Source organism: Electrophorus electricus, chromosome 6 (assembly GCF_041902795.1).
Source record: "Electrophorus electricus isolate QZ-2024a chromosome 6, ASM4190279v1, whole genome shotgun sequence".
NCBI lineage: Eukaryota > Metazoa > Chordata > Actinopteri > Gymnotiformes > Gymnotidae > Electrophorus > Electrophorus electricus.
In genome coordinates this window covers 13928725-14000813 of record NC_137502.1, presented here as the reverse complement: position 1 = coordinate 14000813, position 72089 = coordinate 13928725, and the positions used below count along the sequence as shown (strand labels likewise).

Genomic DNA, 72089 nt, shown 5'->3' with positions numbered 1-72089 from the left:
GTCCCCTGTATACAGCTCAGGAATCCAGCTCATAGTGGGTCACAATGTTACATCTACTGCTCCAGATTTCCTGGAGGTGTCCAGAAGTGTTGGATGAGATGTATTTAGATAAGTCAAGGTTTCCATTAGTCATTGTGTTAGTGTGTGTGTGTGTGTATAGAGGGTCCTGGCTATTTTAAAATGAACATGTATTGAATGCCAGAATGTCTGTAATGGACATTCATTTAAAGTAAGCATTTGTATGTACAAATTTGAGTTCTTTTGATTCTTTACGTATAGTACAGAATTGTTTGTCTCGTAATTTTCCTTCTGTATTTAAAGAGAGTAGATAGCACTGACCTGTCGTAGTGCTTATTTTTGTTGGAATTAATTTTGAGTTGAAACAACTCTGGAATGATGTCTCAAATATCTTTGAATAAAGGTAATATGACTGGTAAGTCTGGTCTTAGTCCAGGTACATTTAGCTAATTGAATGACTAAACTGGAAATGGTACCCTCCAGTTTCAGATCTATCTTAGAAATTGTGTACTTCACTACAATTTTGAATATCATTATATAATGGTTCAGGTCTTCTATATAGGAAAGGGGATCTGACAAGCAGTCATGCAACAGTAGTCTCAGAAACAAATTTTCCGTATTTTATTTTACCATACGAACTTCAAGCCAACGATTGGCTGCTGTAAGAAAGAGGGAGGTGATGTTACTGGCGTCTGCATAGTCTAGAAGTTTCTTCTTAAATCTTTGTTCATGTCTGCAACCAAAGTATATGGACCAAGTATATGGCTGCCAGATAAGAAAATATACAACACATAATACAGAATGATAGCATTGCTGTTCTTCTTGGCCTGTAAGTTTGTCTGTGTTGTACCTAAAGGCTCGGATGGTGGAGAGGCCCTCTATGGTCTCAGTGTAGTGGGAGAGGAGGGGAATCTGGATGGTGTTCTCTAGCTGCTGGAGGTCCCTACACACACACACACACACACACACACACACACACACACACACACACACACACACACACACACACTCACACACACTTTGATTACCATCTACTAAATGTGAATATTGATAATGCAACTATCATATGTCAATAATATATCATTTAAACATCTTATATTATAAGCTGACATTTCCATGGAACATTGAATATAGTTTTGATTGTCTGGACACCCACCGGGATGCCATACGGAAGTACTTTTGAATGAAGTAGCATGTGATGGCCAATGGCAGAAGGGCAACGAGGAAGACTGGTGTAACATAAGAGATGATGGCCACCATGGACAAACATAGCAGATTGGAGCGACTGAAACACTCCACAGTGACTGGGATGTGCTGGGAATGCAAGATTACATCACTTATTCTGGCTTTTCAAAACATTGTCCCAAAAATTAATAGGGAAACATGTTTTATTGCGCTCCAAGCACCCCTCTCACCCCAATGGCTAAGACAAGGGTAACAGTGATAAAGAACAAAATCCAGATGGTGATACAAATGTCAACTCATCCCGCACTGTTTCTTGACAAATGTTATATGGATTCAATTTACATTAGATTGTGCTCAATTGAAGCAGTCAAGCAAAGTTTTACATGAGGGTATAGTTGATTCTAATTACCTGATCCACAGTGTTTGTGTCAGCAGAGAATCGGTTAAGAATACTGCAGAGTGGAGTTGTATCAAACAACCTGCAAAAAATGTAAGAATAGTAAATATTCCCAAAAGTGCTACAAATCACTTTTTGTTGTACTCCAGTTTAAACAAAAAATGAAACTAAATGTACTCAGACAAAAAGACATTGACCGAAAGAGGACAGAAGGTCAGACTAGTGGGAGGGGCAGCCCAATTTAAACACACACCTCATAGGGGCGAGGACGATGATGCGGAGTAGACTGCTGTGCAGCTCCTTGGCTGCCCGGTGCTCTGTCCACTCCACCAGCAGAAAGGTGACAAGACACAGCACTATGCCCAGACAGCACAGCATACAAAAGACCCCCACAGCACTATGCCCAGACAGCACAGCATACAAAAGACCCCCAGGTATGGAAGAAGACAGAACGTATACTCCTGGTCAAGAGAAAGATCGTGCAGTGTGTGCGCCGATGGTCCAAGAGGTCCAGTGGGCGAGCCAGAAGTCTATGGCCAGCATGAGCGAGTGTTTGGCGAACTGCAAGGATAGGAGCAGGGGCAACAGCACAAGGCCAGCTGCCCGCAGGTACGTTTCCAGCATGCTCCACAGGATGGAGGCCCTCCGCTGTAGCACGGTCGCCAGACTCTCCTCATCTGTGCTTGTGGAGCTGTCTGTAGGATGGGCGCCATGGTGAGGTGGATGTCACCCCACACCTGGTTAACAAGGTGCATGTGGGGTTTGGTTCGGGTATAGATTTCGAAGGGGTGACAGGACCGAAAGCATGGTGAATTTGAAAACTTCTCACAGGTTTGATTAATAAAGCATCATTGACTATGAAGGATTTTGAACCATTTTGAAAAAGCTTTTTGCTGATGGACTAAGGCCCACTCCCGTATCTTATTTTTACCCCTTACCGCTTGTCTTTTAGCATCCCCTTGTCCCTTGGAACTGAATTAAATGGGGTAGTAGTTGAAAGTTTTCCCTACGAAATGGAGCAACCCTTCAAGAACTCAATACATCATCTGTAGTTCTTGACAGCTTTTACATAAACAGACAAAACAAACTAGTTTTTGACAGACATGTACAATCTGCCATCCTCAGCTGTGGCGATCTCTTACATGGGCTATAGTTATCTCTTTCTTTTTGCGCTTGTCTGCAGATCAAATTAAATATTTTTGCATCAAAGAGTCACCAAATTAAAAAGAAATCGTAATTACCAGGCTACTAGTGGTAGCCTTTGCCTCATATGAAATTAATAATGCATACATATTTGCTGTTTTTTTCGGTAATTATTAACAGCAGATTTGCGCACCAAAACAAAGTCTGTGCCTCTTACAGCTGTTTGTGATAAACACAGCTGAACCATACTAAAAATAAAATAACAGGAAGAAGATGTGCTTTTTTAGTTGTTGTTTTTTTTCTAGACAGAATTCATTCTGTTAAAAATGTAGAAAAGCATGCCATTCAAACCAGACCTTTAAAGCCCAATACAGTAACATGAGAGGCTGTTGATATTCCACAAGCCCGCACAGAGGAAGCCACTATGGATTAAGAGAACAGACATGGATCAGAGTGCAGTTATAAAAACACACATACACATACACACACAGCACAAGTCAAAAGGTGCTAAAACAGGAAAGAATACAGCCTATGGCATTCATCACTCCTCTGGTACAGTACTAAACAGGCAAGCATTTATGGATTGAACTCACATACATGTTTGTTTAGGGATATTTTAGGTAAAATTGGTTATATTTGCACAGTACACAAAATCCTGAAATTCTTTAGCGTTTGCTAAAGTTCATTTCAAGTCATTTAGGCTCTTAGGACTCATAATTCAGCTAAGTTGATGTGTTATTTTGGCAGCATTTAAAACCAGGTATTACTACTCCTTCTGCTTCTAGGCACTCATCTCTCTTTATTGGCGAGAGAGCGATCAGATCCCCTCTGACTTGCAGGGACTGAAGTTTTATCTTCATCTTCATCTTCTGTGTCAAGGGTGTCTGTTGAAGATATCAGTGTCTTCCTGAAACTCTTCCTCCTTAGTTCAACAGGGTATTTTCAAAACCTGTATCAGTATCATATTGCAACCAGTGTGGAAAATCTTCCTCCAGAATCTAGTTTACCCAAATCCAGTTTAGAAAGATATATCTGCCAGTACAAAGATGAACAGAATGCTTTGTGTATTAGCAGAAATGTCACGCTAAACACAAACTTCTTTAAGATTATCCTGTCTTGAAATCATTTTAAGGCATGATATTCCAGTGAGATGACTCTCAAAACCAGTTGTGGAGTCATGAGCCATAGTAATCATGGCTTGCTGTATCCAGGCATTAAGATATATGGTAAACTGAGGTGTTCTTTTTAGACTCAAACTGTTTGTCCAGTGTATTTAAGGTGCTATTTAGTACCAGTAACCTTGTTTTGTCTGTTCATCAGTGTCTTCCAGTGGTTGAATAGTTCAGGCTCTGCACACTGGATGTCCTTTAAGGTGCCCTGGGTCTGCACTGTACCGTCTTTCATGGCTATGATCTGGGGGATTTTAGGAGAACATACAATAGAATCACAGTGTAACTTTGAGACCCAGACAACATTGCTTTGTGTGTTTAATGGGCATTCTAGCCTCACCCAGTCAGCGTGTGGTAAATACTGCAATTTTTTGGTCACCAGCACCACAGTCCTCCTTTCCTGCCTGAGGTGCTTCAGAATGCCCTCCTTCATCAGATAGTTGCTCAGGTGGATGTCCAGGGCTGAGAACGGGTCGTCCTACAGGTGAGTTATAGAAGTGAGTTTATCTGTTCCTATATGGTGGCATGGGTTGTGCCTGTTTAAAATTCAACAGCTCTAATCCGACCTTGAGGACAACATAAGATGTCCTGGAGGAAGCCCTCTAGGTCAGGGTGCTTGACAATACAGCCCATAAGCACCGCTCTTCAAGTCATAGACCTTTGCTGATGTAGTACAGTTGGCTATTAATAAACATGCAAAAGCAAAGCCAGTAGTCTACTGCTGAACTCACCAGGAACACAACTTCAGTTTTCTGATAGAGGGCTCTGGCTATACTAATTCGTTGCCGCTGACCCCCAGACAGAATAATACCCTGTTGGAGCGGGAGAGAGACACTATAAGAGAAGTGTGAGAACACACATATATCCTCTTAATCTTGTGTAAACAGGCCCACCCTCTCTCCAACCACAGTTCGGTCTCCTTGGAGAAGTATGTCAATATCAGGCTGTAGCTGGCATGCTTCAATCACATCTTTATATCTGAAAACACATACAGGAGATGGAGAAGTCATATAGGAATGATATCTTTTACCCAGATGCATCATAACTATTTACCAGGAGAATTATCCAAGCAAACCTGCTGTCAGTGAACTAACCCTTGTCAAACAACGGTGACCTGTCCAGTCACTCGCAAATGCAAGCTATTAAAAAAACTTTTGTTTCATCTGTAGATAATACATATTGCTCTACATCAAGGCTACATCTCCACTCCTCCAAGGAGGTTGATGGCTCTGCATTTATTATTTTTTTTAAGGGCCATCATATAAGAGTGGCTCTTCACTCTAGCGGGCCTTGGCCCTTCTTAATGCTATGCTTTAGCTGGCCATGTGGGTCGGTTAAGGAGCCAAACGTCACAAAGGACATACAAAGGGTCTTCCTGCTGGTGGAGGGATTCTCGGGCACTCTGCATCACGGCCAATCCAACTGCTCTTACATAATATATCTGGGGCTGCATGAAACAGACCCACCATCATCTCCCTCGCAGCTTCATGAAAAATGGCAATTAGAAAGGGTCAGGAGAGCTTGACAAAAAGGGAGAGAACTTGGTTTAATTTTTTCCTTTGCCTTTACCAGTGTGGCCTTCAGAATGAGGCACTGTGTTTGTGCAGTGGTGTGACTGCTTCAGCAAAGCCAAGTGTGCAGTGACTGTGACTAACCAAGAAGAGAACAACTACACAAAGGCTGACAGCCTCTGCGCTTTCTGAGGATTAAACAGCAGTACCTTCTCAGGTTGGGGGCCGTGTTGAACAAAATGTTTTCCTCAATTGAGGCATTGTGGAGCCAGGGCCTCTGAGAAACGTAAGCCTCTTATCATCCTGCTTATCAGAAATTCAGATATGAACACACTGAAACATTTCAATCCAATGAATAATTTTCTCACATTGTGCAAAGTGTATTACATACTCAATTGGTTTTGGCTTTGTTACATGATTAACAATTAGTCTATGAAAAAGGAAGAGTAAATTGAACACTTTAATGCACTTTCAAATAGTTTTTGCTGTTCTTAATCTACAAAAAGTAGTTTTTGTTTCCTTTAATTCACAAAAAGCAAACTGTACCTGTCATATGGTTCATCATCTGGATCTGGTAATCTGTGAGGTAAATATATACACCTTACATAGCTCAAACACAAAACACAAACAAACAAACAAAAAAAAAACAAAGCAAGCAAACAAAAAAAAAAAACCCCACCAGATTAAGGAATAAAACCCTCATTATCAGGAGACTTGTCTGTTACCTGTTCCATGTGACACTTCCTGAGATCTTATGCATCTCTCTTAGATCAGCCAGTAACAGGGACGACTTGCCACATCCTACCTGACCTACAATCATTGTCAACACCCCACAATGACAAATCAAAGAGCAAATCTGTCACAGCAATTTAATAAAATGATACATGACTTACTAAAAGCAACTCTTATGTCAATGTTGGTCAGTGCGGGGCATCCTTGAGCCCAGGTGAAATAGCCATTTACGATCTAAAGCACATGAACATCACAAACATGTAACATGTATTGACAGTGGTGCACCAGCTTTTAACTCAGAGTTGACAATAACTAAAATCTGACCTTGATTCTCCTCATCATTGGCACCAGAGCAGGTCAGTTCCTGATCTTGCTGAGCTAAGTTACTGTTCTTGTCCTGCTTGGTTTTTTCCCTTACGCTTGACCAGACTGGTAGCCTTGAGCTGCAGCATGTACTGGTAGTGCACAGGCAGTCAGTCCTCTTAGTACTAACATCCAGACTACCACTCCATAGACACAGCCCAGTTTAGCACTGATCCATAGTAAACGTGTCTCACATGGAACATGAAGACGTTATCATCTATACTCACAACTGACTCGATGTTGCCATTGTTGCTTGGTTTGACTGGGGGTGGTGTTTTTGGCTCTTGATTGATTTTAATTTCATCACTGGTGAAAAATTTCTGTGCACTGAAAAAGAAGAATCTCAAAAATGCTACACCATCTGCAATACCTGAAAAAATACATTTACTTAACGCACTTGCTAAATTCTCAAATTTTACAATTATATAAGTTAAACATTAAAATTATTGAAGAAAGTAAAGTATGAAAAACAGCACTACTAAAACAAATCTTAGCACCTCTGTTGTTTGGATTCATCAAAAATGGCTCTGCCCTGGCAGCTGTTCCTAACTGGGCTTTTTAATACCACCCTGTTATATAACAGCACACAGAGGACCCATGATCGGTGCTTCTGTGCCCAGAGACTCTCCACAGTCACCTTACAAGGGCTTTAACAGTCGAGTGCAGCACACTGGAAAGCTGAAAGAGGGGTGTGACCAGGATATGGAAGAGCGAGAGGGAGGAAAAGGCCACGGCAGGGGACAGCTCGGCGTTGGCGGAGCTGTGTACATGCACGTGCACCACAAACGTCTGCGGAGACACGGCGCAGTGCAAAGCGCTTACAAGACATACACGTATACAGACACAAGACAACAGGCAGATTGTTTATGTACGGTGTGGAGGTGCGAGGCCAGCAGGGTTCAGAGGAGAGAACACCGCACTCACGGTAAGCACAGCAGTGATGGGGATGGCCGCATTCATGAAGTCCGCAAGGGCAAGAAGACATGTTCAAGCATCGAGAAATCTTTTTTTTTTTTTTTTTGCAAGAGCAAGAAGTGAGTTGCGTTGTGTTTGTGATTAGAAGCGGACATGTATCTGTGTTTCAGATCCAAGCGTGTTGAAAGACATCTCACTGGAAAGGGAGGTGTAGAGGGCGAAGGAGTGGAGGTTGCTCAGCTCCTTCCTGCGCGCCTCCTCCACACTGGAGCGGAAGATGTGCTCCCAGGCATACAGCTTTAGTAACTTAATGCCTCTCAACAATTCATTAGTCTTCTTCACGCGCTTGCTAGAGTACTCCTGCAAGGCATGCAAGCACACACACACACAGATTTAGACAACTACATTTTTCGCTTGTTACTGTAACTCAAAATGATAAGTGCAGCCAATGCTGGTTTCAGTAATCTCAGAAAAGTATACACCTAGCAAGTGTAAATCTACATGTATCACCCATTTTATCAGAAACATTTAATAAGTAGGTTATTAGGTAACTGTACACTTGAAGGCATACAGTTAGAAACTATATTGCATCCATTCCAGTACAATTCCATGCCCCCAACTCATCAATTTCCGACCACAGATGTTGCTTGGATATTTTGGGGTTGCACATTCACTCTCCACCCAGCAGTGACAGTCATGGTGTATACGCTCATAACAGTGCTAATACCAGTGTCAAAGTAGGTTTTTCTAGTAAAATGAGTGATGAGCAAATAAAAGGTTTGTCTTTTGTTGATGTATTTTTTGTCTTTTGTTGATGGTGTTGAGTATTTGAATATTTCTTCTCGGTCCAAACATAGGTGGGGTTCTCATCAGTGTGCTTTTCTGTGCCCAAGAGAGCTGTGTGGCCACTAGGTACTGCATGGGGGCCAGAACTTTGATGACTAGTGCCCCGATCAGAGCGCTGATCCCCAACAAGTAGTACAGCAGAATCACACCAATGGTGATCTGAGAAAAAGGACAACAGGATGAGTCAACATTCTTGAAGGGCCCCATTCAGTGAATGCATACTGGTAAACTCACCTGTACTGGCATGGCCCACAGGTTGGGACACAGGAAGAAGAACCACATGTGCTGGTCAGTATCTCTGGTGACTATGTTACAGATCTGAGCGACGGTCAAGTCTCCCATAGACATGTTGGATGTGCACAGGTGCATAATCTTATTATAGATCTTACACTGAAAAGATTAGACACATTACACAGATTACTAGGAAAAAAATTATTCTAACTTAAAATTTTTATTTTATATTACTGGATATATTCTGAATCTAGACTCTACTCTGAAATATGTATAATTAATTTTACCAGTGGATTACTGTCTTTTTTTAATTGGAAAAAAATATCAGTACTCTCTGAATATATGATATTAAAACCTGTATAGCTCCTCTGAGTTTAATGCGGGTTTCCATGGCAACATAGTAGGAGGCCTGCAGGAAAGTCCGCTGGAGAAGTAGAGCCAGGAAAAGCAGGACAGCCAGTACATAGGCATTTGCTATGAATGCCTGAAAGGAAATGAAGTGGACCCCAAGCAGCTTGACCTACAGAATGTAACGGTATGCACATAGAGCTGAATCTACAAGGCCCTGGATGCAATTCTATTGCAGCAATAATGCTTGTTGATAATGGCATGAATATAAGCTATTTACATTGCTTCTAATGATTAATAAATATAATAAAATTCTGTGCTTGTATTCTAAGCTAAATAATTATTGTTTCATCAAAGTTGGTGAAGAGATACGTTTCTGCTAAATATAATCATAGGTTTTCCACATTTAGTATGTTTTAGACTATCAATCTATGCACAATACCCCACAATGACATGTTTTGTAACTGTATTAAAAACTAAAAACTGAAATATTCCATTTACATATATGTTCAGACCTTTAATACCTGGTTAAAGCATCTGTGCAGGCAAGAATATAAGTCTTCTTATACTACATAGTTTGTACTACAAGTTTGCCAAACCTTCCTATTAGTTGTTCCTCCTATTATTTGCTGGAGCAGCATGTAAGCTCAGCCAAGTTAGATGGGGAGCAGTAGTTTTCAGGTTTCTACAGAGATGCTCTACTAGGTTCAGGTCCAGACTCTGGCTGCGCCACTTCCAGAGTTTTTCCAAAGCCACTCTTGTGTATACTTCATGGTATGATTCAGGTCGTTGTCTTGTAAAGTAAACCTTCTCCCTAGCCTCAGATTTTTGGCACTTTATGAGATTTTCACCAGTGATTGCTTTATGTTTTTCTGTGTCCATCTTTCCCTTAATCCTGACTAGTTTCCCAGTCCCTGTCACAGAAAAACATCCTCACAGCATGTTGCTGCTGGGTTTGACTGCAGGGATGGTATTAATAAGGTGATGCGCAGTGTCTGATTTCCTGCTTGCACATTGCTGGGAACTGTGGCCAAACACGCTCCCTGGGCAAAACATTTGTCACCTTAAATGTTAAACGTGGTAGTAACTTCAGGCTCCTGCAGATGGTGTTGCACAAGGATGATTGGGCTATAAATACCTGTATGGTGTGCAACAACCAGGTATTGCCTTTTGCTCAACAGCTTACCGATTACCACAACATTCCTATCCCTATATTCCAAGATGACAATTCTCACATTCACAGATCTGCAAATGTCATTGGTTGACATGATGCACATTAAGGAGCATTCACACATCTGCACTGGCCCGCAAAATCCCCATATTTCAATCCTCCTGAAAATCTGCGAGACTACCTGGAACAACCAGTAAGATGCCAGTGAAGGCATCTATGAAATCTGGCCAAACTGCACAATTCTTTGATGCAAGAGCAGCTGTACATTGGTCACTTACCTCCAGAAACTTGTCCAATCCATGCCAAATCGAATCACAGCTGTTATTCATGCTCATTGAGGTATTACATGCTGTTAGGTATGTCTCAGTCACAGGTGACTCATTTTTTGTCCAGTGAGCTTAGTGCAGTCTTCATTTCACCAGAGCAGAGGATTTGCCTTCTGGCAGTTGCCTTCTAGTAAACTCTAAGCAGGCTCTAATGTGGCTTTTAATGAGGAATGTCATCTGGCTGGCCACTCTACTGCAAAGGCCTGATATTGCAGTGCTGCACTGATGGTTGTCATTCTGTAAGGTTCTTCCATCTCCACAAAGGGACTCTGGATCTCATGACAGTTGGGTTCTTGGTGACCTGGCTGACCAAAGCCCTTCACATCTGTATACTCTAGGAAGACACTGGTGTTGGTGGTTCCCAACCTCTTCTATGATAGAAGCTACTGTGCTCTAGGGCACTTTTAATGCTGCAGAGATATTCTTGTGTCCATCCCCATGTGTGTGACCAGTCTCAACAAACAGACATACTATATGGACAGTTCTCACTTTAACAGCTACTGTGAAACCTTATACAGGCAGGTGTGTACATTTCCTAATTACATCCAATCAGTTAGACATATGTGGGTTTCACTGAAGGAGAAGCATTCTATTCTAATAGCATAACTATTTTAGCTCCATCAGAGTACTCTGTGTAGATTGATGGTAAAAAAAAATTAATCCATTTTGAGTGTGAAACATGCTGAGATGTGGGAAACTAAGGTAATTTTGGCCAATGCAACTGCACCTGCACTAATCAGGTCTTTATCAGTACAAGCTCTGATTGTTTTATCACGTCATATATAAAGTGTCCCCATGTGTACTGGGGGTGCTGGTACCGGGGGCTCGATGGTATGGTTGTCTTGCAGAGGGGTCCAGCAGATCAGGCACTACGCGGTATGTGATGCTGAGAAGCAGATGCCTGCCGAATTCCTGCTGCAGAGCACGCCATACCCACTTTGAGCCACTAGGAGGCAGCGTGCCACTTTCCTACACAGGAGCACATAGACAGTCACACACATAAGATAAGTGCACCCACACTAAACGACAGATAAACACACAAACAGAAAAGTTAACTGTACAAAAAGTTATATTAGACCAGAGACTCCAGCTTGTGATTGTTTTAATTGATGTTGCTTTACTGTTATTCATTGACCCATATAAGTATGCAATATGCATTCATGCAAATTCAGTTTAAGCATTCATAGTATTTTTGCATAACTTGCGTTTATTCAAATTTTATTTTAAACTGAACAGCCAGCATGTTCGTCAAGTATTAAAATATTCCAATGTTTATGCAAAGCGTCCAAATGTTCCACAAACAGGCAGTTTAGACTCATGTATGCATCTTATAATGATGTCTTACAAAGAGTACCTTGTATCATCTGTAACAAAGGATGAAGAATGAAAGGTAATTTTACACAATACATACATGCACATGCATACAAAAATCTGTAAAACAAAGACCAATCCAAATCCAAGCATGTTTGGCAATGAGCAAGAAGGACCATGTGGTCCTAATGTGGCACAAGTCTGTGCACACATCTCCTGGGTGCACTACAACTCTCATTGTGATTATCTCCATAGAGACATCAGTGCCATGGAAAAACACTGACTAACTCCACAAAATGGTTGCCCTTTGTTTATAGATTGTGGGGGGTTTTGAGTTGCCAATAAATTGAAATGCCATAGTCCAAATGTCCACCAATCACATGGAGGTGTAAGGTTATGACCTCTCTTTGTCAGATGTTTACAGAACCTGCTTCTTTTCAGACCATGCCCTCTTTTTGAAGCTGTGACTCAGAGGCACCACTGCTCTTGTTTAATATCCTGTTAGGAGGAGGAAAGGCCCGTGAAAATGTCAGCAACTAAAAGCTCACATATGGAAATGGAAGTCCCAATGAAACGTGACAGGATGCTGATATAAATGGCATTGGGATGCATTCAGAGTACTGCTCTAATTGCACTGGTAACTGTAATAATTCCCCATCGGAGGATGGTATAATCCGTGAGAATTTCAGGATTTATGCATGGTTAGCATCAAGTACAAAGTACAGGGTTCACTGCATCAAGAGGTTAGTTTAACATGCACATTGTATTGATGGAAATGGTGCAAACAAAAGTTTTAAAAGTAAAGCATTCAGCAAGATTAATCCTACTCGGACATTAATCGGCAGTCCTGTAAATGAGCACTGGGGTCTGGGGTAAAACTTGCAAGAATGCAAGAATAAAACAGATTTGGATGCTTGTCAGTCAGTCAGTCGGTCAGTCAGTCATCAAACAAGTAACACCCTTGAACACTCCTCCAGCTTCTACTCTACACCCTCTTAAACACAGGAAGCCCCACCCTGGGCTAGACCAATAGATTAATATACTGCAGGTGAATTTACAAAAGGATGATAAAATAATTTTGAAATCAGTAAAATTCCTGAATGTCAATCTGGTGTACAGTTCAATGCCCATTACGTCAATACATTTACCAGTAAGTATGCAAATTGACTGACTCCTTTTCTCTCCTCAGGTGTTCTTCTTCAGCAGCTCCCCCTACCCTTGTACAGTCATGGGCCCTTCTGACCTGTACAAGGGTTGGAGCAGCTCCAGCTCCCACTCTTTGGAAACAAGGTAGGTTTGCTCTTTAGTTCAATACATGTTTCAGCAGGTATCACTAATGTCCAGCAGGTGGCAGAGTGATGGAGCAGGTCTCTGGCATCATAGTAACCCACAATCACTCTCAAGAGAAAAAAGTTCCTCATATTAACTTATGCAGGAGATTTTTGTTATATTGGGAATTCTAATTAAAAGCTAAACACGCTTTTATTAAAATATACAGCTACACTGAACAGAGATGAGTTTTGACCTTTTAACCCTTAGAAAATCATATTTTGACATATACCTTTGTCTTCTCACTATTTAAGCCCTCCAGTAAAGAATTTAGCACCCATGTTGAGATCATTTAAAATATTCATCTCATGGCCTAATAAACTCTCAGCAGTACCTTGAGCTCATCAAATGCCTTGCATAGCTTCTGGTAGTGGGTGAGCGCTCTCATGGCTATGGGCAGCTTGCCGATGGTCTTCAGGTCGATATGGTGTCTGTGGGCTGCGGTGATGAAGGGATTCATCCACCAGTATGTGCTCTTCGACACCAGGTTGACGAAGGGCTGGAGGAAGCATACACCCAGGTCCTGGAGGTCCTTGGGTGGCTTCACCTTGGTGGGGTATAGGAAGCAGATGTAGCACTGAAACATGCAGCAACAGATGGAGGACAGTGGAGGATTACGCATGCACACATACACACACGCACATGCACACACGCACGCGCACACATGCACATGCACTAGATACACCACCTAAAGAGGATATTTGTGTGGAGAGCAGGACTACAGGCTCATTAGTGCATGCACCACTGGGATACTGGTCAGTTGTTATTTGATATGTCATCAGAATGTATATTAATGCTCTTCACAAGGTGTCACAGTGCAGCTGCCTGTTTCCCCCACCCTACCCACATGTATCAGCTCATTAGAGTCAACTCCAGGACAGAGGCCTCTCCTAGACAGAGGTTCAATCATAATGTAGCATAACCGGCATAGCACATCAATAGCGACATGTTTGTGGACATCAAAAAGCTGGCTCATAGCTCTACAATTACATCTATCATTCATTACCCAGTCGTGCTCTTTCCAGAGCCACTGTTAAAAAGAGGGGCCCCAGCATTTCTCAGACAGCCCAGCTCAAATCTCCTGAGTCTGCAGCTCGAGACACTGCACTTCCTCACAACATACACGGGTTGTGGTGGGATGGCACAATCCCAGGACCCTGGTGGCTTTAACCTCCAGATAAACGGCTTAAAAAGTGAGGAAGAAAGCAAGGGATTTAGCTGCTATCCCACATCCCTGGCCGAGAGCGCAGATGCAGGGCCTGAAACATCAGTCAGACAGGACAAACCGCTCATAATTCATCCTGTGCAGCTGTGCCATATGACTAAGATAAAGCGCAGCTAACCCAATGCCTCTGTTTGTTTAATCCCGCATAAACAGACGGGGGGGCTTTCCATGAATGTAATTACATATCAGAGAGGGAGCATCATGGCGGACATCACAGGTTGGTGTCCCTTTTATTTAATTTGTTGTGCAACATCAGAATTTAGGTAAAAGGCTTAATTGAATGCCTACTGTATGCCAGTGCAACCTGCAACATAAGCCTCAATGGAATTTCAAAGCTCCTATTCATAAGCACGTTAAAATGTTTACTAAGCATTGACCGCATTTAGGCTAGAAAGGAAAGATTCTAAACTTTCAGAGCATGCCAATTCTCCCTATTTCAGTTTTCAAGCAGGACTATCAGTTATCAAACATCAATAAGGTTCCATATTAGTGCCTTAGTTTGCTAGTTCACTAGAAGACCAAACTGTTCCCAGCTAATACATGCATGGGGCAGCCCGCATCGCACCTTTCAACACACGTATGTGGCCCACTGTGGCTCACTGTGCCTGCCCTCACCCTGCGCAGGATAACATGGAGCTTTACTGCCAGCAGCAGGCCATAGACTAGCACCAGCAGACCTGTGATGCAGAAGCGCAGCTACCCCATGCCGATGCCGTGCTCGCTGTACTTGGCCATCTTGACGGTTTTGGTGATGAATGCCAAGATCCAGTAGATGAGCATGCTTTGAGTGAAAGGAAAACACATGCAGCCCACATTGCATCATTTCCTGCAAACCTCAGGAGGAGGCATGTTTCAATAGTGGAGCTGCAATCAGGACACTTTTCATTATTGCTGATATGTGAAGTAAAAGGGGCAGCTTTAGATTGTACTGTTATCGACGCGTTACTTCATAAAATGTGATAGAAAATCATCAAATTATCTTCCTAACAGTCAGGTTTGTGATGGCAAGTTTAAGACACCCACTCAATCCAACAATATAATATACATTTTTTCATCGAAACTGAAAAGAAAGACGTGTCCTGAATAACACCATTTAATCTCTCACACAAATGTATCTCTTCTATGCATACCCAGCAATATCTTGGGAAAGTTGGAGGTCTCTATGTTGTGGTAGTAGACTATGGAGGTTATAGCAGCCAGTATACCCAGCCCTGCGGGCATGTAGAGATGGATGTGGCGGGACTGGTTAAACCTAGAAGAACAGGAAGGCTTGTGTAAAAGAACTGCACTGCAACAAGGTCTCAACACAGGCATGGTAACATATAACATAATAATCCAACTTGCAGTCATAGCAAACACCAATGCAATATAGTTTCATGGTATAACCTATATCTGATTTTCATAGACCGGAGTAGGTGGGAGTCGGGTGTAGACACTAACGCAGCTGAGTATCTGTAGGCAGGAAGCCTTACCCGTCTGAGACGATCCCCTCGGCGATCTTGCACACAAGCACGAACAGCAGGGCAGCCGTGAGCAGCCAGCGCATGTTATGACCAGGGAAGTGCAGCCATGTGCTGTGATGGATATGAGCCTTAGAGCTCTGACCGCCCCAACCTACAGAGAATGACATCACTCCAACACCCACCTGATATACCATGCTGGTCTACTAAACCACCAAACAAATGTTACAGAAGATAATCAAATCAGCAATGCTTAAAGCTTTGACAGCAGCTGTGCACATCAAGGCATATAATACAGTTCTGTGTGCCTACAGGTAAAACATTTACTGACCAATGAAGAGGATGGTGAAGGTGTTGAAGAAAAGGAAGACATGTGGGACAACTGATAGCGCGTCCAGAAAACAGCCATCATTTAGTAACCCATTGTCAACCTTATAAGCAGATGAGTTGTCAGTGCCACAGAAAGAGAAGATAATGTTAGAGATGGGAGTCTGAGAGAGAGAGAGAGAGAGAGAGAGAGAGAGAGAGAGAGAGAAATAATTTACTTAGTGTAAAGAGCAATTAAGATTTATTCTGCTAGAAGATCATGCAGATATATGCATATGGTAGTCCAAAATAAAAAAGCTTGAAAATAAAGCACACATAAAATATACTGCAAAATCTTGTGCCATTTGTGCCATACTCTCTGGACTGCTTGTACTTCCAGGATGCTATAGATGCTTATATACTTAGAACAGTCCATCTTTTCCCAGCACAGTAGGCAGTAGGAGGTTGGGAGGGATTGGTGGGATGAAGATGCTTTGTGGTGCAACACCAACTCTGGAGGAATGTGAAGTCAAGTGGCATGCTATAATGTGTAACTATACATAGCAGAGCAGAGAATGAGCCTGCAGCCTTCCTACCACTCTTGTGAAGCAGCACAGGAATGAAAAATATCATTCAGTGATATAATACTGTGATGTCACTGCCCACTGCCAGCTACCAACAACTAAACTGGAACGGAACTGATGTAAGCTTGTGTTATACAGTGCAGTATATCTTTGCACTCGCCTTGGGCACCCAGCCAACGTGTTTGCGTTGCGCGGACATTACAGTAAACACAAATCAACAAAAACGGCAATCATATTAAATATACTGACATATTTCACATTAAATTATACTGACGGTTCAGGTTCACATGAACTTCACAATGTGAATGGTTAAATTATATAACTTTACATATAATGTTAATACTTTTGTATATAAAACAGCTAAAGTATTTAGTTCGGATTCAAAGTGTGCCGAATTTATGCTGTTCTTATAATTTTTTTATTTTTTATTTTTTTACAAACGCACAGGAAGGTCGTAACACTCATACACGTGAGAAATAAACGTCTGGAATTCACATTTCTGTTAATTCACATTTCATTCTTTTTTTTTTTTGTATTTTGTGATGGTAAAGTATTTCTGCAACGGTCTAAATTCACACATTGCGCTTGTACGAAGAAAAGAACTATATTTACTCTTCACGGTATGTTTCCACGAATTGTTCAACAATGAAACTGCGGAAAGTTTAAATCTAGGATTATAGAATTTCGTGCTAATCATATTAGCATATTTTAAATGCGTACATTTGTTTAATTCTCTTTGACTGAGATGTTACAACGTTTAGAATCAGACGAACGAAAACTTTTATAAATGTTCTGATGAATGAATCCAAAACAACAACAGCAACAACAACAACAACAACAATAACAACAAAATGGAAACACTCACCGGTCTGTATCTTCGCATATTTTTGGCAATACATTTCAGAATTCATTCGGTACAAAGCAAATATTCACATACCGCTTAAGTTATTTCTGCGCACAGGGACGCAGTACACGATTCCTAAACGTGTATCCATTGAAAGCCATAAAAAAACAAAAAAACAAAAAACAAAACGCAACGACTGACCTTTTAATCCCGCGGATTATACTTGTCACGGTGTAATGAAGCGCACCGTGAATAGACGTAGAACTCCTCTTATCTGACACCCAAATAAATGCGGTTCAGGTGCGCAGGTATGAAAACTGCAGTACTAAATCTACTCGGAGAGTTTCCAGTCGATTCTCTGATGTGTTACGAATGCATATATTCTTCTCCATGGCCGAATCGAACATTATACTGCCAATTAAGATTTATAAATTCATTTCAGAACTCTTTATAGACACTTTGTGGAGTTTACTGTTCCTGACCAGTGTATTAAGGGTCAGTGTTAAATTTAATTTATATTTAAACTATGGAACCTGCTGGCGTTATGGTAAAACGCCGATGTGGGAACGACACTGTCCTCTAGAGGTTAATTAATATAGGACCAATAATATGCACAAAGTTCAGATGGTATCTTTAAAATATATAGAAATGTGCCATTTCAACGTGCAGGATGTTTTAGAATTGTATATGAGAAAATCTGACTAAAGCCAGGGCATGGCGGAAGTAAAAAAGCGTTTCTAGGATGGAATCGATGTAAATTAAGTATCGCCTTACATTTTTAATTAATTTAAAGGATAACGCTACATTTGGACGCGATGCTGTAAAGTTCAGGCGAATGCACAGGCAGTGGCCTCGTTTTGTGAGTTATGGACGCAACTTCAATTCTTTTACCCCCGTCTCATAAACTCAACAAACAAGCCCGCGGCTTCAGAAATGAATGCACGGCGACTCCAGTACCCTGGAGAGCGACCTCAAAGCAATAAGATGATTGGCCATGTAAGCGGAAGAAAGGCGTACCACTAGAAGAAGGAGTTCATTCATTGGATAGTATAACATTCAGAAAAGTTTGCCTTGTGGATGGGAGGAGCATGAAAACGCTAATTCCAACTGTCACTCAGGCCTTTGGACAAGATTACAGCAAAGTAACATAGTAAATATATCTCTTTTCCTCAACCAGTTTGAGTTAAACGTTGCCATCGCGTGAATGAGTGTAATAGCATGCAGTTCGAGAGCCCAGCTGCATTACAGATAGCTATATAGCGTGTTTGAGAAGGTAAGAAGATTATTTCACGTATTCATTCATAGTCTGTAAATACCAGGCCTCGCCGCTTCTAATGACGGACTTACTCAGGATGATGATTTTGATTATTTATTTATTTAAACCAATCACTTTGTAGCTGGAAATGCAGAAATATGTAAAAAGTTTTGCAGGCGTTAAATTAACTAGAGAGTGTCACACTTTCACATAGCATGAGGATTCATTCTGAGATCCAGGAAAATTGCTTGAATAAGACCATGTATTTCATCACGCCTTATCAATATGTATATATGTATGTATGTATGTATGTATGTATGTATTAATGTATGTATATATATATTTCATTTACATTTTATTAAGCACTTCAGGCTTTTGTTGGTAAAAGAGTGATGTTTTACTGTATTATTTGATCTTTTTAAAGCTTATCCTTCATTTTCAGACTACTGGAAAGAAAGTTAACATAAACTGCAGCAAATGGCAGGTATGTTTTTTAATCAAATGGCTGAAAATCAATGTATTAAAACATTCACTTACCGTTTGATTTTTTTAAAGTTAAGATAAACCATCTTCTTCTTCTTTTTTTTAAAAATGTATTTATTTATTTTTGTCCAACAGAAAGTAATTTCCCCCCTTTGCCAAAGTTTATTCCTCTGAAGCCATGCTTCTACCAGGACTTTGAGGAAATTCCTGATCAGCACCGCACCCTGTGCAAGCGCCTTTACTACCTCTGGATATGTGGGTATCTGAGTGAGCACCATTCTCATCTATTGTGGCTACATGGGATTCTAACAGAAAAATAATCCTCCATTAACAGTGCTTCGTTTCGCCCTAGTTTCTGAGATTAGATGTTCTCTCTTACATATGTGGAGGTGACACTCCCCCCACTTTATTTGATTTATAACAGTAAATGATAAGGTTTCAATAAAGTCTATGTTCAATTATATCATGTTTGTCAGATATCTTTGGATGGGCAGTGACTTACAGGCATCACTTACTGCAGACACCACCATATAGCTGAACATCAGCATTCTTTATTATTCTGCAGCCCTTTGCTGAATGAGGTGTCATACTTTTAGTTTGAATCACATGTTGGTCATACACTCTACAGACTATATTTGTCTTCCAGTGCATGCTCATATATGATTTTGTTTCTTAATGTTTGATTCCCATAGAATAATAGTATAGATTAAAGAAAATTTATTTTATATGTCAGGAGTGTTTATTTGTAACCTGACATAAGTGTCATATTTCTTTAGTTTATTTTCAGTGTTTTTTTTTGTTGTTGTTTACTTTAGTAAAGCCATCTATAGCTGCAGCATAAATCTTAATTCTTCTTGTAGTCTTGCATCTGAAACACTGAAAAACCCTCTCTCTCTCTCTCTCTCTCTCTCTCTCTCAGTCACAAACATGAATGTGTTGTCCCTTAGTATACAGTGCTACTCTGGCAGCCAATTTCATTGGCTGCCTTGCATGGATGTTTGCTGGAGGGGGAGTGACTAACTTTGGCATGTCCATCATCTGGCTGATCCTCTTTACACCTTGCTCATACATGTGCTGGTTCAGACCAATCTACAAAGCCTTCAAGTGAGCCTCAGTAAATCTGTATTTCCCAGTTCTGGCTTGTGGAGCACACCAGTGATGCACCTTTGTGCTCTCACACAACAATTTTGCTGTTTAAATTCACAGAGAACTTGTTAATTAGCATTAATAGGAGTCAGGAGCATTGTTTCATTGTTTGAGGACCAAGAATCACGAGCTAGACTATAGCAATGTGTTTGTGTGTGTGAATGTGTATGTGCGTGTAAATAATAATAATAATTATTATATATATATATATATATATATATATATATATATATATATATATATATATATATATATATATGCCCTTAAACATGAGCATTCAGAACTGCCAAAAACCACTCCTATAATATACCCCTATATATACTATATATAGGGGTATATTATAGGAGTGGTGTTTGGCACCACTGTCATTGGGCCTTGTGTACACTGCTCAACAGTTCTGAATGCTCATGTTTATAGAGCAGTAAATAAGGCCTGTGGATTTGACAGTTTGGGACAGGGTACAGCTTCCACCATCTATTTACCAGCATCTCACACTGTCTGTTGCTACCAGGATGGATAGCTCCTTCAACTTCATGGCTTTCTTCTTCGTCTTCATGGCCCAGTTTGTTATCACCATTGTCCAAGCCATTGGAATACCAGGATGGGGAGTCTGGTAAGAGTTTGGTATAGATATTTTCGATCATCTATTATGCATCTTTGTTAAATAATTTCTTCACATATAACTGGACAGAGATGATACCCTTATTATTAGGATTCTGTCTGCTCATTGTTACAGCAAATGTAGCTATTCTTATACTTTATGAAAACAATCCCCCTCTCTTGTTTCCTCAGTGGCTGGCTAGGGACTGTTTCCTCCTTTGGCACCAGCCTTTTTGCCTCCATCATTATGTTGATTCCCACCATCATGTTTACAGTAGTGGCATCGTGCTCCTTCATTGCCCTCACTAAGGTAAGACTCCTCATTAAATCCATGCAGGGGCCTCTCTTTGCAGCTACAACATGCCCTTAAACAATAATTATAACTTAAAATATTCCCCTGCACCAGTATTGAGGCCTGTTGCTATAACTTTTCATCAGCGTGCTGTCTATGAAGCTCGGCAGCATTAGGACTCATGTCTTTGGTTGACTCCACCAGGTTCACCACCTTTACCGTGGCAGTGGGGGAAGCATGAGCAAGGCTCAGGAGGAGTGGACTACGGGTGCCTGGAAGAACCCGCACATGCAGCAGGCAGCACAGCAAGCTGCCTTCAGGGTTTCCCAGGGTGGCATGCAGGGGCAGCAGCACACCATGCTCCCCTACAGCACCCAGATGTGAAGCGGGGCCCAAACACAATGCAAGCTGAGCTGGAGAGATGGGCTGAGCCAAGGACAATGTGCTGGCCTTTGCTCCTTTGGATCAAGGATGTATTGCTCGGAGAATGTAGTGTTCTGTTTTTAGTTTAAAAGCTGGAACTAAAGAGCGCCACTGTAAAATTAATTGTTCATTCTATTTTAGACAGCTTTCAATGAATTTTGTGAGGTTCTATTATACATAATCAACATGGAAAAGTTTTAAGAATGTTTAACTGCAGCTGGGGACAAAGTACTAAATAGTAAATACTAATACTGTTTTCATGGTTTGCATACTGTGTAAATCTAATATGGAAGTCTACATATGATGCAAAGACTTTTAGGTGCTTAGATTATTATGGGGATTGGTTGCATATTTGTTATTATTAGTTAGAAGTATACTTACTCTTCTAAAGTATTTAATCTTATTTTATATGCTGTTTGTATTTGTTGAATACAAATGAAAATATATTTATAATTGATTATTTTAAGTCCTATTCAGTACAATACCAACAAATAAATGCATGTTATCCTTGTTTAAATCTGGTATTGAATTTATTTATACATTATACTTACATACCTAAAACATGAAATAATGTATTTTTTGGATAAAGTGAATTAGAAAATGGCTTCCGTATTAGACCCAAAAAAGCGATATATTTAGCAGCAGTGTCAGTAAATTAAAAAGCAATAGCTTCTATGCTGTTGAGGGATCGTCTAAATAATTACCAAAGTGTACCAAAAGAGGGCAGTGTTGTTCCAAAAAGTACATTATATATTTCCCTCATTTTACCACGAAGACCAGTAGAGGTTTTTCCATCCTTTGCTAATCCCTAATTTCCCTATCTGATCCTCTGCGTGAATGTGTAGTCCAGATTTCCTGTTGGAACACTGGCAGTATTGCCCCCATGTCCTCCATCAACTTTTCAGACTAATAAATTCACTCATAGTAAAACACCAATAAAACCCCAGACAACACCTTGGGTGTCCTTTGAGATTGGCCAGATTGGTCCGGATTATATTGCAAAGCCCTTTAAATGGATTTATTCTTTTGTCTTTCTTTCTGGTCACAATTTAGTCATATGACTCTCCTGCCCAAAGCAATGATATTAGGCTCATAAAGAAGCCAGAAAGCTTGGACCTCTTTCCATGCCTGCTGTAAGAAAAACACACTTCACCAGTCACTTTGTTAGAGATGCCCTCCTTGTACCTGTGCTGATTGGACCTTTTATTACATACACCTGTCTTACAGGTGCAGTTGAAAGTGCACAATTACAGACAAAGTGTGTGTTTTACAGCATGCACAATGTGTTAGCTGCCCTTCCATCTATCCCAGGTCAGTGTCTGACCATAGCACCAATGTTGGCAAATCTGGTCTGGATGGCAGATCATTACTGCTAACCTCTTTGTGACTTGGTTGTGGGTTTGGAATGGTAGAAGTTAATCAGGCACAGCAGTGTTATTGGGTTTTCTATACACATCTACGACACTGCTGGTTAGGTAGTGGTATCCCAACCAGAAGCATCCAGCCAAGAGTAAAGCTGTCTTAAAAAACTGACCACTCAACCTGAAGTGGTTGAGGATGAACTAAGAAACTGTACATGGGAACAGGGCTATTGATTCTAATCTATAAGATGCTTTTAAATAAGTGGTGTTTGTAATGCAAAGACTGGTGAGTGTGGAGCTTTTAATTAGAAAAATGACATTGAAACTTTGTTTCTTATTTTAATTAATCCAACAATGTTCTAGTACTGGAAGTCTGTTCATAGGTATGATGCAACGCAATTGTTATAGACATTTAATTCAAGTGGGGTGCGCTTGCAAGACAATATTTCCTTGCACAGAATCAAGTTTTAAAGTGTAAAAATGAAGGTATAAATGATATCTACATCACATAATGTTTTTCCAGGCCCCGCTGGAGGCCAATTACATACACAGTATGATATTTTTAGTGGTTGAATCGGGTCTTTTGACAAAGTAACGGCCATTAAGCCATGATCCCATTTCTCTGGTGTGGTATTTGGGTCAACGCCGGAGGGCGAGGGCTCAGAGAAAAGCAGTCGCCACTCTCGACTGAGACTAATAACCAGTACCCGAACCCATCCGCTCTCACGCCACAGACAAGTTTGGTGAATAAAGGTTTATACTGAAACCTGAACAGGGGATTCTGCTGCAGTAAACCTGACGTGGGTGGGGGGGGAGGGAAGCTGGGTGGATGGAGGTCGTCCTTATGTCTCTGGGAGGGGGGCGCCATCATGTTGGAGTAAAACATCCATACAACCACACTCCTGTCTCACTCTCTCAGCCTCTTCTTCTTTTTCTCTTCCTCGCCTTCTCTCTCATCTGTCATCACAAGCATACTGTGGATTTCTATACTAAAAATATTTAAGCTTTTAGTGGCATGAATGTAGCCAAATTGCATATAATTTCACCTGGACATACTGACTTATGTTTCTATTGTAAATATTTCTATTGTAAGGCTGTTGTACCCTTCCAACCTCTCCGCTCAGTTCAGTGTGACGAGTTTAGAACACTTATTTTTACCAAACATTGACGTAAAGGTTGACCTATAAGAGAAAGTGTAAATGAGTGAAAAGGAAATTGCAGTGCACAGATTCCTTTTTCAGTCTAAACACAGAGCAGCTGTTTCCCTCTTTGACGTCTTTTTAGAAACATTCTCCAGTGTGCTTTTCCACTTTTATTTACTTATTTCTTTATGGAAAATTATTTTCTCAGCGTTCATGAACTTCATTATGTGGTCAGGGTATTTCAAGGACTGATCACAGCATCCTACCTTAGTATGTCTTGGTATTGAGAACAATAACATATCTATACAGCATATATACCATGGTACACATCAACACTGCATTCCTTCCAATAAAATGAGTATTCAGCTAGACTGAACGTACAGACTTATTTAGCTTTGTTTTGTTCAGAGTCGGATGAGTGAACACATCTGGTAAAGCTACCCTTTCCCAACAAACAGTTTTGTTTGCTCTCTCACAAGAGTTCTTGATGTTTATCAGCTGTTGGTCAAAATATGTTCACATTGCCTGATCATTACTCATACACAAACAATGCTTAACATTTACCAAGAACGATTCTCCTATCATTTGTACTATCGAAATAAGACCTCATTACGAGTAAACAGGAAAAGGCTCACGCCTAAGTAAAGCATGTGAAATTCTAAAGTTTTGTATTGAAGTTCAGAGCAATTTGGGAATGTGTTCAAATCTGGGAATGGCAAGTGTGCAGTGTGGCCACAGTCAAACTGTATGGTACAGTGTGGTACTCTCTGCACTGTGTGGTACTGTGAGGTACTCTCTGCACTGTGTGGTACTGTGAGGTACTCTCTGCACTGTGTGGTACTGTGAGGTACTCTCTGCACTGTGTGCTGAACTTCAGGCTGCACAGCCGCCAGTCCCAGCAGAATAAGGTGCTGTGTGTTGCCCTTCAGCAAGAAACTAGGCCCCAGGTCAGCTCTTTGAGAATGAGGCACCTCCCCAGTGGGATGTGGTGGATGTGGTGGGAATCTGCGGCCGATCAGTGATGAGCTAAAACATTAAGGAGGAGGGCCCATTGGCTTATGACCGTGCTCCACCCACCTCTTTTGTTTCAAATGTCTTGATCTAAAAACACATATCCTCGCTTTTCTTCCCTCTGCTCATAGGCCGGCTGGGAGTAATGAGGATTTATCATCCCCACCATCCCTGCCATGCTGTGTGACCTTGGAGGGGGTGGGGCCTTTTTTTTGTGTCCAACTGGTGACAGGTGCTGGCGGGAGGTGCGAGCCTCTGTTGAAGCAAGCTCATATGGGATAGAGGTGGCCAACAGGACACTTGGAGCGTGGGAGCCGTGGAGCTGTGCAGCAGAAGGCCATGCGGATCAGACTGCTCCCTTTCCGCTCCGCCTTTCCCTTCTAACGGCAAGAGCAAACGAGCAAGATTTAGTGGCTGTTAATTGGGCTACATCAGACTCGCCGCGCTGGTGGGATGTTGTGCGCACCGCCTTTAAAGTGTTTCCCTCTGCAGCCAAGACGGAATATAAACTAGCACTGTGGTTTTACTTTTCTGTTTCTTCTCATTTCTTAAGTGAAAGATTTCTCCCTTGTCTGGGTTTCTCTCTTTATTTCTCTCTTTCTTTCTCTCTCTTTCTCATTCCCCCTCTCCCTCCATCTCTTTCGACCCCTCTGCACTGTTAAAGATAATCTCCTTTGGAGTGTGTCCCATGGAGTGAGTCGTTAGTCATTTGAATAAAAGCAGGGCTTCGCTTTTACATAAATCACCTCTCACCTTGGTGCTGTGCTATGGACTCTGTGCTGAAGCACAGACAAACTGGCATCTTCTCACACACCAGCCATGGCCTCACCATGGAGTCCAAGCATTATAACTCTTACATTTTGCATTCTAAGATGCAAGAATCTTACAGCTTACATTTTTACATTTTAAATGAAAATTTGTTAGACACACACAATTCTGTTTTGTTGTTGTCCTTCCATTGCCCACACAAAATAAAGGACTCGAGGCAGTCACTAACGACTCTGTCACTGCAACATGACAAATGTAAAATACCTGGTTGATGCCTCAATCTCTCTCTCTCTCTCTCTCTCTCTCTCTCTCTCTCTCTCTCGCTCTCTCTCTCTCTCTCTCTCTCTCTCTCTCTCATCCTGCTTCATTGGTCTATCTCTGTTGTCTTAGCAATGATAGACTGCAGGCCTCATTCACTCCATCACTTCTCTGTCTAATGTGAGAGAAATCTCAAGAGTGAGGCCTTGGGTGTGTTGACTCTAAAGCTGAATCACACTGAAATCACATTGAAACACTTGTAGCTTTGACAGAGTTCTCTGTGAAGAATTCCTTCCCACCCTGTTTCAAGCCTGATGTCATGGTAGTGGAATTCACCAAATGACTACTGCCTCTTTGTTTGATTCAGGAACACTAGGACTGAGCACGTATTAGCATGCAGTGAACTGTGTAAAATGTACACTGCACCCAAAATATTACCACAATCAACAAACTGCCCTTTAATTCTTAAACACTATAAATGCTGGCTCTGTGTTTGTATGTCCATTTGGAAATGTAGCAGGCTGTTGCTCACAGGGTCTATTCTTTAAATGTCTCCAAGTATTGCTGCTTCAATAAAAGAGTTTACATTTTTGCCATTTCCTTGTAATGAAAAAGGACAATAGAGGCAGCTCCAGTATCTGCTGGCATTATGCCTCTGTCTTCAGATCCAGGGTTTCAAGGATCCCTGACATGTATTAGTTTTGGTCACTGTGCAATATTGTGTACATAAAAGTTATTATTATTATTAGTAGTATTATTATTGTTGTTGTTGTTGTTTTTGTTGTTGTTGTTATGCTATTAATAGTAGTAGTATTGTAATTATTACAGATAGAACAGAATGCATGTTATTAGTAATCCTATTTTGATTTACATATTATGTTTCATTGCATTATTATTATGATACTTTGAGTCCGAGTTATGATTTTAATGATGCAGTAGTCATCATTGTTGGTGTTATAGTATGCCATGATCCTCATTGTGAAGTTTCCATGGACGGTGTGTCACTGAAATGTGCCACTTCACTTTGATGGTCACATATAATATAACTGTCCATTCATCTTTGGAAGCCAACACCCTCCCCATGTGCAAGGCTGTTGATGAATCAATGCATTTTGAAAGAAAATGGAAAATTTACAGCAAGGACCCCACCTAGATTACTGTCATCTGCTAGATGACACCTCAACATAGAGAATTCCTACTGCTTTAAGGCAGGCAAAGTACATTTTACCACACTTTTCAGTTGGGTCAAGTAACCACAGAGATGTAACATCTCCACATCTTCTTCATTTAGCAGACACTTTTATCCAAAGCAACTTACAACAAGGCCTGAACACAACTTGAGCAATTGAGGATTACAGGCAACTTGCCAGCAGTGGGACTTGAACTAGCAACCTCCTGACAACAAGTTGAGCACCTTAACCACCTCCCTCTATCTTTGCCTTGCCTGGCTGCACAGAGTGCTCACATCCAATTAGATACCCATAACTTAATTTTGTGAGGAACTCAAGACTAATCTAGATATCACTTCAGAAGCAATGACAGTAAGATTGAAAATGTCATGTTATTGGCAACAGCATTATATTAAGACCATATCAGATTCCTGGAGTTGCTGACTGGGCCACTATTAATCACAGCAAGTGTTGAAGGTGCAGGAATCCGAGTTGTAAACTTTCCAGGGCGTTTTAACAGCACTGTGACAAACTGGTGGTCATACATTTTTGGCTTTATTTGATCCAGTATACAGTCTAACAGAAGAAAAGAAAACATCTGGCACAAACTGTCACTCAAAGGGTCACGTATGATCTGGGATGGGTGCAAAATGCTGCTTTGCCTTCCCATGCTAAGCTTCTAAGATGAGACTCTACAGGAGTCTAGTGCGCATCCTTCTTGGAGCGCATCCAAGATGAGTAACTGGAGAACAAAGAAAGTTGGCATATGCATTGAAGAATGCAATACAAGTCATCAATATATATGGAGAAAATGAATAAACAAGGTCAGCACTGCTTCTGGTTACTCCCCCACCCCACCCTCATTTGGTACTACTGGGGAAAATTCATTACATGGGCTGAGGTGGCAAACAGGCCATGATGTGTTGGTGCATTCTGCTTTTCAGAATTTACAAATCAAGCCAGTACCCACATAGTAAAGGCTTTTTAAAGCATAGAGAGAGAGAGTTAGCATTTTTAGAATGTGTATAGCTTTATATTTTCTTCTGTCTTTAAAGATCATTCACAATTTAAATGAAAAAGGGAAATCGTATGACTTTGTTTAAACGATTTACCATATTCTTGAGGCTTTGATAAATCATGTCTAAATTTCCAAAACTTGCCAAATGCTTATTAGGAAATACCAGGTACATTTCATGTAAGCATGAAATTATCCCACTGAAAATTGATTTACATTAAAGAGTGATGTCTTAAAGAGTGATCACTAAAAGTCACTAAAATGTGTTTCTAGGATTATGTGGATTCCTTTGAGTGTAGCAGTAATGGGAAGAGCCCTTTGCGCATAGGAAACAACAGCTAACTCTCTTAGAGGTAGGTTGATATGGCATTGAGCTTGTCAGTGACATCAAGCTTTCGGCTTTAGTTTTGCAACAGTAGTATCGTCATAGTTACATTCCGCTGCTGCACAGCTATTGAACAAATGAAGGTAGAATCAGATATGGAGAACAGAGAAACATAAATGCCTGGAATGTGAAAAAAAAAAATACAGCAATAATTCCTAACAGTACTTGAGACATTTGAAATAAAAGAACAAAGAAAACTAATGCAGTTAAAATGAATTCCTTTTTTTTCTGCATTAAGTCATACATTAGTAAATCATACATTAGTGGGCCAACAGTCACATAACGTTAATGATGACCTCTGTGTGGCTTCTGACCAGTGTTGGTGGCTTTAGAAAACAATATATATATTTCAAAATTGGACATTACTTTTCACATGGTACAAGTTTAGCTTGAAAGGTACATACAAAAAAGAACTCAAGACCTAAGTTGGGCTTTTAATCCACAGTTATCACTGAAGTAATAAAAAATGAAAGCTGCCAATTGCCAAATGCAATTGATATCATTTCTGTTAGAGTCTTTTCACTTGCAAAATTAGGTCTCTACATTACCTGTAATGTTGATAATCAACAAAACTATCAACATGGCCACAGTAGAAGTGTTGAGCGATCATACACCTTTGAGCAAAGTGGCAGGGATCAGTACACAGAGAGAATCCCTTCATTCACCCCATCTACTTCCCTATGACATGTGCAGACCTTCAATATATTGAATTGTTCCCTTGGTCAAGCTAAACAGATTTTTCTGAACATAGGGGTTAAAGTAGATGATTTATACAGCTACAGTTCTGAAATATCCCTTTGAACCATATTATTGTTTTACCTTAGTTACAATGGAATGATTGTTTCCTGTTGTGGGGTCTCTTTGTCTTCTTCTCCAGAAAGTACTAATGAATGCTTAGGGGACTTTTCCTGATGTGAAGTGGTGATTTACAGTTTGACAGGACCATTTCTGGGCTCAGTCATTTACATTTCAGCACCATTCTATATTTAATATTTTTCTCTTTTCTTTTTTAAACGAAATATAGCCATTTTGAAATAAGAAAGGTAAAATAAGCCAGTGTTTCAGACTGACTAAAAGCTGTCTTATGTCTTTGAGATGATCATACCTTTTTGGTCCTGTGTCTGTGTGTGTGTGTGTGTGTGTGTGTGTGTGTGTGTGTGTGTGTGTGTGTGTTTGTGTGTGTGTGTGTGTGTGTGTGTGTGTGTGTGTGTGTGTGTGTGCATATCTGTGTGTGTTTGTATCCCCTAAGATAAAATTCATGTATCTGTATAACTACATGTTGTGTGTGGGTGCGTGTATGTGTGTTTGACACAATGTCAAGGGAAAATCATTTGGGACCACACTATGTAAGTGTGAGTGGGTCATGCTCAGCTCACACTCACGCTTGGCCTAAGGGACCGTAAAAACACACATACAACAAAAACATGGGGAAAAAAAACAACAAAACAAGGCAATTAGTACCCTATTCACATTTCAATGGTACAGCGCCTCAAGGAAGGTAAGCTTTTGCCTTACCGAGTCGGCCTGCCCCAGAGGATCTCAGGACCTACACAAACAAACAAAGAATTAGACAGACAAACAGTAAAACAAGCATGCAAATAAACATCCAGAATAAGAAAAGGGTCAGAGGCCTCACATTCATTAGCATTGCCTTTTGATCCCTGTTGTTAGACTGCTATTGAATCAGAGAGCTAGTGGATTAATGCCAAATGTGCATCGATATATATGACACCACAGACCTTTTCTTTGATTTATTTGAATGTGCATACCACACTCTACTGGATGTTATGTGCAAGTTAAGGGAAGAGTATTTTACTCACTGGAAGATCTTGCAGTTGGTTGTTGTGACAAAGCGCCCTGTGTAGTGAATGTTACACCTGACAACGTTGTTGGTGAAGTCAGACTCAAGGACCAAGTATTTGGGATTAACCTGGAGCTGGAGTTCAGCCAAGATGGAAGACAGGGAAAACCTTATTATAGTCCTTACTTTTAATAATTATTAGGAACACCAAGCTGCAGTGTCTGATCTGATCTGATTTGAGACGATATAAAACATTACACTTCAGCTAAAGTTAGTATGTATCAAAAGCACCTCGATCTTCTTTGAGTTAAAACTAAGAAGCCATTTAGTTTTTCCTAGGGATTTACTGTTTATTAGCACAGACGGTGCTGTATGGAACAGGAGCATACCAGACACATTGTGAGAGCATGACACTGCTGGAGGACAGTGCAGCAGCTGCATATGCATTTGGTTCAAGAAGACATGGCCCATCAGTCAAACATCCAGCAAGTTCTGTCATGCCCATAGTCTGCCAGGGTGTTCTTTTCATATGTGGAGTGACAAGACAAACTCTTCTCTAAGTTCGTCGTCGCAACTGAAATTTGGTTTTGTGAGAATTTCAAAGTGCTCCTTGTGGAAAAAAATTAAAGAGAAAAAAGGCTGGCTTTGGATACCCATGAAAGGTTCTAGTGCTGAACACTGTGCTATTTTCAACAATGGGCTCATATGTTGGCTTGTGTTCCATGGTTTATACCTCCACTGCTACTAATCAGTATCCTCAACTGTAATCTCAACTCTGATCTCAATGATTCATTTGTCCCAATATTTGTTTGTGATTTTTCAGTGTTTGAAATGGTCTGAGAAATAATAAGCCTGCCATGGATTTCATTAAGGCAACTCAGATGAATAAGATTATTACCTTCAGAATGTAGTTTCCTGGTTTGACATCTGTGATATCGATCCACTGGCAGTCAATGTCTGCATTGTATGTATCATAGCAACCTGGACTAAGACCCTAGAAAAGAAAAAAAGAATCACTTGAAAGGGGAACTTAATAAACTGATTCTCACTTCATGCTGCACCACCTACACTATTGACATGTTATTTTTAAAGCAGTGTGACTGCACTTTTTAAATATGTACTTTGTGGGTGTTAATTTAATTTTGGGGCTTTTATTGGTGCTTTTACTAATGTCACTTAAATTGGTTGGCCGTAAGAATGAGATGCTTCACCTGTGTGTGAGCTGTGCAGGCGTAGCGTTTGAGATGGCCGAAATCACAAGTGGTGTCCTCCAGACAGAAGCTGGCCTTGTGTCCCTCCGCCACCTTCCGTCCTGTGCTCAGTTCTAGTAGATCATAGTGACTGAACTCATCCATGCTGTGGTAGTGTCTGCAGAGAGAGATGTGCATGTGTGTGTGTGGGTGGAGGGGGTTACAGAGTGTGAGAAAGAGAGGTGTATGGATCTGTTCATTTACACCACATAATCTAATAAAACCAACAATGCGGCAAATTCGCTTCCATTTGCACTTGTTTATTCTGCTTGTCAGTTCACAACACATTGAGAATACAGCGCTTGTTAATATTGGGATAGTGTGCCACAGGGACAATTCAATCAGTCACCAACTACTGCAAAGCACCGTTGAACAAGCAGTGACTAGTGCTAAAAACCTCAATTCAGACTCACCTCACACCTTTTTTTGCATTTGAAAGTCATGGGAATTTTAATCAGTCCAATAACAGTTATGTCTACTGCAGCACATCCTCATATACAAATGTGAAATATTGACAGGCCAATGAGTCACCCTGCCCCACCATAAATTACTCATTATTGTGAATTACTGATATTCATCGAGGGCATGTTCCTGGCAAAGTTATTAAGTGCTCTTTTGGTAAGACTTGTTCTGGTAGGGGTCAGGAAGATGATGTAAGCACTGGAACATGTTGAATCAAAACGAAACTCAATATGTCACCACCCCTTCTTCACCTTATGTTTTGCGTTGTGGTAAATAAAAGCTTTTTGGACTTCCATCAAGGGCCTACTAAAGGGGAAAACACAAGCCATGTTCTGTTAGATGAGGGACTGACGGGGAACAAGTCTCAGAGTTTCCATTGGGCTAAAACGCTTCCCATAACTGGAGCGAGTCCCCCAGGCTGAGGGGGTGGGGGGTGGGCAGGGACATGCAGCCTAGTTGCTTGGAGAGAAGTTCAGATGAGCGGTCTGGGCTTTATGTATGATTGGTCATTTCAAACTTCCTGAGGAAAAGAATATGTAAATAAGCCAAATCTTTGAGGAAAGTATGTAATAATTTGGAGGCAAATCTGCTAATGAGAGCAGCACAGATACACAGAGAGAGCAAAGGAACTTGATTAGTAATCACTGTTGCTAAAGGGCCAAACCTCTGTCCAGAGACTTGCTGCATAGTAAACAAACTCAAAATGCAGAATACAAGCATCCCACAGGCTTACTTGGCAACTGGTAGTCATCTTAACTACATTAGAGATTTCTTGCTGGTGGGCTATCTTATATATGACTACAGCACAAACACTGTAGGCTGCATAGGCTGTATTGTCCATAGGCTGTGTAGATTTTACTTTGTTTCTGTTCATATCAAATGGCACCTATAAAAGACTGGTAGTCTCAACTAGTATTCCTCTGTTATGATATTCATCAAGGTGCATAAGCCCCTCTGATGACACATATATTAAAGTACAAAAAAAACAAAACGCACAAGGCTGAATTATCTAATGCCAATCCTTTGTGTTTAAAAATCTGTGCCTTTGTCTGACATTGCACCAGCATAATGACCTCTGACCTTAGGGGATAGGTATTTTGCTGCAGGATTACAATGGAAAGTAGTAAAACATCAGTTGCATATAAACCATACCCCAACCCCCCAACCACCAAAATTCTAATGACAGACATTTTTTTAACACTCTTCAAACATCATCAGTGTTTATTTTTAAAAACATTTTTAATCTACACCCTTCATATGGTAAATGGCCTAGCTAACGAGAGTGAGCACCCAGTCTGAGCCTGTTTGACAGAGAGTAGTCAATAATTTAAACCATTCAGTCAGTAGGAATTCAACATTCATTTCCTTTTAGTGCAGGGGTTTCATCTGTATCCACAAAACTGGCTTCTTCACTAACTTAACAATGAAATGCAAAACATATGCCAGGCTAAAGAGCTGCTCTAGAGTGGTAATATTGACAGCTGGTGACAACACTTCATTCTAATTTTCTAAATGCTGCCAAAAATGACAAAGGAAAAACAATAACGTCAAGAATTGGTATTTCAGTCCAGGCCTCTCAGATGGTTTTATACTTAACAAGCAGACTACATGCTCACATTATTTTAAAGACTCTGTATCAGATGCAGTGCTGATCCAGGAATCTACAGACTCCTGTGAACTGGCTTAAACCAAACTTGTCAGTGACCCGTGCTGTACAGATTGATAGGAAATAGTCATTGGTTTAGACTCACTGGTGACAGCTGTGCCACTCCCATGTATGACGGGGTCTGTTGGGCATGAAGTCAGCCGTCCCCTGGTTCTTAACTCTCTGAGGAAACCGCAGCAGCACTCGGACATCATAGTCAGTGGTGTCAGAACTGTAGGCTGTACTGTGAATAAGAAATAATATGCAGGTCATAAAGTTGAACAAGGGTATGTTGTGACTGCAGCTTTTCATTAGTGCTGTCACATTGGACTTGCACAGCATCCACTATCATCAGTGGAAAAAAGTAGTAAATCTAAACATTAATGTTACATCAGAAAACAAGGAAACATTTACCTGGCAAGACATTTTTCCTCAGCAGCACAGCGTAGGGAATACATGTGGGAACGCTGGACATATGTGGAGGCCTGGACATAGTTAGGATCGGGAACAAGGTCTGGCAGACCTGATTACAAGAGACAACACAGCAGGTCACTTACCCCTAGAAAAATAAGTACAAATCATCAGCTAGTCCAGATAGTGACCCCATTATTAAATTCATTATGCTAATACCTTCTAACCTAATGAATATTTTATCATGTTAAATATTTAGCGGATGCCTTGTGCCTAAAACCTCAGTCTGTACTTGCTCTTTTCTTTCCGGAACATGAATCTTAAAATCTGAAATTTGAATTGCAAGTACCCACCAAGAGACAATACTGAAGCTTCATAAATAAATTTGCTTTTATGTCAATATTTAACAGAGTCTGGTTTTAAGGTCAAGGAAAAAGCAGCTCAAATAGAAAGATGATATGTGATCGAAAGAGAAAGCCAAGGTGCACAGGCACAGCAGAACAACAGTGATCTCACCTCCCTGCTGGTTCCAAAGCAGGCTTGAAACCAGCTCTGTTTAAAAAAAAAATTGAAAAAACAAAAAAAGAAACTGGATAATAAATATAGAGAAGAAATAGATTGTTGGTATTTGTCCAGACTAATGTCTGCATTGCCTACAGAGAGAGGAAAGACATAAACAACTTATTGACTCCTCTTATGGCTGAAGAACTGGATCAAGATAGGGCCACTTTATAATGATTTTATGCTTGCTGAAATGCTGTTGGTAAAATACTTAAGCACTTTCTCTGGTTTCAGTGAGGGATCTGAGTACATGTCTCCTTTATCATCTCTTGCGGAAGCCTCCGGAATCTTCTTGGGTCAGGTCTAGCAAATAGTATAACAGGACTGTGAAAAGCTTTGCAGTAGAACTCTCCCCTGAGTGCTGCAATTACTTCCCAGACAAGGCTTCCTGTGTGTGCCTAATGTTTAGGCCTTGGTTGGTTGGGGTTAGATAGTAAATGCTTTCGCGAAACCATTATCTCAGATGTCTTAGGAAAGTTAGCATTTCAAGAATACCTCTGCACATGCTTGTTTCACCCTACTTTTGGCTTCAAGTATAATTTCAGCACATATCACTTAATTCAATGTGAGAAAGCTACTTTATTCGTGCTCATCTAAAAAATTAAACATTGTGAAGTGACATACATCATATACCCTATGAAACTGTAGCACCTATTGCGTAAAGGTGATGCTGTATGGAATGGCAGCAAAACATTTGACACATTTTGGTTTTCTAATGTTCCCCATGCTCACCATGTGGAGACACTTACCTAAAACTGCTATGAAAGTACAAAACTTATTGTACTTATTCTGAATTTAGGGATTTTCCTACATACATACTTGATCAAATGACATTAATGCAAACAGAAATAGGGATGTACACCATACCATGTAACTGGATACTGCAAAAAAAAAAGCCCATTTAGTGGCTGCAAAACATGTGACTTTTTATGTGCAGCATCAAAGGAAGTTGTTAACAAGAGCATCGACTTTAAAACAAATGGAGTGGTTGGTTAAAGGTGGTAGGTGTGGAATCTAACAAGGTGCTGGGAAGGTTCAGCAGCCCTTGAGCAGTACACGTTAAACATGTAGGTTTCTTTCCAGGATATAAATCACTTATTTCATCTGCAATGCATGAGCCAGGACATTATATATATATGACAGGTGGGCAAAATGGAATTAAAAAGAAACACCCACACATTTGTGATCATGTAACTTCTTTATCTCCGGTATGCTCTCTGTACATTTTTTCCCACTTTTGTAAGTTCCCATAAAGTGGGTGTCCACCCTTTACCGTCAGTCTCATGGCTGTTTTTTTGAAAGAGAATGGATCAATTACATGTAAAAGAAAAGAGAAAGGGTAGCATGACTTTTGCATTATGAAATGACTGTCTGAGGTTCATATGACCTGCGAGAATACCCTCCCGCCCATACCAATTAACACACGCACACACACACACACATGTGCACACCCACACATCCACCCCCACATGTACATACACACACACTTTGTAGTTTTGGAACCAGCAAAATATTTTCTATTTCCTGGGGCAATGGACCGCATATGTGACGGGGACTTTCCATATATATGTTAGAATAACCTAACTGGCCCACACACACACACACATTTAATCCCCACCACCAACTGCATTTAGCACAGAGTACGTCAGCCCACCCTTTATTGCATATACTAGGATCATTCACCCTGTAAAGTAGCCCCTTGCAAACCTCCCACCTTCTCCCTTTATGAAGTCACTGCCATAACTCTTACCAACTCCCCAAACAGTTCATGCAGAATGCCAATCCATATGCCGAGCATACACTCACAGGTTCCGCAACACCTGGTTCTAATAACAACCTGGGCACTAGCGAAGGATGAACTTGCAAAGGCTTTGTTTATAAATTGAAATGCTGTGCAAGGGGATTAGGGAATGTATGATGTCAGAGAAAACTCTCAGAGTTCAGAGGAGGGTTTAGGATTTGGGAGAAACAAACAGAGAAATCTCCTAGAAAATAATGTCCCTTCCCAGCTGCACAAGCAAATAACTTTTGAATCAGGCAGCGCAGTTTATGTCCCCTGGGTTTTCAGTTTGTCCAGCCCAACAGGGTCAGGCTTGCCAGGAAACACACAGAGATGGCAGTAGAGCTACATTTTTTAGATCTCACTCTTTTTTTTTCTCTCATTTCCTTTCCCTCAAAGAGAAAGGGAGAGAGTTTGAAGCTAGCTCCACACGTGCATCCTTTTCACATTACCACTAGCTGTGCCAGTGTATTAGCATACAGATTCTTTACAGTACACGAAACATATTACACTATAGTCCATAGAGAATGTTATAGCTCAATAAACTTTTTTTTAGCTACAAAGAATAGATCATTACATACAGATGAAATACAGAGATAATCTTTTTGTGCAACAACATAACAACAGATGGGAGTTAGGGAGATGTCTTAAAATTTGACTGCTACTACTCTTCCCGTTGCGTTGACATGCACATAAAACAGAAAAAACAGAAATGTAATGGGAGAAATGTAATGGGTAAGTCAGATACTACAAGCTATGGAATACAACACAGAAAATTTATTTTTTGAAGCTAGGATTATATGCATGTGGCACACAGTACCTCTTTGATGAGGCCGGTAGACGCTCCCTACATTGGCGGTGCTCTCGGCGGTGTTGGAGGTGAGCGGGTTTCGTGCAGGTTGCTGAGCGAATGGGGGCCGAGGTTGGGGCCTTCCGAAGGGTGGAAACTGCTCATACTGTGGGCTCTGCAGGGCAGGCTGGCCCACTGATCCCATACGTACTGTAGCTCCACTGGAGAGCATATCAGGGAAGCCTGCCCTCTCCTCGTTGTACAAGCTGTGTGTATATCGGCGATCCAGACCATCTGAGAAAGGGGGTTGTGCAGATTGGACAGGAGCTGCTGGATATGGCTGACCGTAAGGTGGATAGAAGCGGTAGCTGTCATCGGGAAAGTCAGACCTTGGGGGAAGAGGAGCTAACCCTCCACCATTGAATCCACCACCCCCGACAGAATAACTGCTTCCAGCAGAATAACCACCACCAGTATACCCTCCTCCTCCGTAGCCTCCACCACCAGTCCCTGCTGAGTAGCCTGTTCCTCGGAAAGGTGGTTCAAAAGGGTCAAATGGCACAGGGTAGGAAGTCTGCTGCTGGAATGGGTATTGTGGGTAGGATGGTGCATTAAGGGAAGATGAGGAAGATGAAGATGACGAGGATGAGGATGAAGAACCAGGGGAAGTTCTGTAACGAGTGCTGGATGAGGAGGATGACTGAAACCGACCCGATTCACCTGTCCCGACCGTACCCTGGCGCCAATTTTCTGGCACCTGGCCAAATCCAAAGGGATGTCGGGCTTGGCCCCGAACAGTTTCCGAGCCAGCTCTGGATGGCGCCTGCCGGCGTACGTTTCCTCCCTGAGGTCTGGACCTGCGGTTCGGGCTGTCGGCTAAAATCAGTCTGTGGCTTCTGTCCTGCTCCTGTCCCCGTGCAGGGATGTATTCAGCCCCACTGTTTAGCAGGCTGAACACACGTCCATTATTCTCCCATTGAATCATCTGCCTCCAGGGTTGTGAGGAGGAGTCTTGCCCCTGATCAGGAGATTGAGCTTGGGCCACAGCTTGCGACTGTACCCCAACTGTGCCCAGCAACATCCACACCCACCAAGACATGACAGCAATTGGCACCATCGCTGCTTACCTGAGAAGCTCAAAATCCTTATGACAACAGTAAATTCTCAGGTTCAAATTCACACACCCTTAAACCCTTTAGAAAAGAAATAAACCTTTTAAACCAACCCTTTGATCCAGAGTGAGAAAGATGGCCATAGAGATGGATTTTTCAGTGTCCATTTCAATCCTTTACAGTTTAGAAGCAATGCCAAAACTTAGTCGTTTGAGTTGTCTGTGGTACAGGCATACCTAAGAGGACGACTACTTCTGAGGCCCCAGAACAGGCAGCGATGTGAAAATCCTCCCTTTTCCTGATTGTCTGGGTTTGGATTTGCTGTCAGTGGATTGAGCATTGCTCTCAAGGTCTGTGGAGATGACTGGCTGACTCCTGACTCTACTTCTCTATTTGCCTCTCTGATTGCTTACAATGGGCCAGGGAAAAAAAACTTCCCCCCCTTTTTCTCCTGCACTCTCACTCTTTTTTTTTCCTTTAAGTGCAGATCCCACATGGCCCTAGTGCTAGAGCTGTTTCCCCAGAACTGTAGCCAGAATTGTAGGCTTCCAGAGTCAACAGCAGCATCTGTGGAGACATTTAGATTGCTAGCGTGCCTCATGCTCTGTCCCAAGCACAGATTCCTTTGATCAAGGGGAGACAGGCATAGATGTTTGGTGCATGGCCTGGGTTCAGCATACTCATGAGTACAGATTTTTCATCATTGTAATAGCTCACAGATGAGAAGTAACTAATGGAGTACAAAGAAGCCTAGATGTGTTTCCAATATATATGGCCATATAAACTGATAAAAAGGGCAGGAATGGCTTTCTGAACATTTCTTCATAAAATGGTGATGAAACAAAAAAGAAATGCTGATCAAATAAATGAAATAAAAGAAACAGAAGCCCTTTGTGCGCAGGTGGTTTAACTGCAAGTGGTCCCCTCCATTAAGTCTGAGGAAGAAAAAAATCTTTCACATACAGAAAGGGCATTAAGTGTTCTGTGGAGTCCCATTAGGTATCCCTGGACTGCTGCTGTGTTGTAAAGGAGTAGGAGTTATCAAAGCTGTACTGTTCTGCAGTCCCATTCTAGGTGTTCCCCTGTGACTACTTACAGATGCACAACAGGCTAAAACTGCACTAACTAGCTGTTGGGCTCACTGCTTTTGGTCACTACCTCTTTTTTATAGTGTGGAGTACTGACAACCATAGCACAATTAATGAGACAAAAAAAACATTTCAATAGAAAAAACCCGATTTACATTAAATATTAAATAATTGTTACAGGCTTATTGTAAAGAGTAAGATGGTTGTTTTGGGAGTAGAAAATCTGTATAGTTGAACCTTCAGAATGTGATAATGACATCAAAACTGCTTAGTGGGGAGGCAGAAAGAGCCAGCGGTTATAGGGCAAAGTCACACGACTGTGTTGAAAAAGAGAAATTCACAGGGACAGTGAAAAGAAGGAGACTTTACTGGGTATAGGCAGAGTATAATACTCAGAGTGTACAGCTGTGTTTCTAAAGCCCTTCATTTATTTGCCTTCGCATATGTGGATGCTGATTGTATTACCAAAAACTAATTAAATTGCTCAAGATGTTATTTCTAGTTCACTTATTCGTACTAAACACTTTAACAGCATATTTTTTTTAAAGGAATTCACTTGGTAAATATTTTCAAAATGAAGGAAAAGACAAGATCTGGTTTGTACAGGAATTCAGTGCAGGCCATGCACAAACACCACAAATATCTGATTTCTTCGTTATGTTATCAAACGTTAGAGGCCTGCTTGCTGTTTGAGTTGGCACTGAATGAAATTGCTAGCGTTCATCATGGTGCCCTCCTGAGATCATGTGTTTAAACAGGCCAGTAGTGAACAATCATTTTCAGGCAGCTGATTTGAAACTAGACCCTCTGGAACATGCAGATGGATGATAGTTTTTACAGCACATTCTTGGCAGAAACAGAGCAACGTGCTTCAAAGCAAAGTTTTCTACTGATGTTTTTGGACTGGAGGAAAGAGAAAGGTGTACAGAGGAGATGCCTCTGGAACATGACTACAAGTGCCTTTATCACTTACATCCTTCTGGTATCAATATGTATATGTATATTGGAGGAATATCTATGCATAACGGTGTCATGAGTGAAATCAAATTGGTGCCCTGTGTGCCATCCTAGTGTAAAGACCATCTTAACTTAATTAAGCTAATTTCTAATGAAAGAGTGATTAGAGTGATACTTGCTCTAGCATTCTATGATGATCTTCATATGGCGTTATTTTCAGGACAGCCGGCCCATAGCTGTCAGAAAGCGTTATACGAGTGTGAGCATGGAGGTGGGTATGGCTCAGCAACTCCGGACACCACGTTTGGAAACTGTAAAAACATCTCCATTTCAATCAAAGCACACTGAAATAAACAATAACAGAAGACAGAAAAAGAGGGGATGAAAATCATGGAAAGATGAGAAACAGAAAGAATGTGTCATAATCGTCCTGTAGTATTCTGATAGCGCAACATCCTGAAGTCTGTTATGTGGCCTTCGTGGAAATATCCATCAGCATCATAAAGTTTTTCCTAGGTCAGAAAAACAAGTGAGAGGCCAGCTCTGCACAGCAGCAACCCACAGCAGAGCTGCATGTAAGAGAGGAGTGCTTTCGCAACACTGAAAAGATGGGGTCTAACCTTCACAGCATGGTTTACACATTCCTGTATCCCCAAATTTCCTGCAGTTATAACATATTTCGCTAGGAGCTCACAAGGGATTCTTCCTCCCCAGATTTATCAGATTGCCTTCCATTACTGCCAGTGCAGAGCTGGTTGTTTGTTTATTTGTTTATTTATTTTTTATGAGCAGGCTCAATACACTGTTAGCTGCCTCTCTCTCACTGACTCATGGAACTTAACTAACAGGTCGAATGCAATTACCCTCACCTCTGCTGTTGGTCTTTATCTGGAGGTTAGTGAAGTGCTCCTTTGTACATTGTAAGTGCCCCTGTTTTTGTGTCTGCTCATACAATGGCACTGTTTATTTGCCCCATCTTGATTCACAGTGTTGAACAGGAAGCAACAAGCACATGCTGCCTCCAGGTCAGGTCCCACACCAGCCCCACACACGCCAGATATGACAGGCATAGCCATGGTGCTTTCTACTCTGGTCTTTTACTTTGCTGTCATGTTTTACGGCCTTTTCCAGTTTTGACACCACACCTTAATATGTACATTTACATTTATGGAATTGAGCTGACACTTTTATCCATAGCAACTTACAATTATGACTCAGTACAACTTGAGCAATTGAGTTAAGGATGCCCAACAGTGGCATCTTGGCAGTGGTGGGGCTTGAACCAGCAACCTTCCGATTACAAGTCAAGTACCAATTCTATATGTAACAGAGGAACATTTTCGGATCCAGTCCACATTTCCTGACCCTTAGCAATGTTAAACAGAGAATCTGAATACTAATAGCTCTATTGCTATGCTAATATGTGACTAGCATGCTAAGTGGCTACACTTTAATACAATGTTAGAATTAAAAAAGTATTAGAAAGAAATGTAACTGCCATTTCATTTGCTTGCTTCTTCTGTTTCTTCTTCTTTCTTTTTGTGAAACATATTAGAAATGGTAAAACAGATCTGTTGTATAATAGTTAAAGTCGCACACAGACAGTCTAACAAACTCGTTCTTTTTTCTCCTCAGGAGTCTTAAGGAAATCTAAGCATTTGATTAAAGTGTAGAATGTGGCAGCACTTCTTGAAATTCTGACTCTAAAATGAGACTCCTTAAAGGAGATTAAGGTCAGGGAATTTGATGCCTGCTAGTCATTCACAACCTAGGTACAATTTAGAAGAATGCTGCAATGCTGTGGAGAACAGACATAAGGATAAAAGCATCTGAAAATAGGCACATGGTCTATTCTTTCCTTTATTCACCCATACACTTATCTGTTCTGCCACTTGCGAGAGACGACCATTTTAAATTATAGTATAATGTAAACATCAACAGACAGAGCTAGGGAAGGAATTAAATCAGTAAATTAGTCACAACACATGGGTTAAAATAAACATGAATACCTTGATTCCTTTTGGCATCTTAGTGTATAGTACCTGGAAATGGAAAACCACAATGAATTCTCACTGGGTTTGTGAGTTTGATGGGAAAATATGTATAAATATTTATATATGTGTAATACTTTTCCTCCTGCTACTTCCCAGGGCAAGCAGTGAATTCAAACACAGAGTGAATATCAGAGTCACAAGACTGAAACTGAAATGCATTATGTGCAACAAGATAGTGTAATTTTAGCTTGGAGACAGTAATAACTTTATAAAAAAAGATAAAGGAAGACAAAACTTTAATCATGAAGGGGAAAAATATTCCAAAGGACAGCGATATCTTGGTCCAGACCCAGTGTTTAGCATGGATGAGCTTAACTATCTGATTAAGTACCCTGACAGACAGAATAAAGTTTTTACTGCTGGACTGGTACCTTGCAGCACTGACATTACTGCCTTTGGTATTCTGTTTTTGTGTGTAGCAACACATGGCTGCATGAGCTTCAAAACCCAACAAATGTCGGCCCTGTGTTTGAACACCTCTTTAAGGCAGGATCATATACAAATCGCAGCTGTTGTTTCTTCTCTGTCCTTCTCTGTTTCTTCTCTGCCCGTAGACCCAGAGCTCATCTGGGCTGCCAGGCCCAGGTGGACAACTCAGTGCCACCTGAAGACCTGAAGGAAAAAAACACTCTACACACACACACACACACACACACACACACACACACACACACACACACACACACACACACACACACACACACACACACACACATTCAACAACACCTGTTTTAATAAACATATTCTCTGCATTCATGACTCATTAAAGTGCTATCAGCATTACATGTGTGGTGCTGTCCCTTAATGTGGATATGCAGCGTCGCCATCTAGTGCTGCTAATCCTAAAAATTCCCAAATACTTGTCCTACAATCTCCATAATCCAATATTTCTAATGAGTATCCCATAGAAAAGTCTGACCTCAAATTTAAATTATCCAAGATATTTATGAAGCCAAGAAATTTATACTATAGAAATTCACATGAAAGCCAGCAAAATGTGATGAGACTGGGTTGAACTGCTTCAGTAATCACTAATTAATTACAATTTATTTAGAAAATTGAATACTGTTGTTAATTAAACTTGGAATCTCATTTGAAATATGATTGCCTCTCTAAAGCCTTTCAGTCAACAGCATCATAAGCAAATTTAAGTGTCGACTTTGCTATATCTCACTTCAGAAAATAAAACTATATGGACAGTAAGTGGAGGTTACAGCGATGCTACACTGCTGCAAAATGGCTAATCTCTGCATGTTACTTGTCTCTGCAATGAGTCTCCTGTGACCAGGACTTTTGTCTCATGTGGGCCATGTTCAAGCTATGCCATGAATTAGCTGAGGAAACATTAATTAAGCCCATATGTTTCGCTGCTTTACCATAATGTCACTTTTCTCATTACATTGAACTTACAGTGTTGCGACAGCATGCACCCATTGTGACTATGTGTCAGGAATGTTTAGACTATATCATAGGACCCCCCCCCCCCCCCCCACACACACACACACACACACACTCCTCTTTTCGGTCTCAGAGCATAATGTAATTTTTATTTTTTTATTTTTTGTATTTTAAAAGCTGACTCATAAATCAGAGCCATATGTTTCAGTGTCTATACATAACATGGAGTGCAGCTGTGGCATTAGGATAATACATTTGTACCATAAAATATATGTTTCACACACACTTAATTTACCTCTGTGTTTTAAAGCCTTGCACAGACATAAGGAACCACCATGTAGCATTCTGTTTCATGTAGACGACTAAAGCAATGCAGTACATTCACTTGCTAATTCTTATAGCTATAGGCTTCCAATCCTTATTCAATCAATTTTATGTACTTAAAAGGTGACTGATAAATGACAAATTGGCTTATTTTCTGATTAGAAAATACCATGTTTCCAGCAGCTTTTTTTGCACAAATGAACAGTTTTTTAAAAAGGCCAGATTATGATGTCAGCACTTTTTGTATATTTATGTAAGGGCAAGTACAATATCAGTTTACGTGTTGTTCATAACCCTTTGCATAGACCATATTTACAAGTGCATTTACAGTATAAATGTATATTAAAAGCATCAGACTAACGCCTGTACTTTAATCAAACTCATATCACTCATGTACATAGCAAACGAAGGTACAGAACTCCAGTACAGTGTCCCCCACCTACTATAGTAGAAAGTGCCCCCACCAGCTGTTTCACAGTATGACATGGGAGCTGTGTTGTCTCAGACCGCTAGTTCCCTACCCTGGACCGTGAGAACAGCTGAATACATCATCAGGATCTCGCTGCCTACCATCAACATCTCCTATAAGAAGTGCTTCAGCCACAAAGCTACCAGAATTGCGAATGATCGTTTCCTCCCCTCTCACGGGCTCTTCACATTCCTGTCTAACAGAAGTGACAACTTCAGTGTTTGAACAGTTTTGTAGTTGTATCACTTAAGGAAAAAGAAACAATTGCTAATTGCAAATAGTCAACCCTCAAATGTGTCCTGTGTCTACAATCACTGATTCCATGAAAATGAGAGTTCTGGAGCACAAACTTTTCAGTGCTGAAAGATCAGCTTGCTTTTGTGAATCTAAAACACTGTGACTATAATGCTGTTACATATGAAGTACAGTCTGGCAGCTTTTCACAATAATGCCTAATAATTTAATCCTAGTCCGAAGTGTGTGTGTGTGTGTGTGTGTGTGTGTGTGTGTGTGTGTGTGAAACGTTTCTTCAGCAATTTTTATTTATTTATTTTTTTTGCATTCTTACTATACCCTTCAGGTAAGATAGGGAGGGTAATTCAGAGATGGGCATTATTCAAAAAGTGCTTAATTCTGAGCTGTTTATCAGATGCTTCTACAAGGCCATATTCACACAGCTCATGGACACAGAGCAAGAGCCATCTAGCCCCAGATCACAAATGCACCCGTTCCACCTCAGCACAGTATTAAGATTCAGTGCTCATACATGAGAGAGAAAGAGAGAAAGGAAGAGGGTGGTAAGAAACATGTAACAATAAAGAAAGAAAGAGATAGAGAAGGAGTGACAGAGTGAAAGTGAAAGGTTGGCAGTGTGTGAGAAAGGTTATGTGAAAGAGAGACAGAGACAGGGTCAGACAGTCATGGACTCCGTCTCTTCCCTACTGCATGCTGCGGCTGGAATGTCACTAAAGCCCTGACTCATAAATCACAGAGCGTGGGGATGTGTTTACTTATTATAGTGAAATTCATCTCTGTCATCCACACCCCTATTTACTCCCCTAGACCTGGAGTCTCAGGCTCTGGCACAGATCTTATCCCGCTGCAGCACCTAGGAGAACAAAGCAAGCAAAAACCAGTGAGTCTATTTTACTTAGGCCAACACTCAGAAAGGGGGTGGGACTGTGATCTTTGGTTGATGACTGTTTCGTGACTTTGTGTGCACTATGTACCATACATACATTGTGCTAAAACAGATTTTAATACAGAAAGTGTAAATCATTAATATTATGATCAAATATCATAGATGTAATAACAAGGTAAATATCTTTCATTCTTCTTCATAGCTGAGTTTGATGTTAAATAAGCATTAGATATGTTTATCAGAAGGAAAAGTCTTTTATACACATTGCAGAAAAGGAGTAGAGCTTCTAGTTGACAAAAAAAATCTAACCATCTACGACCACATGCACCCCACAAAATAGAACCACTACTTAAAATGTTAAAATGCTACTATTTAAATTTTAATGTGAGAGACACTGGGAACAGAAGCACTAAACATGCATCTCTGTGTACTTATCCTTGCCGAAAGGACTTTGACATGTAGCAGAGACACTTAACCAGCCGATCCCCCGCTCAGTCTCAGCATGACAGAAGAAAGGAGAATACTATATGAGATTGTGGTAAGTCAGTGTAGTTGATGGTTCCATCCACTGACCGCACTAATTTCAACACATCTGCTTCACGAAATACGCAATAGTAGGTTATGTTGCTATTGGTTCAAGGTGGAGAAGGAGGTCATGTTCACCTGGGCCAGGCACTGGGTTGCCTGGGTTGGGTGTCAGCCTCCAATGTGATTGGCCCTGGGTGACGTGCCTGAGTTCAGTATCAGCCTCCACTGCAGTTGGTGCTAGATGACATGCCTGGGCTGAGTCTTGGTATCTATTGCGCTTGGTGCTAAATAGCATGTCTGGGTTGAGCCTTGGTCTCCACTGTAGTTGGTGCTAAGTGCTGTGCCTGGGTTGAGTCTTGGTCTCCACTGTGGTTTGTGCTAGGTAATGTGACTATGTTGGGTCTTGGCAATTACTGCAGTTGGTCTTGGTGATGTGCAGTTGCAGTTGGAGGGCTGGGTTTAAGCCTCCATTGCTATTAGCCCTGCATGATGTGACTGGCTCCATTTATGGGCTCTCAACTTTCAGTCAGAGTCTCACATCAGCATGTTATTGCAAATGTATCACAATTCTTCTTGTCTTTTATTCCATTCATAGGAACAAAAAGGGACCATTCCAGAAATCAAATAGAATATGATGGCAATTCATCCTTAGAAAGTGAATGACCTCCCTCTCTAAAGCATCTCTTGATGTCTGGAAGCAGACCAAGAATAGTGGTCTACATATATTTTTAGATGTTATTATACAAAAAAATAAAACAACCAAACAAAAAACTGATTGGCATTATTAAACATAAATGCTACAGTATGTCTTAAATTAATTTAAATAGTACATGCACTACACTCAAAGTGTTGCCTTGCTTCTTTTTTCTTAAGGTTCATAACTAAGGATCCAGACCAGTGCTGTGCAGACTGAGGGCACATGCAATCACTGTCCTATGTCTCACTCTTGTGCAGTAAACAGCACTTGAAAGGGTCTTCAAAGACACATCATGCTCTTCCTCTTCTTCTGATGAACTCTACTTCTGATGCATGTTGCCACACACACACACACACACACACACACACACACACACACACACACACACACACACACATGCACACACACACGCGCACACACACACACACACACACACACACACACACACACACACACACACACACATACACATGCAAATACACATGGGAGTACTAATCCACACATTTACAGATATTAATATGGTCTCAAGAATGTACATCTGTGGTAAATATGTGTGTGACTGAATGCCCAAGACTGAAAAGGGGGCATTTCAGAGATAAATCATATTTGAATGGAAAGCAGATGTGTGTGCGCGTGTGTGTGTGTGTGTGTGTGTGTGTGTGTGAGAGAGAGAGAGAGAGAGAGAGAGAGAGAGAGAGAGAGAGAGAGCGAGAGCAAGTGAGCCAGAAAAAGAGAAAGAAAAAAAGGAAACAGAAGATAAAGTAGAAAAGAGAATATCTTATTTAGTGTCTCTTTTACAGGGCACAGGCATGTGTGTGGGTTTGTGTGTGTATGTGTCTGCAGAAAACTATGGAGTGGGAGAAAAGTGATTTATTAGGATCCTTTTGAATATGAGGCCAAAGGCATATGCATTTGAATTGACCAGCTACTTCCATCAGAACTTGGACTCAAATTTGACCCACTTTTGTAAATTTCACCTGAGCCCAAATGTGATGTGTCTATATCTATGATATATAAAAATTCCCCACTCGTCCTCTAGGGTTTTTTTCCTTTCAAGCTTGGGTTCTTTACCAGAGGCCTGGGAGCCTGAGTCCTGCATAGTATCTTAGCTGTTCCCAGGACTTCATTCTTTTGGTCTGGGATCTCGGATGTTGTTCCTGGTATCTGTTGGAGCCATTCTCCCAGTTGGGGGTTACAGCCCCTAGTGCTCCAATTACCATGGGAACCACAATTGCCTTCATCCCCCACATCTTTTCTAGCTCTTCCTTCAGCCCTAGGTACTTCTTGGGCTTCTCACATTCCTTTTTCCTGATGCTGCTATCACTTGGGTTTGCCACATATATTATTACAGCCCTCGTCTGCTGTTTGTTCACTACTATGTCCAGTTGGTTAGCTATTACCATCTTGTCTGTTTGTAAGTCCCACAGGATCTTAGCACAGTCATTTTCCACCACCTTTGGGGATATATCTCACCTTAGAACTTCCAGCTCGTACTCAGCACAGATGTTTCTGTACACTACGCCAGTCACTTGGTTATGGTGTTCCATGTATGCCCTCTCTACTATCATTTTGCATACTGCTGTTATGTGCTGGATTGTCTCAGGGGAATCTTTGCACAGCTTGCATCTGGGGTCCTGCCAGGTGTGGTAGATCCCAGCCTCTACTGATCTCATGTTTAGCGCTTGTTTCTGTGCTGCCATGTTTAGTGCCTCTGTACTCTCTTACAATCCAGCCTTTTCCAGCCATTGGTAGGATTTCCTCATATCAGCCACTTCCACTATCTGCCACTGGTACAGATGCAGAGGTTGTTCCTCCCATTATGGTCCCTGATCATCCTCATTTTCATCATCTGAGGTACTCACTAAGCACTTTGTCCCTTAGGGGCCATTATCTTAGTGTATTCCTGGATCTTGGTGGTTTCATTCTGAATAGTGGGGCTGACATTCACTACTCCTCAGCCCCTATCCTTCCACTTAGTGTACAGTCTCAGAGGGCTGAATTTAGGATGAAACCCTCCATGCATTGTGAGAGGTTTCCTTGTCTTGATGTCAGTGGCTTCTCTCTCCTCCTTAGGCCAGCTTATTATGCCAGCGGGCTACATGATGACTGGCAGGGCATAGGTATTGATAGCTCTGATCTTGTTTTTCCCATTCATTGGACTTCACAGGACTTGCCTTACTCTTTGTAGGTATTTGACTGTAGCTGCTTTCCTTGTGTCTTCTTCATGATTCACATTTGCCTGTGGGATTCCAAGGTACTTGTGGCTGTCCTCAACATGTTATATTACCCTCTGGTAGTGGGATCACCTCTGTTCTAGTCACCTTCCTTCTCCTTATAACTATATGACCATGCTTACAACCACACTAGGGTAGTTGGGTGGAATTGCCCCTTTCTGGGGGTCCTTCAGGATCCTGGCCTTCAGTTAACCATTCAGGATGGATTCCATCCATTAGCAGTTGGTTAATTTGTGCTGCCAGGCACTCATGGAGAGCAGTCAGTTTCTTCAGCCAGTAGGCATTGGCCATGTCAGGGTTCTTCACACCCTTTGTTGGATATTTGCTAATGGTTACTTGATCCTGTTCAGGGAGATTGCTGTGTTCAGCTCTCAGGTTCTCTAACCATTGGGCATTGTTGTGCGATGCCTCCTTCACTGATATGCCTTTCCAGTATTGTTCAGTCGCCGACTTTGGTGGATCGGATCTTATGCTGTTGCCCCGCCACAAAGAGTACTTTGACAGATCATAAGATAACATCCTGTTTATTCTCCTGGCTACTTCTATTTCTCATGTGTATCTCTTCAGGTGGGCAGCTTCTAATCTTTGTTGGGCAGTCTCCAAGGTCTCAGGTATGGACAGCTTTTTGTACATCTCAGGTACCTTCATGACTCCTTTCGGTATTTCTGATAGCTGGCTAATTTCTCTCTTCTTGCTCTTTTCTCAGCCTCCAACCCCCCATGGAGGGTGCTGCTCCTTGATAATGCTCATATATATATATATATATATATATATATATATATATCAGCTGGTTTGTCTCAGTGATGGGCACAGAATTGATCATCTGTAGTCCTGCATTCACATAGTCAAGCAGCCTTTCATGTACTTCACTTGGTGTTCATAGTCTGTTACAAACATGCATGATTCTTGTCATACCCTTCCAGTGGGTGGTCATGTCTTTTTACTCACAATTAGGACTTCTACCAGAAGACTGGGAGTGAGAGGGTGTGACACATTATTTTTCATGTTCTTAGGTTTTTGCTATTATGGACTGAGATTATATATTTTGCTTTTATGGACTCTATTTCTTCTTTCAGTCCCTGGTATTTTTCTAACTTTTCATCTTCTTTTCTTTTGATGTTTCCATCACACAGGACTGCCACTTTTATTACCATTGCTGTTTTCTGCATCTTATCCACTATCAGAATGTGTGGTAGTCAAATCTGTACTTGCTTATGTACCTGGATGTACAGCTCCCACAGGATCCACAACTCTGTGGCTCCTTCCCATTTGGATATGGGGGGGTGTCCAGCTCATGTGCCTTGCATACATTTCTGTGTATGATCCCTGCCACTCGGTTGTGTCTCTCAGTGTATGCTTTCCCTGATAGCATCTTGCATCATGCTACTAGGCGCTGAATTCTCTCAGAGGCTCCTTTGCAGAGTCTGCAATTTAGGTGTGATACACTACTGCTTCAATTAACATAATGCATTATACTTGTTTTGTGCTGCCATTATTAGCAGTTTGGTGCTATCCTTCTCTCCTGGTGTTTCCAACAATTTGTAGGATTGTCTTACATATGCCACCTCTATTATTTGTTAGTGGTACACTTCAGGGAGGGGCTTATCCTGCAATGGCACCTCCTAGGCTTCCATGGTGACCGTGTACCCATCTGTCTGAGGCACTCCCTCTTCAGCTCATCTTTGTGGACATTGCTTGGATATAATCACAGACGTTTCATGTCTCACCTTAGTCAGCGGATCTTACTCTTTGTAGGCTCCTTCTCTCCTCCTTCTATCTGGCATACAGCCTTTGGATGGTGGATCTTGGATGGAGTGACAGGAGTCCCATTCTTTCTTGAAAGGAGTCCTTTCTGTCTTGATATACATCATGATGTTATCCATTTACTAGAGGTCACTGATCGTAGTTCCACTTCTGAATCTGTACCGATACTGTTGGACAGTCTGTCAGTAGGAGGTGCTTTGAGCCTCTGGTGTTGATACCAGTCTCCTTATGAGTAGCATTTTCAGCTTGGCAACTAGTATTCTTAATAGGAGTTTCCACGTTGTGGACACGCAGGTTATTGTTATGTAGCTGGATAGTGTTTTGCCCTTGTTGGGGTCCTGTATTATGTTAGCCTGCTCAGATGGGAGTCTGTAGTTAGCAACTGACTCATTTGTCCTCATAGTCGGCCATGCAGAGCTGTTTCTTTAGCCAGTAGGATCAATGGGTCATGTCAGTCACATGACAGTTATTAATGTTTGTTGCCCATTCTTGGACAGCTGCTGTTTTAATGCTGATTGTCACCTGGTCTGGAAGACCAGAGGCTCCACTTTGTGACCTTTTAACAAATGGTGTAGTGATGGTTTGTTCTCTCATATGCTTTTCCAGGACTGTCTTGTTTTAGCTCTGAGTTTATCCAGTATATACTTTGAATCTGAGTTGTCTTTATCTTAGTTTCCAGCCTTTTTTCCAAAGGGTTGTCTACAGCTTCTGCAATTGGAATATACTAGTTTATACTAGGATTATACTAGGATTTAGCTATACTGGTGGGTGGAGCTATGCTTATTATTGCATTCATATCTGCTAGCATATTATCTAATGGTCACTTGCCACTAATTTGGGGGGGGGGGGGGGGGTCTACAGTGGTAAGACTTTCATATAACCTTTTTCCTTGGGCATACTGCTGTCATAGCATTAGCTCTATATTATCCATTTATGGTTTGCTCCTTTAGCCCACCTACCATCAAATTGTCCTGGTTCCTTGACAGTTGATGTTGGACCTTGTCTGGACAAATTCCACACTGGCATGAATGACTTTCTTTGTCCATGCTCAAGCTGGAACAAAGTGAACCAGGTGTGGATGGAGGCACCCCATGGACTGGACTACAGACCTCTCTCATAGCTCATACAGTAATATTACTCATATTTTATGCAGTGTTTTGGGGATTCTTTTACGGTTTCCTTGTATGCATTGATATGACCAGTAGATGGCAGAGGAGTTCCACATGAAGCTATGACTGGTAGAGGGCTGGGTACCCTCCCCTCCCCCCCCACTAGTTTTATAATGGTGTTGCAGAGTTACATAAGAGTACAGAATATGTCCTTAGTATCTCCTCAAGAAATGATGTGCTAGATCTCCAACTGAAAATCACAACCACTCCTTCTCTTTTTTGCTAAAACTCTTAATATCCCACAGTGGGTCAGAAATGCACAAGAATGTTTCTCTTTTCTCCTCAGCAATAGAGCAATCTGGCTTTGATCACTGACCAAATTAGTGGAGTCAATGATGAATGTAAATAACAGATTAGCTAATGCAAATGACAGTGTTGGAAAAGCCATGCTCTCATTTGGAACTTCCGAGGCACTTGGAAAATTACAAATGCATAAGACAAGATCTTGCAAGCAATGCATTTAAAAAGAAAACCAGGTCGGGAAGGAGGGGGGTGGCATAGACCACAGGCTTCAGCCTGTGATGCTGGGGTGAGAATAATGAAAAAGCAGAAGGGCTTAAAAAAGTAATCTTTCCAAAATTACTTATTTTTTTCCCCCCCACCAGGCCTGTGCCCTGTGCTAAAAGGGATCAGCAGCAGCTTGTCCACCGCCTCGGTCCGTTTCTGCACGGGAGAGTACGGGGATTAAAGCAGGCAAAGGCAACCCAAGTGGACACAGACTCACTGGGCCAGAGAGAGAGGGGGAGAGGGAGGGACAGAGAATGAGAAGGAAGGAGAGAAGGAAGGAGAGAGCAAGTGGTATAGAAAGAAGGAGACGAAGAGACAAAGAGAAGGGAAAAGAAAGAAAAGGGACAGGTAGGATGTCCACAAACGGCATTATTCTCTTCTCCCTGCAATAGGATTCCTCCCACATTCATCCTTTGGATGTTCCCCATTTGTGCACAGGGTGACCGGTCTCAAATCAGGATCTGAAGCTCGAGAAAGTCTGGAGGAGTTGAGTGTCTCCTACCACAGATGGGAGGAGTGGGTGTGCAGTGGATGACTACCTCAGCAGTCAGCACTCTTGCCATACACCACTATTGTGTTTTTAGTTTAATTGCTGTATACATTGTCCTGAAGACAGTATTCACAAGTTTGTTTGTTTTTTATAATAGAGTGAACAACCACACCCCCACACAAACACAAACGCAAACGTTAAAGAAATGACTGATGACCTTGACTTACTTAAACTGCAGATAACATATAGCTGCATGCAGTGAGTGATGAGCTGTGAACTGAAACTATAGCTATACAGCACCTGAACAAAATAAAACTTTCTAACTTCAAAAATGTGCTTATTAGTAAACAGACATGTCGTACAAGGTTATCTCAGTCCGCTTGACTATTTACATCTCCATTAACTTCATTGCTATAAAACCTAACAATAATATTATTTACACACGCAGTGTTGTGAAGTAAATATCTTTATAAGACTTAAACACTGGTCATGGGTGAGTTCCTTTTAACTACAGCTCATCAGGGGGGAAGTTCTAGTATGGTGGTCAATACGTTCTAGTATGGTGGACATAATATGTCATCGGCTGCAATCTTAAACTGTGAGGATCTGAGGAAACTTTACAACAATAATGAGCAGGACACTAATATAGGGATGAGACATTTATGGGCCATTATCAGTCCTACTTTAGGGCATCTTCAGCTAGGTGGAAAATGAAACGCTGTCCTCCAGTGGCAGTTTTTGGAATGAAGAGTCTTGCACTTGAATGCACCGTGAGACAATGAAACCAGCTTGTCACTTAATTAAACGAAGCCACCAGCTGTTCTGCAAACAATTAAATGTGAGAGGTATTAACGTGTGGTATTTAAAGAGAGTTTGGGCGGTATAGCTTCTTTTACAGATGATTTAACAAACAGCTGTTGCCTTTTTGAAGCTCGAGGAGAGTTACTGCCGGCCTGCCAAACCACTCTGTTTTGTCTGCCATTTTTTCCTGGCTGTGGACACCTCAGTGCCTCATGCCTGTCTCTCTGCCCAGTGCCTGCTCACGCACACACACACACACACACACACACACACACACACACACACACACACACACACACACACACACACACACACACACACACACACACATATACACTGGAGCTCACATTCAGCTCATCAGCCTTCTTGTACATATTCTGTTTTTCTATTATTTTAAAGTAGTAGAGAATACAGTGAAGTGAAACAAATACAGACACCTGTGTGAGGTAAATTAGATGGGGATTGGTAGCATAATGACAGAATATGTGGCAGATGATAAGCAATAATTCTGTAGTCAAGGTTCCACACCCACCTGACATTACTTCCAACAGCCTGGAACACACTATTGTTCAACCGTGCATTTGTCATCTTTTACAGCCAGGCTTCTGATTGGTTCGACATCTTGTTATTTGTTTTGGATCAACTAAATATAACGTGAATCACCATGTCTTGTGCACAGGCTATGAGATGATTTTAGGACTCTGATTGTCTCAGCATGGTACACGTTAATCTAATAATTGAAAGTCTTGGCCATAAAGTTCAGTTTAATTTTGATGAAGAAGACAAGCATTGGAATAATTAAAAGCTGTAGGTCAGAAGGTAGGCACATTTTTTGTGAATGTGTAGTAACAGTCTTCATTGCCTCAGAAGGTCCTCTGCCCCTATTACACATCCATGCTACACAAGGTACGAGCAACTTTTCATCCTCTATCTTCCTAGTGCATGCATGAGCTAACCTTGACTCATTTGAATTTCTTTGTCTGTTGCTCTCGATCAGATCTTAATATCCATCCTGTCTTTTTTCCCCGGGTCTCCTTTAGAGCCACTGAAATTCTGACACCCCACACACATCCCCTCACACTCTCTCCCCTGCCTGATGCACTCATATCCCTATCCAATGGTCATTGGGCTAGCTGTGCCTTGGCTAGTCTGTAGATTTAGTGAAGGCAGGAGAGGAGAGGAAGAACAGAGAAAGCCAGCATGGCAGGGAAAGAGATGGGAGCACAGAATTGACAGGTGCAAGCCATGATGATTTGCCTGAGTGTGTTTCACAGCTTGCCTGAGTGACATTAACGAAAGCACACATGGAGCCAAGCGAGGAGCCGTGAACGCCATGGATAAACAAGGTCATTTTGAGGAGGGCGTCATCTAAAATCCCATCATTTGCTCACAAACTCTTCCTGCCTCTCTCTCTCCCTCTTGCTCATTCTCCCCTTCTCTTTCTCTCTCACTCTGTCTCTCTCTATGTCAAATCTTACAAATGTGCTGAGGTTCAAACATGATGATAATGTTGAAATATTCATAGGATGGCCATTATTACTCAGACCAATATAAAAAAGCTGATTCCTTTTCTCTTAATGCCATGGAGATGTCTTTACCTATTCAAAATCCCGAGACTGATGCAACCCACTGCTCCTGATTGTAAACCCTCTTGGACTGCCCCTCAGGTCCTGTTCAAAGTAACTTTCCTCAAGGGCCTGTGACATGATGCTGTGTCTTCATCTTCTGTGTACTGAATCGATTATTACTGGCTCAAGCAACACCTTATGGCAGCTGAAAAAAAGCCACCTTCATTTCAGATGGTGCAGTAATAATTAGATGTTTGTTTGAGTTTCCCTTCAGAGGTCCTTTAAGGTATGCAAGGACCTAAGCCGTGGCATATTCAAACTGCCCAGAGGGAAAAAGATCAACATAGTGTAAAGGAAGATGGGATTTGTGATTGCTGCCATGCTGATGAGGGGCCATCGGAGGAGATGGAAGCAGAGCTCCTCAATGAACACAGAGAGTCAAAAGCAAGGACACATGAGCAACTGAGCCCGGCATGCAGGAGGCTCGGCTCGGTTCAGCTCGGCTTGGTGTGATCTTAGATTCAGAGCTCCAGCCCTCACAAGGGAAAGGCCAGTGGAGTAGCTCGCATCTAATTATGAAAGGGCACCATTACATTTTGTGATGTTTCACAGATAATTTTTTTTTTTTTTAACTTTAATAAACAGGGCTAATTACACCTGAAGTTCTATGAAAAAAAAAAAAAAGTTCTTTGGTAGTTGAAACCCTAAATTGTGGCTTAGAAATTTGCAGTTGAAGATCCTGTTAGATGATTACACATGACCATGATCACAGACCTTTATTTTCATTCTGCACTCGTCTGAGCCAGAAGTGAGATCCTTGAAGGTAATGAGTTGGCTTCAAGTCTAAACTGGTCTGACACTGCCAATCCCTGAAACTTTCAAGTAAATGCCATTTATACAACTGGGTCCTCCTCCATGTAATGGAACACAGAAAACAAATACCAGTAAACAATTGCTTTTCCCCTGAGAAACTCCTAACTCAGTCATACATGAAATTGCTTTACAACTGACACATGAAACACAGTCCAAAAACGTTCATCGAGACACATCATCATTAAGCTGCAAAAGCTGGGAGGGAAAGCCAAAGAGTTTCATTGCTGTTAAAGCAGTTCAAGACCAGACATGAAATTTACGCTGAGCAAACAGGAGCAGGTTCAGTGCTGCACGATTTAGGCCCCACCGGGCCGGAGGCATTCCACTGAACGAGGTCAGGGTGTTCCACTGAGTGCAGCTCCTGTCGACATTCAGGAGTCATATGAGTGGATTGAGTGACTCAGCAATTCCACTCTGCATCTGCTGTTCTGCCCGTCCACCCTGGCACAGAGAACGGGAGTCCCACTCCTGCCATCCTTTATCATACAGGCTGCATCAGGGAATATTAAAAGACCATCTGCTTGTGGTCATCACGTGGGCATTTTTTTAAGTCCAGAGCTCAGGTTCGAAGGGAGTGTTGCCTGGGAGAGGTCAGTATGATGGAGTAGGGCGCGAGAACCCAGTGACGCCATTCTGAAACAGTGCTAGTTCGCAGGTGGTGCAAGCACCGTAACCTGTTTTCCCTGACTCGGCGCATCCCCGACCTCGCCACTGACCTCCAGCCGGATTTGACTTGTTAAAAAATGGCTGAAACCTATCCGATGCCTCAACACAATTCCGCATGCAGTTGGCCAGCAGTTTACTGCTTTTAAAATGTTAAAGTCACAAATTATAGACTGTTAGCATGGGTTGTTAACACTTCCTTTATGACATCATGTTAGCAAGAGCATATAAAAATTATGTATGTAATGAGACATTTTGTGAAATATGAGCATATGAAAATATATTCCATAACATAAATGATGTTCCATAATATAAGCCTATTAGTATGACTCCACACATTGTTAGTGTCTCCCACACCAGTGTATATTTGAACATCTGAAGGGTCTCGCTGAACATCAGTGACTCCTCATAGGACTAAACCTCTGTCCAATTCCAAAGGCCAAAGTGACTCAGGCCTGTCTGACAGGGGTTACGACCGTCAGTGTAATATGATAAATGCTGCATAGATTAAAGAGCTACAATTTCCTTTTCTCTAATATGGCCTAAGGTCTCATTTGGTGATATCACTAATCCGTGCAATGCTCTCAATCTCTGTCATGGTGGCTGTCATGGAGCGAGGTGATTCAGACCCCTCCTCCCCAGCTGCTGCTATCCCCATTAGAGAAATGTGGTTGATAAATGCCATGCAGATTAGTGAAGGGGCACATCTCATGTCGACGGCTCTCATCTTGGCTCCATTCCAGTGCAAACACCCCCATCTATCCTCCCATTTTGCCCTTCACCTGCTGGCTCAGTGGACTTAGTGCTACGTCACATTAACAGGCAAAGTCAAAATACAGAGTCACAGGTGCCATGGGCAAACAAAAAGGGCTTATTATAACTGCAACACACATGCAAACCATTTGTTGTAACAGTTAAAAGTTGTGCTCCTTGTGTGTTCTTTGTTTTGAATGATTGGTTGTGGGTCACAGTGGTGTGGTGCTCTTAATCCTCACTGACATATGGCAGTCAGGAGTTTCAGGCAGTTTCATTTGACATTAAAAAATCCCTGTCGCCATATCATAAAACAGCTGACAGACTGACCATCATATTAAAAACACTCTACCTCACTGCAGTGTATATTTGTGAAGTGTATTTATATTGCAACATTTGAACAAAAACATAGCCCTGCAAGATTTCTGTTAATGTAATAAATGTGATAAATGATGGAAAGGAAAAAAAGAATGATGTATTTACATGGATTAGTTAGCAAGCCAATTGCTTTGCTAAAGCATGTGTCAACAAAAACTAGCATGTAATTAATTTTAAATGAATCTTTTCTCTCTGCTCTACATGCTGTGGAAGAGGCCAGGTAATATCTGCTATGTGCTACATCTAAAACCATGCTTTCTAAGCAAGCATGTGAACAGCATATATAATACATTTTATTAGTAAATAATGATCACTTTTTAAAGTGTTTAACTTACAGGAGGGCATACTTAGTCATTTCTCTGTCTCTAGTTATAAAAGAATGCTTTGTTTTTCAGTGACTCATTCCTATGTTGTGCATTCTTGGTGTCCTATCAATGGCCTCTAGGAACAGTGCCGCAATTACATACTCTTGGTCTCGTGGTCCCACTTAAATTACATGAACCTGCATAGCATCACCTCTGCACAGACACAGCAATGAAGCTTGTTAGCAGAGGGTCAGTTAGCTGACAACATTATCAGCTGTAAAGTGGGTGGGAACTTGGCTTATCCATCACCAAGAAGGAATCCAGAAGCATACCGGTGTCCACACAATCGGTTATCACCAAGACAACCGGCATTTCAATTATAACAGTGCCAAAGCCCAGCTCAGAGATAAGGGCAGAGCCAAAGCAAGGCTGTAAGTCAAGGCCTTTTCCCACAGCAGCTAATAACACCACCATTCACTGACACTCTATCAAACATACCACTGTTTGTGGTTGTAATGGACTGAAAAGGGAAGCCCAGTGCTTAAGATGAATACAGCTGCGAACTTCACTTTTCTACATGGAAAAGCTTCACAGCATGAATCTTGTGTTCTTACAGCCCAGTTGAGCAGTCTTTTTACTTTTGGGGTCAAATATAAAGGGGCTGAAACTCAGGTCTATGGCTCATGAAGCTCCAGACAGTTTGTGCGTATTGGAGAATGGAATGGATTTAAGCAATGTATGGTGAAATGAAAAATGAAACCACTTATATTTAAAAAAAAAAGAAATCTATATTAGCTATTAGTGTAAAAGGGCATGGTTATCATTCATGGAACTGTAGATCCAGCTTCAATTTTGTCATGAGCCTGTGCAATTAAAAGCACACCTTGTTTTTAGAAGAACTTTAAGAAGAAGCTATTTCCAGTTGGCCTATACATAGCCACTGCTAAAAGATTTTAGATATATATATATAAAATTGTATATTAAATTGTAAATAAATAAAATATATATATATATATATATATATATATATATATATATATATATATATATATATATATATATATATATAAGCTTAGAAAATGGTTTATATATATATATATATACACTTTAAAAAGAAGCTATTTCCAGTTGGCCTATACATAGCCAAATTTTAATATACAATTATAAATATATATATATATATATATATATATATATATATATATATATATATATATATATATATATATACAATTTATTTATTTACAATTTAATATACAATTATATATATATATATATATATATATATATATATATATATATATATATATATATATATATATATATATATATATATATATAAAGCTTAGAAAATGGTTACAAAAAGCAACGCATACTCTCAGTACAGTGGAGAACAACGATTACCACAGTGATAATGAAACCTCTGCACTAACAGTCACAGATCGCACCAATAGCAAGAGATGTAATTTCGATGCAAATATCTAGCAGACAAGTGCAAAAAGTGGAATATAAATTCAGCGATTTCCATATGCCGCCACTACTTCGTTTCTCTTTCCATATTTCTTCACTTGTTTGATTTTCTAGACTAGGTCAATCGCCGTTTAAAGCTGGCAGCAGACATCACCTTAGAACGGCTTTTTCTCGTCTCATACACGTACAGTCTGTGTTATTCTATGAGTCTCCTTGTCCTTTCGCCTTATCCACTTCAGCGCAACGCCGGGATACAGATGGCTGCGATAGCAGTCACATTTGGGTTGCTCAAGCACTGATCGTATGCCAAGCAGTGCGACAACCCCATTAATCTCCCTTATCAGTGTGGCAGTAGGAGCTAAGTCCCCTGTACTCTGCACTTTGCATGGGGGCTACCGCTAACCCAAGGAGGTTGAATAAACCTTGGCACACATGCTGTGATTTACGACCGCGACCGAAGCGCTGTTAGAATCACGCTCGCAAAACGGACCCAGCCCGTGGCCTCCTCTGGTGACTGTATTGTTAATGTTGCTTCTTCCCAAAGAGTTTCTGTCCCGTTTAAACCTGAGCGTTGACAACTCCGCTATTGTGCAACCCGATAAAAAGCTAATTAACTTACGGAAGATCACTTATCAGTGTGTCCCCACACTGACCATACCATTGTGCTGATAAGATCATACTGAGTGCAGGCTGATTTCCTAAAGGTTTGTGTGTTAAGGCCATTGATATTGCAGTGTTACCTGGGCTAAAAAAAAGAATGATTAACGACAGCAAGTGGTAAAGGATGAGAAGAGATGGACTTGATATAGAGCACTTCAACCACTACTCTCTCTATCTTTTTTAGCATGCTCCTGATAAGTTGCTGAAGACTGCATTTAGTGTTATTTAGCTACAATAATACATAAATAATCAACATAAATATCAAGATCAAATCATGATTTATCAGGCACTTGTAAAGGATGTAGATGTTAAGTTAATTAGCCCAGTGCTCTATTTTTTTAATTATCAGGATATTTGCTACAGTCATGTGCAAGTAAAGTCTTGCCATGCATAAGAACTTTTTAGTGTTAAAGGACATTGCTTCATCCCAAAATATGCCATTCCTGAACTAGACACCAATGTTCTTTTAAAATGGTTTAATACCTGAACTGGCAGGGCTAATGCTGGGACTTTAGGAATAATGGATTGATACAGTATGCTTCAGATAATCTGATACAACAAGGCCTACCCTCTACCCTCCCAGCTCCACCCCTCCCCTCCCAAAGAAACCTACTAGGTGTATGCATGGTGTTTAGCACTCTGCTTTGAGCTCTGCCAAACTTTATCCAGGCTCACAGAGACAGTCCCCCTTTTGGTACTGTTGTTCATGCATCAGAATAGATGGGACGTCTGCTACCTGTGCAGGAAATAGGTCGTTGTGTAGGATGTCCAGAGGCCTACAGCCAGTTGCCTTGTTTACAGTCTCTCAGCTTGGCTAGCTGACCTAGTACAGGCTGCAAATAAAGGCCCATTTGTTTTAGTTAGTTCTAGCGTGTGAGATGGCCATGGTGCCGGGCTGACCCTAAATAGCTTTCTCAGTGGTGGAGACAGGGATTTCTCAGGCATTTTTCATCTTCCACAAGGGCAGAGAGGAAGAGGGGTTGGGTGGGTTACAGTGACCAGGCCAGAGGATGGTGGGCTTTGTTCACCTCAACACCTGAGAAAACATGTTAATTCTAAGGGGGTAATCATTTCTGGTGCTTTTTAGTCGGCCCTGTGGAGAGGCAATTCTCTACCCTCTGACCTTTTGGAAAGTAGAATAAATTAAAAATACACTTTGAAATTTTGCTGTCTGTTTGGAAAAGAAACACAAGAATTTTTGGACCATAAATACAGGTAAGGAAGTAGTTATGACTCATGGTATCATAAAGGATGCCAGTTCAGTTATTAATCATGTCTATCTCCTGTCACACAGTACCATCATTATGGTTATCAGGAACATTATTTCATAAACCATTGTAATTGTAGCTTTTTTCTAGCTAATTGTTTGTGCCTATTGTTAGAATCATCCAACTATCAAATGGATAGCATAGGGTTTAGACATGGCTCTGAGTTTAGATGATGTGTTCTGTAAGATTTTTATCACTATGATTTATTTTTCAAACCCACAAAAAAATCTTGCTTTGCTCTCATTTACATTAAACTCCAGCTTTATTGCACCAGATCTCCCACCTGCAAAGTGCGCACAGCATGACATTTCCAAAAAGCACATTTCAAGGTCACAAAACTACCAATATTTTGGAGTGCTGCATGCGACAGTCCATGCACACTCACAAAAATAGGTCCCTGCAGTTTAAATTGATGCCACACTGCATAGCAAGCAAATCAGTTTTTACTCAAATATGAAGGTGTGGGGATTACAAACACAAAACAAAATGCAGAGAAAGTCTTGCTCCTAAAGGCACAACCCCTTTTGAAAATATAGATAAACTCCAAAGCATAGATATTAGCATACAGATAAGTATCACAGAGGAAGATTGGTGTATTAAAAAATCTTGTGCATTCCTTTCAGATTTTGGTATTAGTCATAAAGACAATAAACTTGAGCTACAAGGGAATATGAGAAACTGAAGGACTAAGGAGCCTCCTCACATAGGGTAGGTGTGAAATAGCTGGCATCTGAACTGGAACAGGAGCAACCCAGTGCACTTTTAGCATCCCACCCCTCCACACCTCTCCTGCACACCTGACCTAGCTCAGTGTGCTTTTAGCAACCCTCTCACACCACTCCTGCACACCTGACCCAGCTCAGCAGGTAATTATCAAGCTGTTCATGTGTCAGACAAGTAGGGAAAACACAAAAATGTGCAGCTGGTGAAGCCCGATGGCCTGGGCCCAAATTTCCAATGAGAAAGAAGGTATTTGCCCTCAGTATCATTTAGAGGGGCAAGTCCACTGTAACGTCCATACCCCCCCCCCCCCCCCCCACACACACACACACACACTAAAAGTGAGTAAAATAAATGTTATGTAAAATGGACAGATGTGGTTATGAATAAAGGGTGTGCTTCTACTTAGATGCTGAATATATTGATATTGATTACAGCTAAATAACATAACCATCAAGACTGTGCACTTGTTCACACACACGTCCAAAGCCTGCTCTAGCTGCTTTAGTGACTATATGCATGAGCTGCAGCCAGGTGGCCTGCACTGTGGGAATGAGGGCTCTGCTACCAGTCCAAAAATCCTCAGCACTGAATCAACACCTGCTGCACTGAATCAAATTAACACTACAATGTTAATTTAAGAGACGTGTTAACTCTTGCCATAGTAGATTAAATTAATTTGGACTTGAGTGAACATTTAAGGATTTTATTCCACACTGTTTTCATCCAGCCTCTGGTGGTGGTACGGTGTTGGAGGCTTATCCCTGACCAGTGGTAAGTGGGTAAAGGAACAAAGAAACAGGAGGAATCCTACTAACACACCTTTGACCATCTGTCCTGTAGGCTGCATGCACGGCACCTTCAGTATGATGCACACAAAAATGAAAGAGTGTGTGAATAAATATGCTAGTGTTCTACACAGGCAATCAAAAGGCCAGGTGCAAAACATTTCCCATATGGACTAATCAACAAGGTATTCATTTTCCAAAGGCAACAAACTGCACTATGTACCAGACATTCATGGGGCAATATTCTGTGATTTGAATATAAACATTTATTTTTGCTATTTCTTTTACTGTGTACTACAGTTGGTTGTAGCTCTTAACTTGGCTACTTTTCAGAAATGGCTTTTCTAAGTCTTCCAGCAGGTATAGGAAAGTGACTGTAACTGTAAGTGACTAAAATGAGCTTATGGTAAATCCAACTTAACAACACTTTCATGTCTTTGGCAGGCTTAAACCTTGAAGCATTTGGGCACATATTTTAAGTAGTGTTACATCCTTGGATGTTGTGAGATTATTGTTTGTGTTGTTGTGCTTGAGGGTTTGTTTTTACAGGTCATCCAGTTGAGGGTGCTCTAAGAGGAGCAGGCAAGAGAGTGAAGATGTGACTCATCCTTTCTATACGGACGATTTGATTGGCCAACAGGACACTGAATTGCTCTTCAAATAGCTATGCTGCTCATGTGATGATGCCCCATGGTGTCTTGATCAGTAGTCACTATGTGGTCACAGTACATGCAGCTCTGTAGGGCTGTTAGTTTGTATATTGCTGTCAGTTTCTTTAAAATATGGTTTTATGAGTATGTATTTACCCTTATCATCCAAGGTTCTTTGAATAGGGCATTAGTTCATACTTGGCTGTCTAGTTAGGTTCTTAATGTCACAGTAGACCGGTACCCAAAGGGGGGGGACACGCTCCTGCCAGACCAGGACCGTGTCACGCACCTTCCTCGCTCGCAATCACCTGTCTTCTGACAGGGTACATCTGCACCTCATTGACCTGCACACGTATTTATACACCCACAGGTTCGGAAGGACGGCGCTGCACATTAGTAGTCGAACTACGCGAGCCTACTGGAGAGACGTTACTCCGCTCCTAAGTATTCACTAGACTCGGCAATGCTACGTGGAAAGTATGAATAATAAAGAACTTGTTAATGGAACTTCGCCTGTCGCTTCCTCTCTGCCGCCCCTGTCAGATTTAATGTTCCATACGTTCTTTAGATAGGGCCTTATGAGCGTGTACTTGACATTTAGAGGCTTTTTGTAATAAGTCTCAAGTGGTTATACTTAAAAGTTCTTAAATCGGAGCCTCACATTGATAAAGATAGCAGACGTTAAGACCCTGAAATAAGAGTAATGAGATTTACAGATTCTATTTACAACTGTCTTGTATATTGTAAATCTTGTTCTTTTCTTTCTTTTTTTTTGTCTGAAGTTGTAGGGGTGGGTGCCAAGTTTCTTTTGCCTTTTCTATATTCTGCTTTTGCAATAGGGAGTAACACTGCTTGATGTTTAGTTGGCTAGCTTGTTATGAATAATTCTAATTATTAGTTAATTATTAGTTAATTAATAATTCTAATTTACTTGTCAGCTGACTCATAATGTCAGCTTGGTTAACAAAGTTAATTATAACATATTCAAGGATATAAAGTGGCTGAAATGGCAATAAGATAAAGGTCTTTTAGCCTTATTTAGACTGGATGGCTATGCATAGTTTGCACAGTTCCTTTACAATGTAAAGTACAACTGGATAGTCAGACCAACAGACTTGTGTACAATATCTAGATTATCCAATTAGGTTTAACATAAATATAGAGCCCACTTTAAGAGGAAATGAAGAGTAAGTATATCAATATACATAATTACCTTACAAAAACTTGCAAAGTATAATTTTCTTGCATAATATTTTGAATTGGAGACGTTTAACTTGCTCATCCCTTTCATCAATAACAATCAATTAAGTGATACAATTAGTTAAACAGGAGCGATGGGCTGAAACCTACAACCAAACAGAAGGTTCAGCGTTCGTTTTTCAAGTTGCAGATCAAGGTTACATTTTGGTAAATTGCCTGGATTTGCGCATCCGATGGAAGAATGGGGGTTTCAACTCTTGCTAACATTCAGAGTCATTGTTCATGTTTGTTGAATGCAGCTATGTAGTTTTATTTTTTGAACGTAAGTATTGCTCTAGTTTCAGACTGAACCCCACTGAAAATGAAAAAGTGTAAATGCCTATTGATTTCACTTTATGTTTTGATCAGCTTCAAGCCAGTGGAAACCTTGACCAAAAATAGATTCCTCATCAGTGCCACCATGTGCACATGCTCACTCTTATATATCCTATCATCACCTCTCTCTTTCATCTTACACAAACACACACATGCACATACACACACACACACACACACACACACACACACACACACACACACACACGCGCGCGCACAAATATGCGCAACCCCCAAGGTTTGACTCAGACACACAGGCATTAATCATGTCATGCATTACACCACCACAGAGAAAACAGGAGCCACAGATACTCTCCATCTCGATTTCTCAGTCAATCTCCCACCAAATGTTACTGATATCTTCTTAACATAGCACTTAATATAGCTCTCTGAACATATCACCTTTTTTACAGTGTATAGGATATAAATTATTTAAATACTCTAGACAGTTTACATTAGTGGTGTTCATAGTACATCATTGCACATAGTGGATAGCATCAGAGAGCAGAGCATGACCTTCAATGTCCTTACCATAAGACTGATCCATCTAGTGTAAAAAAAATCAGACCTACTAGTGGAAAATGATGTCTCTAAGTCTCCAGCCTTCATTTACATCTGAGTGAATGCAAAGGTTTGTTGCAACATACTTCAAGAGTCCTGACAAAATGCTAAGACTCTTAAGTCAATCAGTTTCTTTTCTCTCATGATCTTAATGACAAAGAACAGAGCGCTGCAGTAGATGCATTATATATGGGATTGCAAAGGAAAGGGGTGAAAGTGATCACACACCTGAGCATACATCAAGCTCTAAAGGGAGGAGTGGAAGCCCAGAGCAGTCAGCTATAACGTGTGCGCTTAGCTTTGCAAAGATGAAGTCTAGGATTTCAGCAAGTTTCAATGTCATTCGAGACTCTTCATCAGAGTCTTTTATGCCAGAGTTTTGTGTGTCTGAAGCCCTGGTGTGTGTTCACGGCACGTCCCTAGAATTCCCCCTGCGCTTTGCTACACTTCGGCCCACATGCTGTGTGAAAGAGCTCTCCTTTTCTTCAAAAGTGCTGAGGCTCCCCATTTCTGCTTCAGGGCCCAACAGCAGCAATCTAAGGGCTGATAAAATTAATCATAAAACAATATAAAGCAAAATTAAAAAGCTGCATAATTTATTGATTGTATACATAGCTATCATAGAAAATTAATAGCAGCACTCATGCCTAATCTAATTTAACATAGGGATAAATGTGTTTGAATAGGCTTGGCTGTTAGAGCAAAGCTTTTAACTTGTCACCAGCTGTGATGGGAGCGGAAGCATGCAGGGGACATCAACATCTCCCAAAGACAACTCACTCAACTAAAAGGTACAACTGTTTAAAGAATAAAAAAATCTGGAGAAAGTTTTATATTAAAAAAGTAAAAGAGGACAAGGGAGGAGAAGGAGGAGAAGAAGATGAATGAATGAATGAATTGGTGGATAGTGAATAAATAAATATTTTTATGTGGTCAGTGTAACACTATAGCTTACAGTCAGTGAAGCTAGGTTGTTTAAAGCATTACTTTCTCTATTTAAAGTGTTTTACAAGCCTTGTCTACATACAACATACAACTAGTAAATATCAAATCTTAATTATACTAAATGAAAATTCTGCTGTGGTCACTCACCTGTGCTATTATTTCCACTAAATTAATTCATTTTAGTCAGTACTGTAGTACAAATTCAGCAAAACTTTGAGTCACCAATGAAATGTATTACTACTTAAATAATTATTAAACTTTATTACTGCTTCAGAATTATAAGTCACTGTATAATCCCTTTGAGGTGTATGTGTTGACCCAAGAAAAAGTTTGATTCAGAGGCTCACTGAATCAAATAAATCCTGTCGTTTAGGACAGGCTTTAGGGAATGGCCATATATCTGTCTGAGTGACTGTTTGGAAATGTTGCCCTGTTTCAAGTTACAGCATGGATATAAGCGAGACCACTGTGCTCAGAATCATTTTCCTCACCATGGCTGAATCCAAATAAGAGCTATTTAATGAGGAATAGGATGGTCTAATTATTTGCAGCTATTTATGGCAGTCATTTATCATACTGCATGTGCAGATGGACACACACACTCTCTCTCTCTCACACAGACACACACGCACACATACATACATTAGCAGGTGGGACCATACTTTGTTCAGTACTCCCACTGCCTTACGCATGCCAGTATTGATCTGTGGACTCGATGTTCACTTAAGGCTGTGTATTTGTGTCTTCACCTTGAGCCGTGGCTGGAGTTGTGCCAGCCCACTTTCAGCCAATTTGCGTCACACTAACAGTGTGCTGTTTTCTTAATAGGATTGTCACAATGGCAGCAAGGGCTATATAAACAGAGTGGCTCTAAATTGCAGGGTAACTCAACTAACACAGCAAACACTCGGGGGACACTCACGAGTCTGGGCCACATATTTGTGGGCATGCTTCAGACTATGCAATGAGATGCTCTGGTCTCAGTGCATGGTGAAAGCGATCTGGGCACACACACACACACACACACACACACACACACACACACACACACACACACACACACACACACACACAGAGAGAGACACAAACACATTCATTGAAATATGCAAGCACACACACAACTACACACATGCAGGCACACATACACACACTCAAATGTGCTCGCATACACACAGCCACTTCTAAACTAACATAGTCAAAACTAAACTAACTGTCCTCCCGCCCCTCCTCCCCTTCTCTCTTGCTCTCTTTCACACTCTTCCACTAGCATTCTGAATGCCCTAGAAAACATTCATAACCCGGGGAGCAGAATTAAGCAGCGCTGACGCAAATTTAGGGCAACTGGAAATACACAGCACAGTAACACCAATCTGTGTCCTGTTTCTGAGCTTCACCTTAGCCAACCCACAACTTAATGTCTATTACTACACCTTCCCCAACATGCTCTTATATAACACTTAGTTTAATATTAAAGATGATAGCAAAGGCAGACAGCACTGCAGAAACCACTGCTTTATTATTTGATCACAGTACTCTGGTGTAATTCAAAATCCTGTTCCCCGATGCTTTCTATGCCCATCAACAATCCAAGTGGTGATATTCTATAACTGGACTGAGGGAATTCTGTTCTGGAATCCTCTATGTAGGCATGCAAGCAAAGTTACATTAGGATTGTCTCTTATCTGCTTGATGGAGATCGATCCAGAAAGGCCACATTGTTCTAAGAACCTGACACATTAGATGTTATGTGCAAAAGGGCAAAGTGATTTGTATTCCCTCCTTTTTAGTGACAAATGAGTTTACATCAGGAGTGCCCTAGATCAGAAGAATAGAGGGAGCAAAGCAGTCCACATTATTCATTCAACAGCTCTGCATGTATAATCAGGCAAGTCAATATACATTCTGTTGCACTAGTATCTCTTATAACTACTTTGGAGAATTGTGTAAGCAAGCAAATTGTTATCATGCCATCTTTAACGAAATGAGGGCTTGTTCTTGAAGAAGTCCCTCTTTTGAGTTATTAATACAGTCTATTGGATTAATATCAAAGTCTGAGAATCAATACTGTCATATATTAATTCCAAAGAAACAAAGATTTATGAATACGATTATAGTGTTTATTTGCAGAGGCTGCTAGTAAAATTGAAAGATATTGGATTTTTGCTTGAAGAGAGGAATATGGGTCAAAGTAATGTTGACAACCTGGAAAACAACATCATGAGGAGACTGAGTGAAAAGGGGATTTTGATATAGAAAAGAGATGAGGGAAAAAAACATGATTCTCACACGCCATATAGCTTCTCAAGATGCCTGAATCAATGGACATTCAGTGGCTTTTTTGCCCAAAAATGGATATTGGAAGAGTGCAACACAATTTCATGATTCCATTCAGCTGCTAGAATGAAGAGATCTTTTCTGACATCACATTCATCATTCCTGACTTTGTCCTATTGAGCTATTAATTTCTTTTGTGCACTTCAGAAAACATATCATACAGGTAAGTGTAGAGAACAGCCCATCTCCATATCCCCAATCAAAATGGAAATTACACTTAGGCAATTTCTCATTTTAGAGAGGTAGTATAAGTAGAAGCCTTTTAATCTAGCCCCAGTAAATAATAATTTGAGAATCGTAATAGTCTAGCACGCTTATAGAGCTGTCAGCTGTCTCTATACATGCATTTTCATCCAACCATGATACCTATACTACTACCATTTTGTACCAACCAAATTACTAGTGTTATGTCCAATTGTACCATGTTAAGCAGGTCCCCATTGTATGCTGTGTAGTTAGGGGCACTAGTGACTCTAGACATGCTACTTTTTCTGTCACTGTAGGTTCATCTTTGATACCTTTTACATTGCTAGACCGTCATTGAGACCTTTTGCATTGCTGGCTAACAAAATGTACTGAGGCATACAAATGGAAACCCAAAGGGAGAGATGTGGCAATTTCAGAACATTTCTCTTTTCTCTGGAGGTGCTCTGACTTCAGCATGGTGCGTAAAAGCCCACTAGGGGAGCTCAAAACAGTGCGAAAATGTTTCTTTCGTAGCCTCTTACAGAGGACAATAGTAGCATGTGTTTTGTACCAAATTAACCATTGATGCGAATAACAGGGGGCCAAGCCTGTAGAGTGGAGTGGTTTTGGTATATTTCCAGTCGACAAAATAGAGGTCCCCAAACAGAAGAACTGAAGCGTGGATGACCCACTTTTAGAAGAACTGGTGATTTTTTGCATCCGTCTTTATGTCATTTAGTTGACGCAGAAGCACCATACTGTAGGAAAACACAGCAAACGCAGAAGCGTCTAGCCTCTGCCAAAGGAGGACGTTTAGCTTAATCCAGATTAATCACCCCAGTTTCTAGGGCTTCCTGTGCCTTAACAATGTCTAATTGCGATTTTTTCAGGGCTTTGGAGCTGACTTGTGCTACGCTTTTACCTCACAGATGAGCCCCCAGGGCTCTTCCCCCTCCTCTTCTTCCTCACTCTCCAGCTCTCCTCTGTTCTCAGCACTTTTACACCTCTTGGTGAGAATACCTGGCAGACTCATTAACTGCATATTAGTTCTCTTTTTCCCCACTCTCCCTTTATTACCTCTTTCTCTCCATCTGGTGTTGTCTCACTGTCACGATCTCCACGGTGGCCTGGACTGATACATTTCCTTAGGCAAATGACATTTGGGCGATTGTCCGATTTACCCAGCATCCAGATGAATTTGTCGACAACACATATGTGATTCACAACATGTAGTTTATAGATCATGCTTTGATCTGCATATTTCTCTGATAAATTTGAAATGTAAATGTGTTGATATCATCATCTAAATTTGCTGAATTTAGGATAATTTGAGGTTACAACAGGATCTAGAAATCCACTAACAAGAACTGAAGAATATTTTTGTTGAGACAATTTTTCAACACTCAGGAGAATAATTTATTCTTGAACTGCTTTACAAAGCTCCTTTGACATTGTTACAAACAGCTGGAAAAGATTTTTTTCAACAGAAGTCTTTCATGGGACGATTTTTTCACAGTGGTTAAAACACTAACAGCAAAAATAACACACAGAGGACCATAATGATGACGTCAGTGCCTTGGCCACCCAGGCATGATAACAATTACTGCTCTTTGTTAGAAGTGCATTGCCATTGGGATGAAAGACTTATTTTCACAAAAAGGATAAAATGGTGTTTAAACTGGATATTCAGATGTATTTTAATGTCATATGTGCTGATTTAGAAATGTATACTAGGGTGAGTAAAGTTTTGAACTAGTTCCCATTAATTTGAGTAGTGGTCTCAGACCTTTGACCTTTAATTTAAGCGTCAGGGGTGAGCCATAAATTTGTCATAATTCACATGTCATTATTAAGAATAAAAATATGACTGGTTTTCTGGGTTTTTTTGTTTGTTTGTTTGTTTTGTTTTTTTCAACAAATGTACCTTCAGAATAGCAGGGATGATTAAACTTCACACATATTCAAATCATCATTTAAAGGGGAACCAAGCATGAACCATGTTCATGACTATTTATTGTCTTTACGTTTCTTATGTAACATACACTGAGATGGCAACTCAGATCCGTTTATAGGCCTTGAAGCAAACAAGCTTGGAGATCACCAACGGCAGAAAACCAGAACCAACATTGGCGTGGTGTTTTCCAGGTTTTCCAAGAGACCAAATGAAGGAAAAAGGACTTCAGACTGATGCTGAAGCCATTTTTCTGCATGACAAGGTACTAATTAATTGTGGCCTT

At 40.9% G+C, this 72089-nt stretch overlaps 3 protein-coding genes across 6 annotated transcripts in view; 1 reads left to right on the top strand and 2 right to left on the bottom strand.

Annotated features, from left to right (window-relative positions):
• Positions 1-17573, bottom strand: part of abcc8b (ATP-binding cassette, sub-family C (CFTR/MRP), member 8b) — a 22637-nt gene extending 5064 nt beyond the window's left edge. Inside the window, 28 exon segments of the mRNA XM_081715382.1 lie at positions 649-751; positions 869-961; positions 1175-1332; positions 1613-1682; positions 1854-2295; positions 3100-3165; positions 4036-4156; positions 4253-4390; positions 4644-4724; positions 4806-4890; positions 5633-5717; positions 5970-6002; positions 6317-6389; positions 6713-6845; positions 7156-7307; positions 7587-7793; positions 8184-8438; positions 8514-8669; positions 8866-8994; positions 10308-10426; positions 10531-10689; positions 11174-11324; positions 13330-13542; positions 14898-15001; positions 15351-15472; positions 15693-15834; positions 16012-16171; positions 17436-17573. Coding sequence (XP_081571508.1) covers positions 649-751; positions 869-961; positions 1175-1332; positions 1613-1682; positions 1854-2295; positions 3100-3165; positions 4036-4156; positions 4253-4390; positions 4644-4724; positions 4806-4890; positions 5633-5717; positions 5970-6002; positions 6317-6389; positions 6713-6845; positions 7156-7307; positions 7587-7793; positions 8184-8438; positions 8514-8669; positions 8866-8994; positions 10308-10426; positions 10531-10689; positions 11174-11324; positions 13330-13542; positions 14898-15001; positions 15351-15472; positions 15693-15834; positions 16012-16171; positions 17436-17453 — 3768 coding nt within the window. The 5' untranslated portion in view covers positions 17454-17573.
• An 864-nt stretch (positions 17574-18437) lies between these two features.
• On the top strand, positions 18438-22124 carry scamp5b (secretory carrier membrane protein 5b). Of its 3 annotated transcripts, none has more exons than XM_081715614.1 (7): positions 18438-18687; positions 19094-19153; positions 19288-19407; positions 20100-20256; positions 20810-20911; positions 21091-21208; positions 21395-22124. In XM_081715614.1, the coding sequence occupies exons 2-7, from the start codon at positions 19147-19149 to the stop codon at positions 21572-21574; spliced, it is 684 nt and encodes a 227-aa protein (XP_081571740.1). In that variant the 5' UTR covers positions 18438-18687; positions 19094-19146; the 3' UTR covers positions 21575-22124. The 3 variants fall into 3 exon arrangements, with proteins under 3 accessions (XP_081571740.1, XP_026863775.2, XP_081571741.1); XM_027007974.3 differs by having other exon boundaries at positions 18442-18687; positions 19112-19153; XM_081715615.1 differs by lacking the exons at positions 18438-18687; positions 19094-19153 and having other exon boundaries at positions 19285-19407; positions 20072-20256.
• Positions 22125-27858: 5734 nt separating this feature from the next.
• On the bottom strand, positions 27859-38939 carry loxl1 (lysyl oxidase-like 1). Of its 2 annotated transcripts, none has more exons than XM_027007995.3 (8): positions 37453-38939; positions 34295-34403; positions 33987-34124; positions 31735-31891; positions 31422-31517; positions 30543-30658; positions 30238-30268; positions 27859-30111 (listed from the first exon to the last, which is right to left on the bottom strand). In XM_027007995.3, exons 1-7 carry the CDS (start codon positions 38537-38539, stop codon positions 30262-30264), a joined length of 1710 nt encoding a protein of 569 aa, XP_026863796.2. In that variant the 5' UTR covers positions 38540-38939; the 3' UTR covers positions 27859-30111; positions 30238-30261. The 2 variants fall into 2 exon arrangements, with proteins under 2 accessions (XP_026863796.2, XP_026863797.2); XM_027007996.3 differs by having other exon boundaries at positions 27859-28064.
• Between the last annotated feature and the right edge of the window lie 33150 nt (positions 38940-72089).

What these genes read in the sequence shown, in the direction of transcription:
- scamp5b (XM_081715614.1), top strand. An exon ending in CCTTTACTACCTCTGGATAT is followed by an intron (nt 19,408 to 20,099) that starts GTGGGTATCTGA and finishes GTTGTCCCTTAG; the next exon opens with TATACAGTGCTACTCTGGCA. An exon ending in ATACCAGGATGGGGAGTCTG is followed by an intron (nt 20,912 to 21,090) that starts GTAAGAGTTTGG and finishes TTGTTTCCTCAG; the next exon opens with TGGCTGGCTAGGGACTGTTT.
- loxl1 (XM_027007995.3), bottom strand. Translation starts at nt 38,539, where the DNA reads ATGGTGCCAATTGCTGTCATGTCTTGGTGGGTGTGGATGTTGCTGGGC. An exon ending in CTACCGGCCTCATCAAAGAG is followed by an intron (nt 34,404 to 37,452) that starts GTACTGTGTGCC and finishes TCTTGTAATCAG; the next exon opens with GTCTGCCAGACCTTGTTCCC. An exon ending in GAGGAAAAATGTCTTGCCAG is followed by an intron (nt 34,125 to 34,294) that starts GTAAATGTTTCC and finishes TCTTATTCACAG; the next exon opens with TACAGCCTACAGTTCTGACA.